Raw genomic sequence first — 72,089 nt, 5'->3', positions numbered from 1 at the left:
AAAGTTTTGATTATTTATTATTCTTAAATAATCCTTTTTTTTAAAAAAAATTAATAATTAAAAACATATACTTATTGTTTGAGTTTGGTTTGGTTTGTACGGGCTTGAGCTTGGTTTGGTTCGGTCCAAATATTCTAGCCGAGCTGAGCTGAGTCGAACAAAACCAAACCGAGCCAAGTTCGAACATGAAATACTTTGTGTGGTCTACCCTAATGCCTATTCACAATTCAAACAGTAGCTGATAACGTACACACAGATGTGGGTGAAGGTAATTGACCATGATGATTTCAATGACAATTGTTTACTTATCAATGTTTAATGTGGTATGGACCACCATGATATTTGGATCTACTTCATTTTTTGGCCTATGCTATAAAATGAGCTAGAAAAAAATGGATGGGTGGCATAGATATGCATCACATACATTGAGGTGGGTCCCACCATAGGAAAACCAATATTGAATGGATACCTTCATCCCCTAACAAGTTTGGATCCTTTGTTGTACTCTAAGGGGTTTGAATCTTCTTTACTTTTGGTCTTATATCATAAATGAGCTGAAAGTCTTAATGGATAGCTTGATAAAACATATATATCATGATAAGGCTCACAAAACTTTTACACCAGCTACATACACGGCGGGTGTTGAGGTCACTAGCCAATTCAAATCCCGCTTTAGCGTACTAATAAGCTTTGTAGGCCCACTGTCATATATATGTATTATCTATGTTGTCCATCCATTTTTACATATCATTATAGTATATGATCCAAAATTTAATCATATTCAAAGCTCAAGTGGACCAAACCATGAGAAAGAGTGTACATTCATGTATATATGTTATGTATTATCCAAGTTGTCCATCCATTTTTACATATCATTTTATGATTTTAGTACATCATCACAAAATTGAATCATATCTAAAGTTTAAGCATGTCACACCATAGCAATCTACGAGCCGAATCAAGCCCAATAGTTTGAACTTGGTTTGCTTTTTTAAACAAGCTTGATTTCAAGGCTTAGTTTGATTTGAACTTCTATTCAAATCAATCTAAGCCAAGCTTTTTCAAATCAATTCAGGCCGGGCTTTGGAGGTGGTGTTATTTGTGTCCAGCTCTACTTATGGTTAACATAACCATCACTGGCAAAATATGATATAAAAATATCATGGCTGTTATAATTGAATTGACCGCTGACCATGGAAGAAAGACCTTTGAACCTTCCCTTATTATATAAAAGTCAGGGTTTAGAAGGAGAGGAAAAAGTTAGGTTTGCTTTTGGTTCAGGGGGATAATATTGTCATTTTCAAAAAATTAGCCATGATTACATTTTCGTCCAAAAAAATTAACAAGTGGTTAACCAGCTTTGAAAAATGAATGGTTTGATTATACCCTAAAATAATTCCTTACTTTGGCAGAGCCTGGTTGATCATATATAGACATTGTTATATTCTCTGTACATGTGATGTCGATATGCATCAATCCAAACCATCCAGGTTGGACAATCCTAACCACTCAATCTTTCAATTGAATTTGGACCGTTGATCAGTTCTGGCTCCGAAATAGCGTGACTCAACCTGTACTGGGCGTAGCGCTAGACTTGTAAGGATGGGATGATTTCAATTGTATCATGTGGTCATTCCCGGACGCCACTTTGCTAGATCCGGCCGGCAACTACTAAGCTCGGTGCTTCCGGGACTGTGGGACCCAGTGTGATGTATACGATTTATATCCACACCGTTCATCCATTTTTTCAACTCATTTTAGGTCATGACCCAAAAAATTTAATAGATTCAAATCTCACGTAAACCACACCACATGAAACAGTGATGATTGAATGCCCACGATTAAAAACTTTCTACGGCCTACCGTAATATGTATTTGCCATCCAACCTATTGTTAAGATCATACAGATCTGGATGAAGTGAAAACACAAATATCAGCTTGATCGGAAAACTTATGTTGCCCCTTTTAATAGTAGGCATTTAATCACCCGTGTTTCTTGTGTTGTGGTGCACTTGAGAGTTGGATCTACTTCATTTTTGTACTCATGCTATAAAATGAGATGAGAAAACGTATGGACGGCATGGATATAAAACACAAATCACAGTGGCTCCACAATCTCGGTGCTTGCCCATATTCACTAATGCCATCGTCCGTCTTTTCAGGACGCGGATTGCCTCGATTTCCTGTAGACAGAAGCTACGTGGGGTCAACATAGATGACGGGAGAAATCCACTCCGTTCATACTTTCTCAATCTGACGTGTCACAATAGGATAGGAGTCCGAAAATCAGGTAGATCCAGGACTAAGAAAGGCCACGTGACAGGAAACAGCAGGGATTAAACTCCTCCCGTTGGAAACTTTGTGGGGCCACGGAAGTTTTAGATCAGGATGGTATTTCTACCCACAGTTTATCGCAGTGTTAATATCCGAATGAACGGTTTGGATGTCATGTAAGCATCATGGTCTGCTCCAGGAAGCTTTCAACGGTGGACATTTCCCTTTTCACTGTTTCCTGTCGTCGTGAGCTTGGATCTCTTGATTTCCGGAGCCCTGTCCCATTACGAGGTTGAGGCACTAATGGACGGAGTGGATTTCTAATAAATTTTTAATGGGCATCTCTGTGGGCCCTAAATAGCCTGGGCACAGGCAATCCGTGTACCCAATTCCTACTACTATATATGTCCTCGTCTTACTTTACCTCGGTACGACGTGATTCCTGGATACGTTTTTCTCGTTGAAGAAGCTTCCGGACACAGAGAAACCTTCCGAGTTGTTCGAACGGTTCAAAGGCGATCAAAGTTACATGGGCTCACAATGATGTATTTATTATATCCATACAGTTCATCCATTTTTCTAGATCCTTTTACCTCATTAGAAAAAAAAATAAAATGAATATATCCAAAGCTCAAATGGACCACACCATAAATTGCAGTGAGGATAATGATTTTCACCGTTAAAAAATTTGTAGGGCCCATCATAACGTTTATTTTCCATCAAGTATGTTAATAAGGTAAAGAATACATGGATGAAGAAGAAAAACAAATTTCATATTGATCTGAAACTTCCATGACTTCCAAAAGGGTTTCAATGATAGACCTTAAATCCCCTGCAACTTTTTGCAATGTGGTCTACTTGATATTTAGATCTATCTTATTTTTCAGTTCAACTATTAAGATGAACTCACAAAATTTATAGACGGTTTGGATATAACACATAGCTCATCGTGTACCAATATAACTTACTGACATCAATACACCAGCTACATAGATGGTGTGTGGTTCACCGGAACTGATTGCCCCTATCCTGTAAGCGGTAATTGCTGGGAGTTATGCACGTGGACAGAATTCTGTCCAGTAGCAAAGACTTCTTAAAAGGGATATCACCCCAAAATTGTCATTAGTCCATGTGTCCATGATACACATGTACCATGATCTGGACCGTTCATCCTTTCATGACCTTTATGGACTGACCGACGTACAGTTCACATTTAGTTCTTTGGACTGGTTTGTCCATTCTTGTGTTTTTTGGCTGTGTCATGAAATCTGAGAGGGCCCATTTTATCAACGGTGCTGATTAGCATGTTGTTGGGATTTTGGTGGGTCCACTGATTCGAATGATTTGCTTCACTGCCGATCTATTGCACAGTACATGATTGTCTACTATGGGTCCCATTATGTATGGAGTATATCTTAAAAACTCACACTTGTTACACGATCTTAACCATTGGATATTGGTGGGGAAATTTAGACACGTGGTTGGCTTCTTTTCCACTGTCCGCTCGATGGTCACTAATCATAAGGTCAGGTTCACCAGGAAATGGATTTGGGATATGCACCGTCCATTCTGATTCTCGGAATCGGACATGGAGGGTTTAGATGAAAGATGGCCTGCAATGCTGGAAGTTTTTTAAGAAAAGCATAGATTTTTTTTTTTAAATTTTTTTATTTATAACTACCCACTTTATACATAATAATAATAATAATAATAATAATAATAATAATAATAATAATAATAATAATAGTTCCAGTACCTTTTATGAAAAGATTCCATCCATTAATTTAATACCGCCAAGTAGTTTTATTAATGAAACTGATCAAATGAATTGACAGCTTGGATGGCCCTAACATACTATTTATGTCCATGTGCATTACTCAATTAATGTGGCTGCCAATGATAAAAATCAGCCCAATCTATGAATTTTGGTGGAACTCACGATTGGAAAGAGTCTCTTGGTAAAGCCCATCTAAATCATTGATGGCCTTATTTTTGGGCCTTAAGCTTAGGGTGTGTTTGATTTTTCAGCTCAACTATAATTATTATGTAAATGGATAATAATTATTTGTCTAAGTAATTACCACATCTTTCCATATGCAGATAAGACAACTTACTTTTTGAACACTTAAATCAAAAAATTTACAAAATCTGTGTGGCCCATTGTGTGGTATATGACTTATCCACACCGCTCATTTGTTATACCGACAGAATTTTGGTCTTGATCAAAAAAGCTCAAAGGGGACCACACCACAGGAAACTATGAAAATCGATCAAATACCATTAAAAACTTCTTAGGGCCCTTAGAAGTTTTTGATCAAGCTGATATTTGTGTTTTCCCCTTATCCATGTCTGTGTGACCCTATGAATGGGTTAGATGATGAAAAAACCTCAATATGGGCCCCATGAAAGAAACAACTTTCAATGGTGGATGAATGAAGACCAGTGTTATCTTTTGTGTAGGCCATTTGAATGTTGAATCTACCACATTTTCCGGTTCATGCCCCAAACTATTCTAATAAATTAGATGGACAGTGCAGATGTATCATATGCATTATAGTTGGGTCCACAGATTTAAGTCAACATTTTTGTATTGATTTTCAAGGTGGAATTACTCTCACATTTTCAAACCAAGTGAAAAAGTAATAATTACTTATTTACCATGATTTGCATGTATCATGGAAAATCAAACTGACCCTAAATTTTAGTGTGGCATGTAATGGATGGAATGGATTTCAATAATCACTGTGGTGGACCCATTAGAAGTCAAGGGTGGATGTCTCTCTCCCAAACGTTTCCTTTTGTGTGGCTCACTTGAATCACAAGTTAGCTAGATTTTTTGTTACGGAGTTAATGTGGGATTACACATCATCTAATGGTTGAAGCGAATTCAATCGTGAACTTTATGGTGGGCTCCTTAAAAAATCAAGGGTGGGTGTCCCTCTCCCAACATTTTTCAGATTTTCACTAATATATAAAGAAAGGAATTTTACATTAAGCCTACCCTTGAGTTTGACGGGGCCCACCATGATGTGTATATGAGATCCATTTCAATCATTGGATGTGTAATCCCATATTATGCCTAGGGCTAAAACATCGATGAATGAGGCCTGCCCATTCTTTATGGTGCCCACCCAAATGAATTTTCAATCAAAATTTTTTTTTTTGGTTGCAACAAAGCGGTAAGTGGTGTGCCGCGCTAAGGTTCCAGTTGTAAAAGTGGGCTTATGACCAGTGATTCAAACCATTAGTTGGTTGAGCCCCATCGTGGACATAGTATACCCTAAAATTCTCCTTGAAAGGACAATCCTAGCCATTCAGTTTGTTGTCACTACACCGTTAAGTATACAAACACAATGACAACTTATGCTCAACAGAAAAAAAGGCTCGAGATGATTCATTGCTAGGATGTTTCTATCTTGGAGATTTTTGGGTCATCGACCATTCACGGCAAGTTACATCTATCCAACCTTTTGGATAACTGAATTATGGACCCACTCATACGAACCAACAACCCATACCACAGAGACCAAAATATTTTTTCAATGACCAAAATGCCCCTGGAAATGGATGTATGTTGCATGTAACCATTGTTACATGATGCCCGTGTAACCTAAAGTTACGGGGGGTTTCACGGTGACATCCAATCTGTCCATCAGTGTCACCGAATCATTTTAGGATGTGAACTTATGAATGTTGGGATCGCACTCATGAGGCCCCTTTTCAAGCTTTGCTGGTGCGCTATTGTGATTCGACGCTGGAATGTGAAATGCTTGATTTAAAATTGCCGTTAGCTGGTTAATCCAGATTTTCGCAGTTAACTAGCTAGACCTTGTAGAATATTTATATTTTAGAGAATCGAAAGATTCCTTGCTTTATAATGACTTTTGATTTGCAATTTTGAATTCCGAGTAAGGAACCTCTATGATGGAGGAATAATGTGTTAGACACCTTCTTCAGCCACATAAGAGTGCAATCTTTAATTTATGGAATTGATGGATTTTAGGGGATTAAATAGTTTGGTGTCGGGATAACTAGCCAACATCTATGTATCTAAAAAGATATAGAAAATAGACCTAATATCAATGGGCAGTTGCAGACAAGGATTCGGTAACTGCTAGAGTCTAACTTAGGAGTGGATGTGATTGATTGTCAAGGCGATTGGCCAATGTCTGTGTGCTTTAAGTATAAAAATAAAAAAATAAAAAAAGGAAAACATTGACCTATCTTCTAATTTATAACTCACAGGTTAGCACCTTGTAATTGTGGGTATCAAACTTTAGATTGGAAGTAAGGTATCGTCAAGGTGACCCCTGTCTAGGTGATCTGCCAATGCATATTTATCTAATTAGAGATATGAAAAGAAGTAGAAAAATAGTATTAGTCAATGCATGTTTTTAATGTGACAAGATTTGGAGAACCAAAAAACAACAGTGCATATGCTCGAATGAACTAAAGAAGTAGGTGGGTTTGGAAGGATACAATGATGTAAATGCAAGATGTCGAATGGTGCAAATGATAAATATGGGCTCGATCTATAACTCGATTTCTCTGGCACATGGGCTATGAGAGGATTGTTCAGGAGTAAGCGGATGGACGGGTTGTCGCAAGGATTGAGGAAGAAGTTTGAGTTGCAGTGAATGGCTGAGGCATGAAAGGCCTTGGGGGTAGTTGGGCTAGCAAATGAGCTAGGTGGATTCTCTCTCTTCTTTCTTTCTCTCTTCCCCCCTTAAGATGATGGATGTGAAATGAGAAGAGAGGAGAAGTATTTATAGGTGGAGATGATGTCATTTTGGTTATTTTGGCAAAGTTTGGGGGTGAAAGATAACAATATTGAAGGGTCTAATTGGCTGTGAAGATGAGAGTGCTACATAATGCTTTCATATTGGCCAATGAGTGGTGTGGATGGAAGTGGATTTCTGACGTAGGGATGGACGTGATGAGGTCGATCACCTTCTTCCTCAGGGATAACTACCCTGAATCCACAGAGCTTCTCTTCACTCCTCATAGAAATTCCTTGAATCCAGGAGGAAAAATAGAAAATATAAATAAATTCATATATATATATATATATATATATATATATATATATATATATATATATATATATATATATATATATATAAAGGGGGTGCTTTCATTCATATATTAAAAAGATGTACAGAGGATGAAAAGAGGCACCCAAGATTCGGGCCCTCCCCAACAAAAGGAGGGAGAGCCTATCGTAAGGGGCTAGACGACGAAAAACTAAACAAGGAAAAACTGAACACCACGGCCGGCCGTAGTGCTAGCTAAAAAGAAAAGCCAAGAGGTAGGACTCTCTCCTAATAGTGCCAAGGCCCATCCATAAATTCAAATAAATTTGAAAATACATTGATTGATGATAAAACAAAAATAAAACCCTTTAAATAGTAATCTCAAACGTACGAAGAAGTTTCAGAATCAAACTCCCACTCAAACTTCATAAAAAAAAAAAAAGTAACTTATTATAAATAGTAAACTTACTATCCACGGATGGTCATGATTTCTACTTACTATCTATGGATGGTTATGATTTCTACTAGACTTCATGGTTTTCGCCCAAAAATAGTAAGTGTCCAATTTGGCCTAACCACGTTATTCTCCTACTTTTTCTAAGCCTTTTTCATGTTGGGCACAACTTCTAAAACTCAAAGGATCAAGAACTATGATCGAAATAAAACTTACTATAAATAGTAAAACAAAATTAAAAAGGATTTTCAACCATATGAAGGAATCTCGCAAATTCAACGTGGGCAATACAACACAAAGGGGTTGGTTGGCTAAAGTAACTTCTCCTACCCCAAAATCATATATGGTACGTCGAATATATAACTCATTCCGTTTGCGAGATATGCTTGTTTTAGGGTTTTGACGGTCCTGATCACTTCCGCCTTCGATCGGCCTTCTCACTTTGAAAAATGAGACACGTGATAGGTGGCACAATGTGTGCCACCCACCGCATGTCGCTCCTGAATTTCTATAGGAGCTTCAGTGGACTTTGGAAATCCCTTTGGGCTTTTGGGTTTTGGTTTGGACAGGGCTATATTGGTCTTAGGCTTAAATTTGACCTTGAATTCAATTTGGATTTGGCTTGTATCTGGATTAGTTTCTAAGTTTGACTTTGGCTTTAAGATTTGCTGGATTTGGGTTTGGATTTGTCTTTGAGTTTAAGTTAAACAAAGGTTTTGGGTATGGTTTAAGGGCTTGGATGGGGTATATGGGAGGTTAGATTGGGTTTAGGATTAGGGACGTTATAATTGGAGCCATTCATGTATTAAGAATATTTGAATTGGCCAAGCTGTTGATCTTGGGTGGGTGCCAAACAAAGCCCAAAAATGAGCTACATAAAAAACTTGGTAGGCCACACCACAATAAATAGTAGGGATTGAATTCCAACCATTGAAACCTTATTAAGGCCAAGGGAGGCTTGGAATTGGGATGAATTTGTGTTTTTCCTTGCATGCAGGTGGAAATAACATTATGAACGGGTTGGATGGCATAGAAAGATCAGGATAATACATGTGTTTTCCCTACATGCAGGTGGAAATAATCTTACGAAGGGGTTGGATGGCATATAAAGAATATAGTGGGCCTCATGAAGGTTTTGGTGGTAGACGTTCTCATCTCCACCATTTCTTATAGTACAGTGGCCCACTTGAGGTTCTTATTTTATTTTATATTGGAGGGAATGTCGTGCGGACATCACAGTGGGCCTTACAGAACTTTAGGTTACCCAGGCTTCATTTAAACACGTACGTACGCAACTCGTGTCTAGTGGAAATATTCTATAATTGGACCTAAGATTTGGACGATCTGAGTTGTAGTCGTGCATGTGCCTGTCCATCCTTCAATTGCCGTATCATTTACTATCATCCACGTCGTCATCTAGAACTTTTATTCTCCTTCCAACGGCTAGAAACGTCCACGGAAGTGAATGTTGGTGTTCCACTTCCACGTTGTCCTTGGCCCATCACACTGGCCATCTAGAGACATGAATAGTCAAGACCATGCATAGACAAATACTTATTTTCGTATGCGAGGTGTGTAGAAATCTACGTATGTAGAAACCATTTTTTCTTTTTCTTTTTAATAACTCGGTTGACTCGTCTCGACTCGTTGGACTTCAAGTTGAGTCATGATTAGCCTGAGTTAGGGGTAATGGGATCGGATTAGCCCAAGTCATGATTGAAAACGAGTTACCTGGGTTTGGGTTGAGTCAGTTATGACTTGGACCTTGTCGATATGCTGTAAACAAATTAGATCTCTGACTAATGATGACATGCAGCAGCTGTACAATAGGTTCTAATACATCCACTGGAATGACTCAGTGTACTTGTGCAGCCAGCCCAGTGAGTGGATCGCATCAGGCGATCATCATGGTGTGGTCCATCTTTTGCATGAATTAGATTCTCTAGACGTGATGTGGCGGAGGGAAAAGAATAGCAATATTGAACCATGGTTTTAAGAGTAGGTGGCTGATCCGGTCTGATTCCACGAGTCATCCCCGAGTCATCTCTGCTCGGATTGAGTATTGGACTCAGGGCTGAACTAGTCGATCCGATTATCTGAGTTTTAAATAGAGCTGTGCACAGCATGACTTGACTCGGCAAACTCAACTCGTCCTACTCGTTCAGATTCGACTCAATCCAAACTAAATGGGTGAGTCGATTCGAATCGAGTTGACTTCGTCTAATCCAAACTCAAATCAAGATGAGTTCGAGTCACCCAGTAACTCAACTCAATCCAAAACTCAACTCATACATATATATTAAAAAAAAGAAAACTCAAATCTAACATCTAAGATGTGGTGTAGCCCATAAAGAGGCTACAATCATGGCAAGTGAATCTAAGTTTTCAACATATGGATACCCGTTGCACCTGACCCGACCAGGTACTGTGACCGGATTGGACTCGGTCTGGATTAGTCTAGGCCAAACCTGGGCTCAGATCGAGTCAGGCATGCTGGACTCGGTATTGAGTCAGGTCGAGTTCAGGTCAAGCCTGTATCAAAACCAGAACGAGCTGGGTCAGCCCTAACTCAGTCCGGCCAGACTGGATGCCCAGCTTTAGTCTTAAAACCGGTATTAGAACTTCATTTTGTACAATTGTGTTACTACTCAGTTATTCCATACGATCATCTAATTGGATCCACAGAGTTTGGAAATCGACGGTTAAGAATAAATTAAGCAAGGATCCAAATTGAACTGGAAAAAAAACAAAAAAAACTCAAATTGTGGATTCGAATCCTCCAACCAGGGACATTTTCATGACAATGACAGCGGGTTCTAATTGACGAATGGTCTGGATCACTGATCATTGTGCCCCACTTGTAAAACCCGAAAACCCAAGTATTTTATGCTTATCCTCGGGCCGAGGATCATATATCTTCGTCTGCACCAGAAGTCAATCGTGGTACGCGTCCGGACTACAGAAAATGCGAAAGCGGGAAACGGTAAATATGCGGATGTATTACTAGTTACGTAAGATTTATACTCTCCACATGCAAATAATCTTCCCATGGAATGACAGGTGTGTACTCGCTCTCGTGAAGTTTGAAAGTTTACGGGCTTCACTCGCGGATTGGAGGGACACATGTGAAACATCTGAGACGCCCATTAGGTGATCCCCACCATGTAGGTCTTATCTATCGAAAGAAAAGTGGATAAGTATACAAAACGAAAGAACATCGGAGAGAAATTTATTATCGGTCCAGATTCTATATATGTGTGGCCCACCTGATGACCACATGAACCTGTTTTTCAAGCCATCGATACCTACACTGGGTATGCTCAATGAAGAGCTCTAGTCATAATGCACGGTTTTCTACAAGTCCAGCTAAAATATGCTTTTAAATTTATTTATTTATTTTTAAAGGAGAATTTTCATTACTTGCATAACAGTATTGTACAAGACTGACGGATGCCTCAAGAGTAAAAATGTCAAGAGGGAGCCTATCATAAGCGCCGAAAGGCGGACTAACGTAAATGGACTCATCTAACGGTCTCGAGGGACTGCCTGATTGTCCCCAGCTCGTCTGTATCTAAGAAAATGAGACCCCTAATCACCGGGGGAAGCTTCGAGGGATGTCGAAACATGCTGCTAGCGTGCATCTCGCTACCTTGGCGGGCGAGTCTGTCAGCTGGGAAGCTTCGAGTCTGTCGAAATATGCACAACCAAGATCTGCCCTTCTCGCATCATTTTCTCAATTTTGGCTGCCCTGGAAGTCAACCACCACCTTGGAATCTGATCCGACTATCACCCCGGACAGGCCCAGGATTTGGCAATGAATTAGCCCATCAAAAGTTGATTGTAATTCTGCTTTATTATTGGTGCCCAATTCATAACCAGGCGAGAAGTCAAAAAGAAACAACTCTCTCTTGTCCCCTATGCAAAGACTTCCACCACCTGACTGACTCAGTTTCCCCTGGCCGAGCCGTTAACATTCATTTTGGATGTTTGTATGGAATCTATCCTACCCAACAGGGTCTCCCATGCAAAAGGTGGACGGCTCAAAACCAAGCGGATAAAACCATTAAATGGGTCACCACATAAATTTGGGCGTTTTTTAGTGGTTTTCAATCACTTCCCATGGTGTGGCCCACCTAAAGATTGGATAGGCATGGTTTGTAGGATATCCCATGAACATGGTGGTTCCCACTTCATACACATAGCATGGTGGGCCCCACACCGGCGGCAGGCATGCGAATGACTTTTACCTTGAAGAACAAACTTTTCTACGAGGACTTGCAGAAGAAGTGTCCTCGTTTTAAATGTCCATATGCCATTTTTTCAATGGCATGGATTCGAAGATCTATACAAAGACCGTTTCTTTTCCTTACCCTAAGAAAAGGAAGAAAGCCATTTCACTATAAGAAAGAAACCTTTCTTTCTTTCTTTCTTTCATTCTCGAAATCATGGGTTCTCAAGAATACGTCTCCTACAGAAATAAGGTATGTGTTTGGTTATTCCATTCAAGGCTGAGAGACTCTTCCATATTCCTTAAAAGGTCGCCAAAAAATGATAGAAATATTGTTGGGATATGCACTCTTCCATTTCCATAGGAATTCTTGTTATTTTCTATGTCCATGCCTTAGTTTTCCTTTGTCCAAATACCCTAGTTTAATGGAAGAATCTTGAAATTATCTTTAACGGTTTCTTGTCAAAGCTAGTTTAAATTTCATTATATGAAAAGATCTTAAAATGGTTTTCTTGATTCCTTAATTGAGGCTGTGTTTTGTATATCGCTGTTTCATGATGCCAGAAAAATAACTTGTGAACTTTCACAGTTTCAACTCTTAGCAGAATTTCAAAAAAAAAAAAAAAATAAATAAATAAATCTAAAAATGGGGTTTTCTATATTGTAATGGAAAGAAAGATCTCTCTCATGTCCACCTGATGTTTCAAAATTCTACTAAGGATGGAAGTCCCAAAAAGTAAAAAATTATTTTTCTTGTAGCAGGAATCAAACACACTCTTAGCAAGAATTAAAATTCTAAAATCATTCGTTCATGGTGAGTAATTTTAGAAAATATAGTCGTTTTAGTGTTTTTATTTTTCTAAATTCTCCACAAAAATTATGCTTCTTGCATATGGTAGACCTAACCTAACATTGTTCTAAAACTATTGTGCTGAGTTTGAATTTTGCATGCCTCGGCTCTGGAATTTTCACCCCAAAAGTGTATATAGCTGATACACCACCGAGGTTGTGTTCGGATATGAATTGAATTGCAGACATCCCATCTGCCACAAGTTGCGCATCATATATACCATCTTTCCTGCCAACATGCCATTTGTGCAGAACATCAGTAACATAAAAATGATAGGCCCCACCATAAACATCACCTGGCACAAAAATTAGTCTTGTCCCCTGTTGGTAGGCCACGCTGTTGGAATCAGTGTTCTAAATACAGGTGCGGCCCACCTAGTTCAAGAAGGGTGATCTTCATGGTGGGACATATCTTTTCATGGTACTTGTGTCCTACTCAAGTGACATGTTGACACAGGGAAGGACATCATGAGGTCCATCACTGTCTTCCTCAGGGATAACTACTCCATATTGACAGAGCTTCTCTGGATTCCTAATAGAGTTTTCTTGAATCTACTAGTAATAAAATAGAAATAATTTCTAAAAATTTCAAAATAAATTGATTGATTATAAAAATAAAATAACAATCCTTTAAATAATGAGTTCATAGTTGGGACAGATTTTTAAATTTAAAGTCCCACTCAAACTCCCTAAAAATGTGACTTACCATAAGCAGTAAACTTACTATTTATTGATAGTTTTCATTCCTGCTAGACTTCATGATTTTCGGCAAAAAATAGTAAGTGTCCAATTTAGCCTAAGCGTGTTGTTCTTCTAACTTTTTAAAGCCCTTTCTCATGCTGGGTAAGACTCCTACAACTCAAAGGATCAAAACTTATGATTGAATTAAAACTTACTATTTATAGTAAAAATGAAAATAAAAAAGACTTTTGACCGTCAACATGATGGAATCTCGCAAATCCGGTGTGGGCAACCTGGCATAGTGGGTTGGTTGGCTAAAGTAGATTATATTACTCCAAAATCATATATGATATGCAGAAAAACTCATTCCGGTTTACGAGATGTAACTGTTTTAAGGTTCTGACCGTCCTAATCACTTCCGCCTCCGATCGGCCTTATCTTGTCCATCTTTGCAATGAAAGTGTCCGTAATCCACTCTACGTCACATGTTGGTGGCAAAGATAGTTTGGTTCCTCAAGTTGTGGTACAGTAGTTTGTTGGTGATCAGTTCTCATTCCAAAATGCTAGAAATCTATTAGAAATTTACATTTTTCTGATATATTCAGGTGCACAATTTAAAAGTTGAGTTAGAACGTTTAAGAAAGGAGAATGAAGGATTGAACCGTATCCTTTCTACCATGTACAGCAACTACGAAATTCTGGAGGCCCATTTGAAGAGGAAGAGAGCCCATGAGGAGGGAAATATTGCCATGGTGCTTAGGCATGACTCGGACCAAAGACAGCTGACCAGACCCATTGCACCACCTACGCGACCGAAGGAGCGGCATGTCTTTGTTAGAACTGATGCACGTGACAATGGCTTGGTAACCGTGCGCACCTTTCCACACGTGTAATAGGTGTCTAATCCGAACGGTCCATAAGATGAGGAATCTCATGAAACCTTAAAGAGTGAATTTTCACCCTGATCTAAGATTTTGGTGGGCCATAGTAAAGATAAACTCAAATCAAGGGAAGAAACTGTTTCCATTTTTATGGCCCACCAAAGTTTTGGTTCAAAGTAAAAATTGGCACCAAGGTGTTTCATGAGGTTTTGCTTCATATGGACCGTTCAGATTTTCGAGAATCATCAGATATGATGAGTTCTCGAAAAAGTTCATAGGTAGTATCGTGGGTGAGATGAGTTCTCGAAAAAGTTCACAGGTAGTATCGTGGGTGAGCGCGTTCCGTATATATATATATATATATATATATATATACATATATATATATACATATATATATATATATATATATATATATATATATATATATATATATGGGATATGGGAAAAGGTAATATGCGCTCGACCTCACGAGTCCTTCCCATGAGGTCGAGCTGTGTGGGACCCACTGTGATGCTTTTCAAACATCTATCCCATCAGTCAGATGCACCATTCCATCATGGGCCTAGGTCTCAAAACTCAAGTCAATCCGTGGCTTTTGTGGGCCACACCACATATAGAAGTAGAGAGGGGCCGTGCATTATTAAAACATTCATAATCATTTTTTGGGCCCAAATAGATGTGTTTTGCAAATCCAGCCCATCCATTATGTGTGTACCACTTGGATGAGGGTTCAGACCAAGTTTCAGCAGCATTCAAGACTCAGGTGGGCCCCACCAAGTGCTTTTATATGTTTTAACTGTGTCTTCATATGATTTTAGATGGTATGGCCCACATGAGTTCCGTATATAGCTGATTTTTGGCATATCCCATAATTTAGAGGGGACCCATCAAATGCACGGTGTTAATGGTCGACATGCATCATAATGGGGCCCACACAGCTAGACCTCATGGGAGCTTATCGTGAGGTCGAGCGCATAGTACCTCTTCCCGATATATATATATATATATATATATATATATATATATATATGTGTGTGTGTGTGTGTGTGTGTGTGTGTGTGTGTGTGGGAAAAGGTACTATGCGCTCAACCTCATTATTAGCTCCCGTGAGGTTGAGCTGGGTGGGCCCCACCGTGATGCATGTCGACCATCAACACCGTGCATTTAATGGGTACCCTCTAAATTATGGGATATCCCAAAAATCAGCCGTATACGGAACTCAGGTGGGCTATACCATCTAAAATCATGTGACACACCGTTAAAACATATAAAAGCACTTGGTGAACCCCACCTGAGTTTTGAATGCTGCTGAAACTTGGTCTGAACCCTCATGCAAGTGGAACACACATAATGGGTGGTTTGGATTTGCAAACCACATCTCTGTGGGCCCATAAAAATGATTATGAATGTTTTAATGGTGCACGGCCCCTCCCCACTTCTGTATGCGGTGTGGCCCACAAAAGTCATGGATTGACTTGATTTTTGAAACCTAGTCCCACGATGGAATGGTGCATCTGACCGATGGGTTAGATGTTCGAAACGCATGGCCCACACAGCTCAACCTCATGGGACGGACTCATGAGGTTGAGCGCATATATATATATATATATATATATATATATATATATAGACACACACATAATGGACGAGATTTCTGATGGAGACAATTGTGGAGCCCATGATCCTTGTGACGCTCTGATGGGCCCGTCGGTCCATGGCTTAAAATTGGATGATCCTGTGCTCGATTGGAGGTGGAATTTTTTGGATGGAGAGGTTTCGGACCATCGACTGGCTCCTAAAGCCCTCTAAGTCATAGAGCTTCAGGTACATAGGCCACAGGGACATGTGGGTAATCCAAAGGCCACAGGGACATGTGGGTAATCCAATTAATTAATCTGGACCGTCCATACTTGATGATAGCTGAATATATGATTTTAACCTTCTGGCTGGTGGCGATAGGGTTACTATAACCGTTTGAGCCATCCATTTGTGTGTTTCATCATGGATTTCTTGTCGTCCCCAAGGATTACATAAGGCAGCTTTTGGAAGGATATGATTATCTCATTGGTGTAAATGTTTCATGGTGGCCCATAAAATGTGCTCTAAACTTAAATGGACGGTCCAGAATGATTGATCTATTTTACTTGTATTTTTTCTTTCTTTTTCAGACAGTGAGGGATGGGTACCAATGGAGGAAATACGGACAGAAGGTCACGAAAGATAATCCATCACCCCGAGCTTATTTTAGATGTGCTACAGATCCTTCATGCCCCGTCAAGAGGAAGGTGATTTACTAGATAATTCCTAAGGAATTAAATGATCCTCCACAAGTGGGGCCCACTGTTAGTTAATCCTGCATACCATGGTGGATGGACCATATCCTAGAGCTCTCCCATGTAGGATAATCCTACGTATCAATGTTTTATCTTTTATCAGTTGGTTGTTATATCTCTTTTCTGTGACCTAACCAACAGGTTGGATGGAAAATTAACATTACATTGGGCCTTTGGAAAATTAACATTACATTAGGCCTTTGGAAGTTTTTAATGGTGGACGTTCAATCTCCCTATTTTCTTGTGGTGTGATCCACTTGAAATCTGGATCTATCTATTGTTTTTTTTATTTTTTTTAATTTTTGGTCTCATGCCCTAAAATGATCCCCAAAAGTATATGAATGGTGTGTATAAAACATATATATCAACTATCAAGGTGGCACTCGCATATATAGTACTGTCCAGCACCAACCTTGCTACTTGCGGTGACAAGGAACACAGTTCACTTTTATCAGGACATTTAAATGTATTGAGGGTTGCTTGACCGTAGGTGGAGTCCACCATGATGTTTGTGACAAATCTACTTCCTTCATTCAGATTTTTCCATCTCATGTTAAAGCATGGGCAATAAAAAAAATAAAATGATGCAGATACAAGGCTCAAAGTGCGCCTCATGACGACGTTAAGATATTCAATAGTTGGTGTTCTTTTTCAGTATTTCTTATTGTGTAGCCCATTTGAGCTTCTGATCTGCCTCATTTTTGGACCCATCGTCTAAAGTGAGATGATAAAACAGATGAATGGTATGTATTTCTTATAAATCCATGTGGCCCTATATGAATGTTTCAACGGCACGTATTTGATCCCATTGTTTGTCATCATGTGGCCCACTTTAGCTATGGAATATCCTCATTTTTTAGATTGTGCCCTAAAATGAGCTGTCAAAATGGATGGACACTGTGGATAAAAAATAGATATCATGATGGAACGACTGAACCGCTATTTGGCAAAGGTAAAAGCTTTCAAAGGGGGATAAATACTAACAAATGTGGACAAGTAGGGGAAAAACCTACTCATTGGGAATTAACAGCTAAATCCGTTCATCATCCATTAGCGCTCTGGTACCTATATGAATTAGGTAAGCAGGATTTGAGAAAAAATTTAGAAGCAGGAGATTTTTGGTCCATAAAAGAAATGGCAGGTAGCAGGTGAACATATGGAGAAATCTCTCTCTCTCTCTCTCTCTCTCTCTCTCTCTCTCTCTCTCTCTCTGTGTGTGTGTTTTATTTTTAATTTTTCATCTAGTATAAACAGATACATCAGGGTGGCTCCACAGGAGCTCTGGTCGGGCGGCTTGTTGTCAATGGGGTTCGACGCAGTCCGCTTCCTGTTCCGATGCATATGTGTCGCCTATACCGCAACTCACAACTAATACAACATGTTGCCCCTGTGGGGCCATGTGTAGAGATGTAATGATGATCATAGCCGTCTAAATTGTGAGGCGCATCTAGATATTATATGGCTAAAATCATCACATGGATTGAAATGTCCAACGAACTCACATCAACGGTTAAACTTAATTATTTTTAGCGGCCCATGGCCCACCCAAGGTTTTTGACTCAGTATTCTTTCTTTCTCAATATTTGAATTCAGGTGCAAAGATGCGCGGAAGATGAGTCGGTTCTCATGGTGACATATGAAGGAGAGCACACCCATGGGCTAGTTGGTGGGATGCATGGCTGCAATGCCAGTTCGTTCTGTTCGGTTTCAGTTAATCCTCTCCATCCATCCATCACCACTGATCTAACTCTAAGTGACACCAATCACAAAACCTTAACCGTCCATCAAAACTTCACTAATAGTAGTATGGAAGAATACGTGGCCTCCTTGTCCAGGGACCCCAACTTCATTTCAGCATTAGCGACTTCAGTTGCAGGCTCTATTATCTACCATCCTAATCCGGCATAGAGATGCATTTTTCTGTATGATTCGGATAATGTTAACGGTGGTCATGATTTTAGGGGCCCACTGTCTGATTAGTGAGGGACATCAAAGCCTTCAGATGCGGCTTCTAATGCAACTTCTAATAGCACCATTCAAGATACGAAGCCCTGCATTCAGCCAGTGATTTTTAGTCCAATTGTATTTAATGGCCTTTATGATGCATGGTTTATAGACTATGTTGTATGCATGGAAAAATAAAAATGATAAAACTCAACTACATGTCTTAGAACTATTTTGCACTGCGTAGTAACCTGTATTTTGTCTCAAAAAGAATTTATATACATTGGGATACATTGTTGTTATTAATGTAAGATGTTTTATGATTGGTCAATCTAAGGGCTCATTTGCAATAAAAAAGGAATTCATCTTTGAATTATAAAAAATAATATTATTTCTTACAAAATTTCAGTAGAAAAAAATAGTTGAGTGATTCATCTTTGGTTGTGAGTAAGTCCCACCAATATCAGTCAAGTGATTCCCAATTCATTGGGCACCACTCTGTAATTGCAGATATTTTAATTTTCAATGGATTTTTGTAACGCTACTGGTAATTCTTTGTCAAGCCTGTTTTCATCTTATAAAATTTTATTCTATTCTGATTTTCAAGTACTATTAGAATATCTTATGTATCAATTGCCATGCCCTAAAATTTTATTCATCTCATGCAAGATTATGAAAGAAAATTCAGACGAATATGAAAAGACGTTAGATCATACGAGCGTTAGCATGTTAACAACCCACAATCGCAATATTGCATCATTTTTGGAGGAACTCAAGTAGAATACCTGTGTACTATTTTAAGAAATCATCCAGGACAGTGCACCCATATATCATTTTAGAAAACATCTAAAGTAATTCACCCATCTACCGTTTTAGAAAATATCCAGAACAGTCCACCCATATACTGTTTTAGGGAATCACCCGAGGCTATGCACCCGTATACTATTTTAGGAAATCGCTCAGAACAATACACCCTTATATTACAAGTTCAATCCATTATCCAACAAAATACATTATCATTCCAACTGTCACATTATAGATCCTAAAGTCAAGATCAAATCATGCAATTATAGCAACAATTCAAGAGCAGAATTAAAATCTGATACATCGTTACTCTATTAACATGTGACAAAATCAAATGCCCAAATCCGTGTTGGATACAAGTATCAACATATTACAGTGATGAACTCACATGCACAAATCTAAATTTACAGAAGTATAAACATAATTAATCAACGACTGGAATGTTACCTATTATAACCATGATGTGCACGGTACGTAACTGTTATGCCGCAATCTGTACAAGGACAATCGGGGTAAGCTTGAGCCACACGAATCAGATAGCGAGGCCTCGGAAGGGAGATACAACGTTAAGGGCCAACTCCTAAGTCATGACTCGGAACTACAATCCTGATTGGCCAACCCGAACCCCCATCCTCATCCGAAGGAGAATGGTTGAGCCGAGTCCTGATCTATGTTATCAGCTTTGATCAGTGAACTTCGACTTCAGTGATCTATCGACGGAATCCGACTATTAGTACTTGGCGTCACGTCTGTACGATTCGAGGTTGAATCAAAGTACAAATATTCCAAATGATGAGGCCGAGGCCGTGTCAGGGCATGTATGCGCCGCACATAAAGGTCAAGGCCGAGTCCAGGCATGGATGTATCGCATGTCGAGGCCGAGGTCGAGCCCGGGATGGTACTTTGCACGCCAAGTCTGGAGATCGACCTAGTTGCGGACGTGACCGATGATCTCGACCAAAGATACGCGCCATTAAGACACAATACGCCATGTGATCCAAAGATTGCGGATAATATCTCCACGATCATAATATCTCGTTGATTGATTAAATCATGCCGAGATTAACAGACGTGGATCGTCTAACCCACATGTATAAATACCAGGGGACCCCATTGCTACAGGTACGCAATATCTCGCACCCTCTCTCTACACTCGATTTAGACCTAAATTCCCTAGCCTGACTTAGGCATCGGAGGGTCCCCCGGCTTAGCCAGGGTCTCCTTTGCTCACTCTTTTCTGTAGGACCAGGGTTCATCAAAGGTTCGCTGCATTGAGTGGAGGGTAGTCCAGATTTTGACCTCAACAATTTTGGCGCCGTCTGTGGGAAATGCAAATGAAAAGCTAGAAGGTTTTAGCGAAAATGGCGAGAGGAAAGAAAAAGCAATAGCGATAGAGCTAGAACCTAGCCACCAACACCAATCTTCTTCGCTGCTGCACACCGAGTCGGCTCCAATAGGGCCGTCCCAACGGACTCGGAGCCGAGGAGAGAAGTACAAGGCACTGCAAAGCGAAGTCCAGATGCTGAAGGATGAAATCAGCCGAACGAAGGCGTAGCAGAATCAACAGCCACCACTAAACTTAGTGGAAGCTACCCCAGCGCCCGAGGGACGACTGCAGCCAATCAGTTCTCGAGCCAGAGGTTCCCAAGCGCAGTTCGCACAAGCTCCTGACCCTGCGCACAATGCGGTGCCCTAGGAGCGATCTGCCTGAATCCTAGAACTCGCTCGAGACGTCGAACAGTCTTACGTGTCTGCCACTTCGGCTCTGGCCCCCACCGACCTCCGCTATTGGTTGGAGAGGGGTAGACAGGGCAGAGCATCCGAGGTGGTAGGTGCCTCTCAAGAGATAGTGGATGAGAATCAAAGTCCTTTAAAAGCACAGTTTAAGGAACTTCAAGACCAGTTTAAGGCATTCCAGAATAATAAAAAATCTGCATTCGTCCTAACTGCGGTCCAGACGATGATAGAAGAGGCCGAGCCTCCCTTCACCTCAGAAATTGTGGATGAGGTGATGCCGTCGAGGTTCAGGATGCCTCCTGTCATCCAATTCTTGGGATCTGGAGACCTCTCAGAACGTGTGGACTCATACCATTCATGGATGCAGATCCAGTTGGCCACGGATGCCACGATGTGCCGAGCCTTCTTAATAACCCTCTTCGGATCTGCTCGAAGTTGGTATCAACAACTTAAACCAAAATCGATCAGTTCCTTCGCAGAGCTCAACAGATTGTTCCTTACCCAGTTCATCTTTGGAAAGAAGAGTCGAAAGTCGACTACCCATCTGTTCACCCTCAAGCAGGGGAACAAAGAGCCACTGAAGGATTACATTACCCGTTTCAATGAGGAGGCGTTGTTAGTGGAAGATTACGACGACAAAGTGGCGCTCTCAGCCATGTTCAGTGGACTTAAAGAAGGAGAGTTCACCTTCTTAATCGGGAAAAATCCACTGACCATCTTGGCCGAGCTCATCAGCAGAGCTCAGAAATACACTGATGCCGAGGAATTCTCTAACTCCCATAAGAATATTTAAGCAACTAAAATGTCGTTAAAGGAAAAAGGCTAAGGAACGAAGAACCTCAGTCATCCAACCAAAAAAATCTGATGATCAGTCCCTCGTGACCGTTGGCCAAGCTGAAGACCCGAGGGCAAATTTTGTTCTTACACTCCTCTCAACACCTCTACAAAGCGGATCTTGTTGGATATTAGGGGTCAGAGACTCTTGAACTGGCCTGTCTGCATGAAGATCGACGCAGAGAACTGAGATAAGTGCAAGTACTGCCAATTCCATCATGACCACGGCCACAACACAAGTGACTGTGTGGATCTCAATGATGAAATCGAGAACCTCATCTGTAAGGGTCATTTGCGCAGATACACTAAGGAGGAGAGCTCGACTCAGAAAGAAGAACAGCTGAGCAAAACTGTGGAAGAACTTACTGAAATTCGAACAATCTATGGTGGTTCATCTGGTGGAGGCGACTTGAACAGGGTTCGTAAAGCCCACTCTCGGAGTTTAGACCCCAAGCACTATGTTAACTTGGCCGAAAGGCCGAGGAAAGAACTCCATGTTAGCCCCTGCAACTTGACTTTCACTGAGGATGACGTGCACGGAATCCAACATCCACACGACGATACCCTCGTGGTAACTATGACTATAGCCAACCACAAAGTCTTTCGCATCCTGGTCGACACAGGAAGCTCAACCGACATCATTTACTCAGAGGCATTTGAGAGAATGGGTATCAACAAGTCACACATCCAACCTGTGAATAACCCCCTACACGGCTTTGTTGCGGATAAGGTAATCTCCAAGGGAGCCATCTCTCTCCCTGTGACAGTGGGAGAAGGACAACACCAGGTCACACTCTTAGTGGACTTTCTTGTTGTCAATGTACCGTCAATGTATAATGTTATCCTGGGCTGACCTTCCCTTAATGCAATGAGGGCGGTCGTGTCCATATACCATTTAATGATGAAGTTCCCTGCCAAAGGTGGGGTCGGATACCTCCAAGGGGACCACTGTGAAGCTCGGAGACATTATGCGATAGGTGTAAGAAAAGGGTCGGTAAAACAGGCCCTCACCATCAACGTCATCAGTTCCACAGAAGATCCCCCGAGGATTTGGAGACCGTCCTGCTTGGGGAAGCTAACCCGAGCAAAACTGTTCAACTCGAGTCCTCACTGAATTCTGAGTAGAGATCTCAGATGTTGACTTTCCTATAATAGCAGAGGGATGGCTTCGCGTGGTTGCAGGAGGATATGCCGGGCATTTCTCCCGATGTCATGATCCACAGACTGAATGTAGATCCGGATCATAAACCAGTAAAATAAAAGAGGAGCTTTCAATGCCGAAAGTTACACAGCCATAGCTGATGAAGTATCTAAGTTCCTTAGCGTTGGCTTCATCAAAGAAATACATCATCTAGAGTGGATCGCCAACGTGGTCTTGGTAAAGAAATCAAATGGGAAGTGGCGGGTTTGTGTCGACTACTCAGACCTGAATAAGGCTTGTCCTAAGGATAGCTTTCCCTTACCTCGGATCGACCAACTGGTGGATAGTAAGGCTGGACATGAGCGACTCTCATTCCTAGATGCCTATTCCGGGTACAATCAGATCCCGATGCATCCCCCAGACAAGCAGAAGAACAAAGGGCTCTACTATTACTGGGTTATGCCTTTTTGGCTTGAAGAATGCTGAGACGACATACCAGAGATTGATGAATCAAATGTTTGCTAAGCAGATCGAGCAAACGATGGAAGTCTATGTCGATGACATGCTCGTCAAGAGTGTCAAAGCATCTGACCACCTTGCGGACCTCGGAGTGACGTTTTCAATCATCCAGAAGTACCACATGAAGTTGAACCTGGCCAAGTGTGTCTTTGGGGTCGGTTCGGGCAAGTTCCTTGGGTTTCAAGTCAGCTAAAGAGGCATCGAAGCAAATCCCAAGAAGATAAAAGCACTACTCAGCATGAGCTCGCCTCGGACAACGAAGGAGATTCAATGTCTAACTAGCTAAGTAGTAGCGCTCGATCGGTTTATCTCCAGAGATATAGACAGGTGTCTCCCCTTTCTCTAACAACGGAAAGGTCACAAGAAAGCCGAGTGGACTTCTGAATGTGAGCAAGCGTTCCAGTAGCTAAAGCAATACTTAGGTTCACCTCCTTTGATGTCGAAACCAGAGGAGGGCGAGCCCCTACTCTTGTACTTGACAATCTCTGCCTCAGCCGTCAGTTTCACACTCATCGGGGAGGTAGGAGGCAAGCAGTATCCTGTTTATTACGTGAGTAAAGCAATGGTACCCACCGAAATTAGGTACCCGAGCATGGAAAAACTGGCGCTGAGCTTTGTCTTCTCAGCAAAGAGACTGCGCCCGTATTTTCAAGCACATACCATCGTCGTCCTGACTAAATCCCCCCTCAGGCAAGTCCTTCAAAAACCAGATGTTTCGGGATGGTTGACAAAATGGGTGATAGAACTCAGGGAGTTCGACATCCAATATCGTCCGAGGACCGCAATCAAGGGACAGGTTGTAGTTGACTTCATAGCCGAATTCACCATCTCGAGTGACGAGACCAAAGTCGAGGCAGCCTTGACGGCCTCACTTGTTTCAACGTCTGCCAAGGATCTAGAGTCGGAGCGAATGTGGGTCCTTTATGTCAATGGGTCCTCCAATGCCAAGCGAGCTGGGGCTGGAATCGTCCTGATCGCACCCGTTTCCATGACTATTCAATATGTCATCAGACTTGGTTTCAAAGCCTCCAATAATGAAGCAGAATATGAGGCTTTATTGAGAGGACTCAGACTAACAGCTAGTCTGGGGGTTCCGTCCCTTGAAGTATGGTATGATTCTCAACTTGTAGTGAACCATATTTCCATCGAGTATGAGGCCAAGGAAATCAGGATGGTGGCCCATTTGACCGAGGCTAGAAAATTGATAGAAAGGTTTTGGAGTTGCACTATCAACCAGATCTTGAGGGCAGAAAATTCTTAGGCTGACGCCCTCACAAGGTTAGCCTCGGCCACGGAAGGAAAGATTCCTCGGATCATTCCAGTGAAATTCATATAAAGCCCGAGCATCGACCAAACAGACTAGGAGATAGTTAACCCGGTCGAAACTAGGCTTATGAGTTTTGCATAAGGATGAATCTTAGGATGCATAACAAGTATGAGGAAATGCACTATATTTATGGTATTGGTTGCACAAATACATCACTGGTGGGCCACACAGCTCAAACAATTAATAATTCAAATATATGTGATCATTACTCCTTTGAAATTGACATTTCAATGTGTTTTGTTTCTTTCCTGTATTGATGACGATGTATGTAGACTTTGCCCGTTTTGCTCTCCAACGTGTGATGTGAATGAACATACAAGATGTAGTGGGCACAACATGAAGATTGCCTGCCACGAAAATTAGGTGATCACATGTTAAGTGGGCCACACATGTAAGTTGAGCAAACTATCAACTATCCATTGATTTTAATATCATGGTGATGTAGGTCGCAGATGCATTCTTAGAACAACTATATCAAAAGAAGCTCAAACAAAAGCAAAAGTAATCCGTTACAACTAGGCCTAGTCCTACATAGGGCATATGACGTAACTAAACCATTGGCATGTCCAATTTGAAGAGATTCATACCGGATACAGAGAAATTATCATTGAAAGTATTGATTGTAAAATAGGTTGTAACTTTTAATCTAGGCATCATCACGAAACACACAACCTATCGATCTTTTATGTAACGGTGCATCCAACTTCAACCAACCTACTATGTTCGTCGAAGACGTCCATTTTGCAAGAAAATGCATGTCTTTAGTGTCAAAATTGAAATTTTAGGAAAGCTTAATTACTTTTGCTAATTTTCATTTTCATTTTATCTCTATATTAATTGTTACAGTTTAGGATTTTCACTTTTTTTAGAAGTTGCTTATAATAATACCAAAAATACTCCAATAAGGTCTTATTGGATTTTTATTTTTTATTTTTTGACAAATTTAGCTTATTGAAAATTTTTGATATCTAGAGTAATTTCTAAACCAATTATGATCTTGAGTCATTTATATAAGTTATGTGGTTAAGCAATCTTAAAATTATTATTCAATAAAATACTCAAGTTTTCTCTCTTTTTATGGATTTAAGAACTTACTCTATAGATTCAAGGTCTTGATTATTTGAGGAAAATAGTGATCTTTTTATTATTATTCCATGCTCTTTTATGTGTCATATGGACATCGGATGAGTTGACCAGCCTTATTTGAGTGTAGGTGTTACTCATGGTGTGGCCCATCTCTGGCACAACTTGGATGTCATCATACACAAGACATGAGAAAGACAGGGCTGTGTTATTAGTAATTAATTTGTTTTCAAATGATCACTTCCACATGTTCTCTTCCCTGCATTTACTTGTGCGTGCGTGTAGGATGTATGAGATGTGTCAAAGACAGCATCATGAAGATTATTAAAAAAAAAAAAAAAAAAAAAAAAACAGCGTCGTGAAGATTGCCTGATGCAAAATTCAGGCTGATCCATTTATTAGGTTGGTCATGTGTAACTTGAGTCCAACAATCAGCTGTCCATTGATTTTGCCGTTGTGCCTACCTATTTTGACCAGCTTGAATTTCACCCCAGTGAATCTTCATGGTGGGACCCACCAATCGCTAAGTTGGGGTGTTCTAGGATAAGTTAGATGTTGACAGAGAGTCAAATGATGAAGGATTAAAACATATAGTCCATTCTAAATAAAAATTAAAAAAAAATCAGACGTCATCCTCCGTCTATAGCAATGTCCCATAGTATGTTTGGATCATTGAAACAAAATCCGGATTCGACTGTTATGGCTTTTTAAAATAAACAACGTTAACGGAAACTGCAGTCAAAGACCAATGTTTATATTTAGTTACAATTATATACCTACCTAGTGATCACCTAGTTACACTTATACTAAGAGAATTTTATATCACTTTCTTTTATACAATTGATCAAAGGAAATCAAAATAAGATACTTCATTTAAAAAGATGAAAATAGCCTCTTTTTTTTTTTTTCCTTCAAATCTATGTTGCAAAAGCAATTGAATATATTACTCGGCATTGCTGTGGTGTGGCCGACTATTCAATGTTGTGGACGGATGACTTTAAGTGGATCATATGCGCGCACCCTAGTCGATTAATAGGTGAGCCACGCTATCTTTCTTAAGCCTTGATCCAAAATATCATGCTAATCCAAAACTCATGTGGGCCTCATTATAAGAAACAATGTAAAATCTACCTAAAACTTTTTTTTTCTTTTTTTTCTACACACTCACACACTCACGCCATGGTGGAATTTCACCACCTATGGGTACTCGAACCCTCAACCAGGTGTTGAAACTCCGGAGAGTCTACCACCGGAGTAAGAGTAAGGACCCTACCTAAAACTTTATATTCACATGGTGTGGTACACTTGATTTTTACAATAACATGATTTTAGAGATCAGTAGTTTCAGTTTGATGAGAAAAGTCATGTAATGGATTTGATGGCATATATATACCACGATGCCCCTATACACAATTAATGGCAATTGTCTCATTTACATGAGTTTGGTCCAACTCAACTTCTGGTTTCCAAGGTGAAAGTGAGGCAGAAAATATGATAGATGGCATGGATCTCATGCATGTTCTCCTCTATGTTGGCTCATCTTCTTCATGTTGCCCCGAGTAGTTGTAGGCTCGCCATCTATAACAAGCTGTAGTCAGGCCAGTGACAGTTCATTGTTTTGCCCAAGAAGATCTAGATCATTCAAAACACTTATTTTTAGGCTGCCCAAACTCTTTGGGGCCAACATGTGGTATAGGTGAAATCCACTATGGCAATTAGGTGACAACCCTTATTGTCACTCTACAAATGAAACATCAATGCCTACCAAATAAATAAAATAAAATAAATAAAGAAGATGGGTAACATTTATGGAAACATTGTAAAAATGTGATTTAAACACAAGCTCATGTGTTGTGGCCTGCATAAGTTTTGGACCAGGCTGATTTTTTAATATTCCTTGGTGAGTCACACCTGATGAACAGGAAATATAGAACCATGGTGGCTCCATACACAAATCTATGGTTGGTGTCCCATCCCCATTGCTCCCGATGGTATGAGCTACCTAAGTCATCAATCTGGCTAATTTTTTGCCCCGGGTGATGCAGGGAAGGATAACTCTTCCGAATCCATGGAACTTTTCTGGACTCTTCACAGACTCCTTGAATCCATGAGGAAAAGAACAAGAAAATAGAAAAATAAATTCTATAAAATTTGAAATTGGTTGATAAATCAACTAATTTGTATGTGTCTGTTACATCATTAATATAGAAAAAAAACTGAAATTTATAATTACCAAAAATAGTAAATTTCTAACTCTAATAAAAAAAAATCCTAATTCTATTAAAACTCTTCTAAAGCCTAATTTCTAAAAATAAAAATTTCAAATAAACTTTGCTAGAAGAGTCCTAGCACAATTACAAGTTTTTCTAAAAATAAAGAAAATCTAAAACTCTGAAAATAAGAAAATATTTAAAAAATTCAGAATTACTAAAACTTGTTTTTTTTTTTTCATAATAATTCGATTTTGAGCTGAAAATGTGCATTTTTTTTTTTCCGAAATGGACAGATCTGGGTCAATTCTCCTTGGATGACCCGTTTCAGTAAAGATTGATAGATTGTATGCCCCGTAACGATACCCGGATCAAAAGTTACAATCAATTTATGGTCCAACTCTTTTGCCCCAACCATGCTAGAAACATGTGTGTGACACATTCTACATCACCAGGGCATAGAAGAGCACTAATGGATTGAGTGGATTTCACATGCGCTTGCAAATATAATTGCGAAATGCCTTCGCTTCATCGTTATAACATTGCTGGCCCTAGGCTTAGGTGTTGTAGGCATTGTGTAGAACGAAAGGCATTGAGGAATCCGGCTGTTCAGGCCACATTCTATGCCCTCAAGGAATTGGAGTCCCCTACTACAATTTTACACGGGCATTTAGCACCCAAGCTCTTTGTGGGTCCACCATGTTGTCCGTAGGACATTCACTTCGTTCATGTGCCCATTAAAGCTCAAGCATGTGGCAAAAACCAACCAAAACCATAACTAAGGTGAGCCACACAAGAACGACCAACATGTAAGGGATGCGAACCAAAGGTTTGCATGTGGGGCTTGTAAGAGTTCTATAAGATGGGCCTAATTGATCCATGGTTTAAATTTACCTAAGAGAAATATTGTGAGCAGGCATACTAGTGGGCCCTGCTAAAGTTGTGATCAGACTAAAATTCATGTGGGGAAGTATATATGCTTGAAATGTGATACACGCACAATCTCCTATGGGCTTATAATGCTAAAATCGTGTGGAGCCTATATAGAAGGGGAGGAACTGTGATTGGATTCAAACTCCTTTCCTTTGGAACTAGTTGACTGGTCCCCAAAATTACACATGTTTAGAAGCCATTTTCCCATCTGCATGCTTCTTTAAAGTAAGGTGTAGAAGACTACGGCAACTGGCTAAGAAATTGGCTTCCCAATCAGGTACGATTTTTGTTTGTCTTATTTAATCTCCTCGATGCATAGTGCAATTTTCTTTAATTTCGCAATTAAGTTTACATTTGGTATCAGAGTCGTCTATGCATTTGCTATGGTGGATCACTTTATGAGTCTATTTTGTGGACCATTTTAGGCCGGACCTGGATTCTTGCTTCATGGACCAAATCAGGTTAGATCCAGGAGATATTGCAGTTGTTGTTGCTTAATATTGTAGGGATGATGGATTTTGGCTGGCAACAACATCTACCACTGAAATCCATAAAGATCGACAATAGCACCATCAGAACCCTAGAAACATTGTTGGATTCCGGTGGACTTCCAATCAACCTTGGAAGTTGCAAATGACAGCCTGGGACTCATGTTTTGCCTTTTTTGCTCCCTTTCCCCTCGTTAAAGATCACGTTCTTTTCGGGATGGTGAAGAATTCACTCGTGGTTGCGGTGGATGCCTCTTTTTTGTTTTCTTCTTCAACTCCTACCGCTATTGTGGCAATGGTGAGAGTTGTTGAAACGTCCAAACCAAATGGACGGTTCAGATGCTACAGTTTTTATGGCATTTGAAATAGCCACACGTTATGGTTATTGGAATTTCCACATTTTGCACGTGTTGTGGCTGGTGGATTTCTGAAACTGATGGATTAAATGTAGTTAATGGTATAAAATGAGGGCATATTAGGTATTTCACATTAGGTGCAAAAGCCTATAAAAGGCACATTGTGTAGCCGATTGCAGCAAGTGTGTGCAGCAACAGTGCAGCAAGTGAAAAGCAAAAAAAAATATAATTAAATAAAAAAGGTTTTTATTTTTATAGCTTTGTGGTGTGTACGGTTCTAAGGCTTTGTAAAGCCAACAAACTGGTATCACAGCGAGACGATCCTATGGGACCAAGTATCATTTGAAGGCTCAGATCATGTGACCAAGGTGTTGCCGCTGCTACACCAAGAAAAAGGCTGTCACGCCCCAAACCCGGGGACGGACAGCTTCCGTGATGCCCCGAATTCGGCACTCGACTTCCATACACCAAGTCCCAAGTTCGGCGCACCACAAGGAAGATTTTTGACTGAATTTTTTTTTTTTTTTTATATATATACATAGTAATACCTGAGCATGAAGATCCATGATCAAACTACCAAGCAACACTCTCCATCATAAGTCCCGATGGTTATAAGTATAATGCTTTACAAAATATACGCAACGTCAACATTGCCAAATCGAAGAATAAATGCAATGCATCGAGAAAGCTAAGTCTTCCAAGCTACTCCAACCCTGAAAAAAATGGGAAATAGGAGGCTTAGGCCAAAAAGCCTAGTGAGTACACACGTGTGTGCAGTGTGTCTTACAAGCAGGCAAGATAAATGTACTACAAGGAAATCATACCATAGCCATAGCCATAACCATATTACATGCATCCGTAATCACGTCATCATCATCATATTGTCATGTCGTAATTATACAATATCGAAAATACTGACAAGTCCATGAGTCATACAATATCAGAGTACGCAATATAAATCAGCATGTAAATGAGGAGTTATAAAGAGTCAAATATCAGATGTCGAGGATGCAACACAATATGTGGTGCGAATGAAATGACTATGCTGGAGTGAAGTCGGGATGGTGGTACGTAGTATCGCAGACTATGGGGTCTATCACAAGGGACTTCTATCCAAAATAGTCTCATACCTAATTTGGATAGTCAGACTCAATGTGGTAAACTCCTGATCTCAGGTTAGTCGCGCGCCCCAACCGAAATCTTGGCCATTGCGAAGGTACACACAACAGATAGTTGTGCACCACCAGCCCGAGTGAATAGTAAATGAATGAATGAATGAGTATGCAACTCCTGCTCAATAAGTCCACATATCAGTACAGTTTATCTCTGGGATCATCACCGGGGTTTAGTACACTCCAAATGACATTGTCTCTCTCCAGTAGCACAGTCTAAGTGAGCGTAAGAAACCACACTATCCGCCTAGCCAATAGTCTGTCAATACCTATCTGGCACGTCGATAGCGGACCCATTCACGAGCTGGTCAAACTAAGCCTAGTAATACCCCCTACCCTCGGGCGGGTAAGGCCACACCCCCTCCCAACTGAGCACGACACAGTGGGAGACGCGGCCTCCTGGTATTTGGCACTCGGGCACTCATGTATCTACTCGGTCTCGACGTTGGGCGTCTCGGCCTCGGAGGTTTAGGGATTTTCACCCAGGGACATCTATGGCGCCCGTGTGCTAGAACCAAATATTTCCGGTGTCCCATCCGGCCATCCACGATATGCTGTGGAGGCTATGGCCCGATGTTGCTAGGGCACACAATGCAAGATGCATGAGTCATACAATACCGTCATCAATCCCTTGCATACCGTGCACTCATGTGAGATAACCTCCGCCTATCAAGGAGTCTCATAACAATCTTTCCAACGACATATGCAATGGTCAACCACATCTCATAACAAACATGCGGATGATGCGTATGGGCATGTATCATGATGCTATGTTGTCACATACTCATAATCAGTATCAATAACCGGCCTCAACAATCGACTTCGACAATGTGGACATTTAACCAACAATGTCCCCAAGGAATGGCCCACATAAACATCAATACATACATCATGGTGAAATCACACCACATCGGTCCTCAGATACATCGCTTCGGGTCTCACACAAGGGCCGTACATTCATCGCATTGGGCCTCACTCATGGGCCGCATATACATCAAATTGGGCCGTATCATATGTGCACTACACATCGCAATGGACATTGGCTCATGGGCCATGAATACACCACATCAGGCTTCACGACCCATGAGCTTCAAATACACAATAGGTGGGCCCTACACATGGGCCTCAAATACATCACAATGAGCCTCATCATATGGACCAGAAATATATCTCAATGGGCCTTGCCCATAGGCCACAAATACATGGCTACACCAATTATGATAAGTCTCATACTACAACCACTTCACACGTCACATAGTTAATGGCTCATATTTGGTACTGCATAGTTAAGGGCCAAGAGCCACGTTTCATCGTACCATTTACGGTTTAGCGATCATAGCATATAGAATCCAGGACCTTAATAGCATTAGCTTGGGTAATATAACTCTACATCACATTCGGTTAGTGTACAACTTAGTTATATGTAATTCAAATGGCGGTATCTATATCGATAAGCACAAACCTGCGTCATTGAATGGCCATCAATGCCACTTGATTTCATACGGTTAGGTGGCCTTGTACGTATTTCACATTCATACAATTAGATGACTACGTATACTACATGTACTCCACCATTGCCTATGATTAGGTGGCTATACATACATCAAATACCCACATGATCAATGGGCCAAACAGGTAATATCACACCCTCACACCACTAGAGTTTATATATTTGTTATAATTAAATATGTTTTTAAGAGTTTAAACACAAGTATCATGATCCTATTACTTGGGGCCGCACGCTAACCAAAGTGCCAAGTGATCAAGGGATGTCCACAATAAGCCCATTTAAAGGATTAATCATCATTACTTCAAAACTTACAATACCAGTTCATCATACATTCCACACATGGAATTTACAAACTCTTATCGAAGAGGCCCAATGGTTGGCCCAAACAAGGCTATCACTGATGGGCCCACATGGCGTTCACTCAAAATGGGCCTTAACATTCTTGGGCTCACATATCAATGGAATTCATAATGGGTCCTATGCAGTAGAGTCCATGGGGATTTCCCATGAGGTTGAGTTGTGTATGACCCACCTACGACTTAGGTCTGCTTTGATTATTTTAGTCCAAGTCCTAAAATGATATGAGGAAGTGGATGGTCTGCATGGATTAAATAGATACACCACGGTGGCCTTAGGTTGGATTCAATAGTTAAGTACTTATCCTCACAGCCTTGTATTGTATGGTCCAATTCAGGTTGGATCGACTGTTCTGTGAGATAATGGCCTAAAGGAAACCCGGTATATGGGTCGATATCTAATACATTGTCAGGATGGCCCATAATGAATTTTCAATGATGAGAGTTTAATTTGCATTATTTCAGAACGTACGACTATCTAATCATTGGATGGGCCTAAGTCTTGGTAACATATCGTCAAAAGAGTTGATAAAATAGATAAACGATGAGGATCTTAAATATAAATCATGTCGTAACCATGGTGGATTAAGTGGCATAATACCTACATCAAAGTGGGTCATACCACACACAAGTTGAGAGGGTTACCCTCCCTTAAATATTCATAATTATTTGTTGGGCCCACAGAGGTGTGGTTCATAAATCCAGCCCATCCCTTATGTGTGTCCCACTTGGTTGAGTGGTCAGACCAAGTTTCAGATACATCCAAATTTCAGGTGGACCTAACAGGTGATTTACATACTCGAGCTTCGAGTTGTACAGACAGTTAAGGAGAATCAAGGTTACATGGGTGCAAAGAGATGTATTTATTGCATATACACAATTCACCTATTTTTATTTTTATTTTTTTTATTATTTTTTTGAGATCATTTTATAGCATCATCCAAAAATGAATCATATCCGAAGATTATCTGGACCTCACCACAAACAGTAGTGGAGATAATGATTTCACCACTAAACAATTTACAGGGCCCACCATACCGTTTATTTTCCATCCAATCTGTTCATAAGGTCACAAAGACCTGAATTAAGGGGAAAAACAAATTTCATACTGCTCCAAAATTTCTAACCCAAAAGGGTTCCAATGGTTTATGTTCAATCCCCGCCACTTTTGTAGTGTGGCCCACTTGATAGTTAAATCTATCTCTTTTTTCTTTTTCTTTTTTTTTCTTCTCAAGCCTTAAGACAAACTTGCCAAGTGGATGGACGGTTTGGATATAACACATACCTCATGATCAGATTCATCCAAATCTTTTTTTTTTTTTTTTGTAATTATTATTTATTATTAATATATATATATATATTTTTTGGTGTGGGCCGCCTGAATTTTGTGTACGGCTGAAATTTGGGGGTGACCCACTTTTAAATGGGACCCATCAAATGCAGGGTGCTGATGTTCGACATACATCAAGGTGGGGCCTATAGTGGGGCCCACCTCCTTCCAGCGTCAGTGGAGACGCTGTTAGCAATAGCGTCACCGACTGTTGTGTTTTTTTTTTTTTTTCATATATGGGGCCCACAACAGGATGATCCAGTCCATCTGTTGTGTGTGTCCCACTTGATGGAGGGGACAGTCCAAGTTTCAGATGCATCCAAATTTCAGGTGGGGCCCAGCAATTGTTTTTACATGTTTTAGCCATGTCTGCACATTATTTTAGGCGGTGTGGGCCACCTAAGTTCTTTGTACGATTGCTTTTTGGCGTGACCCATTTTTAAGAGGGGACCCATCAAATTCACGGTGCTGATGTTCGAAATACATCAAGTTAGGGCCTGTGGTGGGGCCACCTCTTTCCAGCGTCAACATGCACGCTGCATGCTGCAGCGTCAGAGTCATGTTTTGTTTGTTTTTGTTTTTTTTTTTTTTTTTCGTTTCTCATATATGGGGCCCACAACAGGACGATCCAGTCCATCTGTTGTGTGTGTCCCACTAAGTTAAGGGGTCATTCCAAGTTTCAAATACATCAAAATTTCAGATGGGCCCCCCAGAAAGTACTTTTATATGTTTTAGCATGTTTTCACATAAGTTTTGATGGTGTGGCCTACCAGAGAAATGTATTAGCTTCATTTTTTGGCTCAACGCCTAAAATCATCTGAAAAATTGAATGGACGGCATGGATTTACTACATACATCATGAGTGGGGCCCATTGTAGACCCACACCTCTTCCCTTCTTTTTGTTTCAACCGGCGGGACGCTGCCTTCTTCTTTTTTTTTTTTTTTTTTTCTTTTTTTCCCTTTGGTGTGTATGCACGTGTGCATGTGTGAGCGTGTGGCTAACCAAATTGCAATACTTGAACAATTTGGATGGCTACAACATTCTGGTGGGGCCCACTATCAATGGGTCCCACATAAAGCCTATAATAAATTATTATTATTTTTATTATTATTATTTTTTTCTCCATGCATCTATACCATTAATCACATCCTTATCATCATATCATCACAAGTATAAATTATTATTATTTATATGTACTCTCTTATGTATCCACACCATTGATCACATCATTATTCTCAAATCATTTCCACTAATAATCATACAAATAATTAAAAAAAACAAACAAACCAAGAGTGAAGTGGGTGTACTCACCTTGATGAATTAGATGGATGGTTGAGATGGATGGAAGGGATGGAATTGATGGTTGAGATGGATGGAAGATATGGGAATGATGGAGTTGATGGCCCACCAAGATCATTCCTCTCTCTCTCTCTCTCTCTCTCTTATGGAAAAAAATAGTGAAATGCTAAGGGATGGAGGGGTATTTATAAAGAAATGGATAAAATTTTGGTTAAGTTAAGCTAATGTGATTAATATTAGTTTAGGCTAGGATTATGGTACTTAATTCATGCTTTGCAATTAATGGTGGATTAAAGGAGCATGGGATGACATGGTGTGGTGATGTCATGCATAGTGTATGGCATGGAAAAATGTTGACTTTTATGCACATGAGAGAGAGGAGGTATGGGTATGTGACATCACACACATGGGTAGAGATTCTCTCACCCATGTGTGGCATGTACATGTGTGCATGACATGTGTTGTGCACATGTGTGGAATAAAATACATGGTGCCATGCGCACATGATACACTTATTATTCTTCACGGCGTATCTCACTAACGGAGTATCATACCGACGCACGGGTGGTACCTCCACGATCGCGGCGACGGGGCGGTCGATATGAGATAGGTTTCAAGGTCTTGGGGTTCCGGTCAGTTGAGTGTGTACTATGAATGATCAATCCATGTCTAGCTAAGGGCTTCAATCATCATAAGCATAAAAAACAGTACAGAATGGACTAGGTGTTACAAAGGCGTTGTTGATCCGTAGTGTGAAAAAGTGATGGCGTCCATCCAGCCGCAAATTCCAAAGTTATCTAAGGATAACTATGAAAACTGGTGCATCCAGATGAGGGTTTGTTCGGATCCCAAGATCTATGGGATATCGTCAGTGATGGGTATGTAGAACCCACAACGGAAGAAGCTCTTTACATCGCTGATCAAAGGGTAGTCCTCAAAGATCAAAGAAAAAAGGACAAGAAGGCTCTATTTCTTGTCTATCAAGGGTTGGATGAGTCTACCTTTGAACGGATCGCTGAAGCGACAACATGCAAGCAAGCATGAGAGATTCTTAGCACAATCTTCAAAGGAGTTGATCGTGTGAAGAAGGTTCGTTTCCAAACTTTTAGAGCCGAATTCGAGACCTCACACATGAAGGAAGGTGAGACCATTTCTGATTTTTTTTCAAGGTTACTTGTTATTGTTAACAACTTGAAAAGAAATGGTGAAAAGATCGAAGATGTACGGGTTGTTGAAAAAGTACTTCGATCCCTCACAACCAAATTTGAGCATGTGGTTGTTGCCATAGAAGAATCAAAAGACTTGAAAAATCTATCCATTGAAGAACTGATGGGCTCGTTGCAAGTACATGAGCAACGAATGTAAAAGAACGCGGGTTCAATGCTTGAACATGCCTTAGAGTCTAAGTTGACTCTAAAGAATGGTCCTACACAACGAGGGGGCCGTGACACTAGCAATCGTATAAGAGGCAGAGGGCGTGGATATTATCCAAGCCAATCACAAAATCACCAAAAGATTACCAATTTTCGTGGAAGAGGAAATGGTAGAGGACGATCCATGCGTGGACGTGGAAATACAAAAAATATTCGATGTTACAATTGTAACAAGTTCGGTCATTATGCTTCAGACTGTTGGAGTAAACCAGTGGATCAAGATGAGCATTCTAATTATGCAAAAGCATTAAATCATGAAAAAGAAGACTCCACACTTCTTCTTGCACAAGAAGAAGCATGTGATCAACATGACGTGTGGTATCTCGACTCTGGTGCAAGTAACCACATGTGTGGAAAGAAGGAATTGTTCGTGGAACTAGCGGAAAATGATCGTGGCAATGTGAGTCTAGGAGACTCATCAAAAGTTCTTGTGAAAGGTAAAGGAAAAGTTAAAATCTATCAGAAGAATGGTGTGACGAATTTTATCTCCAATGTGTATTACGTACCAAACATGAAAAGTAATATCCTTAGTATCGGCCAACTCCTTGAGAAGGGGTATGTCATACACATGGAAAACAATTCTCTCTTTATAAGAGATGCACACGGGAGACTTGTGGCTCAACTCCATATGGCAAAGAATCGCATGTTTCCGTTCCATATTAACATAAAGGCTGAGAAGTGTCTCTATGAACTCGTGAAGAATGATTCATGGAGATGGCATCTTGGCTTTGGGCATCTTCATTTCAATGGCCTTAAACTCTTATCCTCATCAAGTATGGTGCGTGGCTTGCCGGCTATTGAAGCTCCAGAACATGTGTGTGAGGCGTGCACACTCGGTAAGCAACAAATGAACTCCTTTCCGAGTGGAGTATCCCGAAGAGCAAGAGAACCATTGCAATTGGTTCACACTGACATCTGTGGACCATTGGAGCCAATCTCTCTTGGAAGTAATAAATACTTTATTACATTCATTGACAATTTCAGTAGAAAATTGTGGGTGTATGTAATCAAAGAAAAGTCTGCTGCTTTTACTATTTTTAAAAATTTTAAGGCCCTTGTTGAAAAAGAAAGTGGTCTTAAAATCAAAACCCTTAGATCTGACAGAGGTGGTGAGTACACCTCAAATGCCTTTCGAGAGTATTGCAGGGATCAAGGAATTAAGCAACAGCACACTGCAGCCTACACGCCACAGCAGAATGGCATTGCGGAATGAAAGAACCGCACTATCCTCAACATGACAAGAACTATGCTCAAAGAGAAAGGCATGCCAAAAAGCTTCTGGGCAGAGGCAGTTGCATGTACTGCCTACTTGCTCAATCGGTGTCCAACCAAGAGCGTAAGAAACATGACACCACAGGAGGTATGGAGTGGCTACAAACCATGCGTGGCGTACCTAAGGATCTTTGGGTGTGTCGCCTATGCTCAAGTTCCAGAAGCGAGAAGGAAAAAGCTTGATGATCGTGGCGAGAAGTGCATCTTCATCGGCTACAGTGAAGTATCGAAGGCGTACAAGCTTTACAACCCACTAACCAATAAAGTGGTGGTGAGTAGAGATGTAGTATTCTGCGAGGAAGATGCCTAGAAATGGAACAAGGAAGATTCGGCCAAAGAAAATCAAGTCACGGTTGAAGAACATGAAGAAGAGAAGCATGAGAACCAAGAGCAGACACCTGCAACACCTTCCGCCGAAACGTCTGCACGCAGAAGTCTAGCAATACGTTCCATCTCCTCTAGAAGTATTCCAACAAATCAAAATTCAGCCAACACGTCATCATCTAGTTCTCCTTCACCCTTGACTCCTATCAAAATGAGGAGCCTAAACGATATCTACGCCGAAACTGAGGAAGTAAATTTGTTTTGCTTGTATGCAGACCACGAGCCTCTTACATTTGAGGAGGCCGTAGAAGAAGAATGTTGGAGGACTGCTATGGAAGAGGAGATCCAGGCCATTGAGAAGAACAATACATGGGATCTGACTTTACTTCCTCAAGGCCAAAGAACTATTGGCGTCAAATGGGTGTACAAGATCAAGCGAAATGCTGATGGTGAAATAAATCGTTACAAGGCAAGGCTGGTAGCAAAGGGTTACAAACAGAAATACGGGGTGGATTATGAAGAAGTCTTCGCTCCTATTGCTCGCCTTGACACTGTAAGGATGATTATCTCCCTTGCAGCCCATCATGGTTGGATGATCTACTAACTAGATGTGAAATCTGCATTCCTGAATGGAATTCTAGAAGAAGAGGTCTATGTTGACTAGCCTAAAGGTTTTGTTGTTCAAAGGGAGGAACACAAAGTGTATCGACTGAAGAAAGCCCTTTATGGGTTGAAGCAGGCTCCTCGTGCCTAGAATGCACGCATCGACAACTATCTTCAAGAGAACAGCTTTACCCAATGTCCATATGAGCATGCAATCTACATCAAGAAAAATGCTCATGGCGACATCCTCATAGTATGCCTATATGTTGATGATCTGCTGTTCACAGGAAACAGTCAGGCGATGTTTGAAGAATTCAAGCATGCTATGTTCAATGAATTCGAGATGACTGATGGTGGATTGATGTCCTTCTTCTTGGGCATCGAAGTAAAACAACAAGTCGGTGACATTTATATATCACAGAAAAAATATGCCAAGGAGTTGCTTAAAAAGTTCAAGATGGCAGACTGTAATGCCGTGAACACACTTGTAGCAACGGGCCTGAAGCTGACAAAAGAAGGAGAAGGAAGAAGCGTGGACTCGACTCTATTTAAGAGTTTGATTGGAAGCCTAAGATATCTCACAATCACAAGGCCAGATATCGTCTACAGTGTTGGACTTCTAAGCAGGTACATGGAAGCACCAAAAGCATCACACTGGCTAGCTATAAAAAGAATCCTCAGGTATGTCAAAGGAACAATGGAATTTGATCTTTTCTATCCATACGAAGATGAAGCAATACTGTATGGATACTCAGACAGTGATTGGGGAGGTGACCAAGATGAAAAGAAAAGCACCACGGGATATGTTTTCTATCTTGGATCGACTGCTTTCACATGGAACTCCAAGAAGCAAAGTGTTGTTGCTTTGTCCACATGTGAAGCAGAGTACGTGGCAGCATCGTCAACAGTCTGTGAAGTAATATGGTTGAAGAACATGCTAAAAGAACTGAAACATCCACAGGAGGAATCCACCATTATATATATGGATAACAAGTCGACAATCGAACTTGCCAAAAATCCGGTGCAGCATGGAAGGAGCAAGCACATTGATACTAGGTATCACTTCTTAAGAGATCAAGTAAAGCAGAAAATGGTGAAATTAGAGTACTGTCACACCACTGAACAGGTCGCGGACATATTCACCAAGGCATTATCGACTGATACTTTCAGACGACTAAGATCGATGCTTGGAATGAAGCCTGTTTTGGTTTGAAGGGGAGTGTTGAAACGTCCAAACCAAATGGACGGTTCAGATGCTACAATTTTCATGGCATTTGAAACAGCTACACGTTATAGTTATTGAAATTTCCACATTTTGCACGTGTTGTGGTTGGTGGATTTCCAAACGTTTGAAACTGATGGATTAAATGTAGTTAATGGTATAAAATGAGGGCATATTAGGTATTTCACATTAGGTGCAAAAGCTTATAAAAGGCACATTGTGTAGCCGATTACAGCAAGTGTGTGCAGCAACAGTGCAGCAAGTGAAAAGCAAAAAAAAATAATTAAATAAAAAAGGTTTTTACTTTTATAGCTTTGTGGTGTGTATGGTTCTAAGGCTTTGTAAAGCCAACAAGAGTTGCCATCATCGCTGGCATAAAGTTAACATAAAAAAAGAAGAAGAAGAAGAAGAAGAAGAAGACATGATTTATAGGTTTTTATCCTTGATTTGGACTGTCTATTCAGCTTCCAATGAGTGTCCAATCTGATTCATTCACTAGGTAAATTATTCATGTAAGGTGGGCCTTTTAAATGGTTATTTAAAAACAATTGAAATTGCACTTAATGACCCATTTCATATTAAGTGTGAAAGTGGGTCGGTAAGTCCGGCCAGGCTTAACCATTACTCCTATGGGTGGCTAAGCATGTAAGTTTGTGGGCTGGCTTGGGTTTGGATAAACCTAAAGGCCCAACAAGACTGCCTGGCCTAGTCAACAGGACATAGGCCTGGGATTGGGTATTTAGCTCATGGCTCACCCTAGATTTATCCTTCCTAGCTCAGCCCAGCCCAGTCCAGCCCATTTTACCCTTTTGGGCAAGTTTCTGATGCAGGGGTTCATCAGGCTCCTTGGCTAATTAACCTACGGCTCTACATCGTGACAACAATGTGGCAGATTGCACTATAACGACTACCTAATCTTTTATAAGCATCGTGGATGCTTAAATCAATGGCTATGATTTATCAGTCATTGGCCCATTCACAATCAGGGTGACAAGCGGTACTCGATATCCCATCGAATGGGGCAGCAGGCTCGGACAGTTTTTCTATGGCATTCTATGTCAGTTGCTGGAATATTGTCGCGCAGGACATTCATCAAGTTGCAGTTTATATTTTCAAGGGAGGTTTTATCCCGAGAGCAGCAAATGTGTCGCTCATATGTTTGATTCCGAAAACAATCGCCCCTTCCTTCTTTTTAGATTTCAGACCGATTAGTCTCTGCAATTGTCTGTACAAAATAGTAGCCAAAATCATCGCTAATAAGTTGTCCACCATCCTTCCCTCGCTTATCTCCCATGAGCAGGGAGCGTTCATCAAGGGGAGGCCCATTGCAGAGAATATTGCCATCGCTCAAGAACTATTTAGAGATATAAACCAAAAAACTAGGGGTGGGAACATAGCTTTAAAGGTGGATATGGAGAAGGCCTACGACGAAGTTAATTGGGACTTTTTGAAATGCGTCTTGCAGCGGTTCGGTTTCTGCCAAGATTGGATTCACATGGTGAAAAGTTGATGGAACTCAGTCTGGTTCTCGGTGCTTATTAATGGCAAGGCGACTAGATTTTTCAAGTTGACAAGGGGACTGCGACAGGGAGATCCTTTATCCCCCTCTCTCTTCATCCTCTCCGCGGAGGTCCTTAGTCGAGGACTAAAATTATTGATGGATAGGGGGCTAGCGACCCCTTTCAATCTGCGTATAGGCTGCCCCTCGATCTCTCATCTTCTGTATACTGACGATATGCTCATTTTCCTCAATGGTGGGTTATTGTCGGTGAGGGCCACGAAGGACTTCTTGGATTCCTACCAAGCGGTATCGGGACAATCAATTAATTTCAGGAAAAACTCTTTCATCTGCGCCAACAACATGCCATTGGGAAGAGTTAGGACTATCGAACTTGCTCTTGGCATTGCTAGAGCAAGCGGCCCGTTCACCTACCTCGGTGTCCCACTGACTATGGGCCATCAGCGAGTAGCTATTTTCCAGCCTCTTTTGGAGAAAATCGAGTCCCGAATCACGGGATGGAAGGCGAGATATCTCTCTCAAGCAGCCAGAATGGTGCTCATTCAACATGTGCTTGGAATCATACCAGTTCACACCTTGGCGACGGCTCATATCCAGAAGCATATGCTCACAAAGCTGGAAAACCGTTTTGCCCGTTTCTTCTGGGGTTGGTCCGAATGTAAAATCAAGTACCATTGGCGTAGTTGGAAAGCAATTGCGAGGCCTAAAGAGGAAGGAGGCCTCAGCATTAGAAGATTAGCTGAAGTGATGTATGCCTTCAGGCTCAAGATGGCATGGGACATTATGAACAAAGAAAATGGTAGTCTCTGGAAGAGGTTTATGTGGGCTAAATATGGTTTTAACTATGAAGATCAGCGACCCCACCACCGTTCAGCCCACGCTTCGTTGTTATGGAGGAAAATCTCACATCTCATACCTCTAACTGAGGATAAATCTCAAATCCAAGTTGGCAGTGGCACCAACAACTTATGGTCCTCAAATTGGATGGGCTTGGGCCCTTTACAATTGATGGAAGACTGCCACATCCCAGAAAACCTGCAACAATACAAGATTAATCAGCTTTTAAACTCATCCGGTCTTGTTCCGTCTTTTGCAACTCTGCTTCACATTCTGACATCGGCCATGGACTACATCTTCCAAGCTGGTCTATGCCTCGATCAGGGAATTGATAATTAAGAGGTTCTGGCCATTCACCTAGTTGGGTCTATTCACCGTCAAGTCTGCATGGAACCTGAGTAGATCTAGATCGGATCAGCATTCCTGGGCTTATAGAATCTGGAACGCGGCTCTCCCACTAATGATATCCCAATTTGCATGGAAAACTCTGATGAAAGCAATCCCCGTCGATACTACGTTGCAAACAAAAGGTGTTCACTTGGCCTCAAAGTGCCACTGTTGCAACAGGAACAACCAACCAGACCAGCCAACCAATGATATTGAGACTGCAAACCATATTTTCCTCCATGGTGAGCTAGCTAGAGAAACTTGGAACCATTTTGGGAGATATATCACTACGTGAAAAATGGAAAAAAATGACGGATTTAGAGACGGTTTTGGACTGTCTCTAAAATTGCTTGGTTTAAAGACGCTTTAGAGACGGCCGTAAACTCTTTAAATTTTTAGACGGCCCTTGACCGTCCTTATTATTGTCTTAAAAATTTGAACGTTGACAAATCATTTAAGACGGTCAAAAACCGTCGTTAACTGCAGATAAAAGACGGTCATTGTCCGTCAGGAATAAGAGATGGTCCCTGACCGTCTTATATGGCGGAATTTGAGACAGTCAAAGACTATCCCTATTAGAGACGGTCATTGGCCGTCTCTTCCTAGTGATTTGAGACTGTCAAGGACCGTCTCAATTAGAGACAGTCGTTGGCCGTCTTTTCCTATAATCTGGGACTGTCAAAGATAGTCTGTATTAGGGACAGTTCTTAGCTGTCTCTGTCTGAGACTGTCAAGGATCGTCTTTATTAGAGACAGTCATTGACTGTCTTTATTAGAGACGGTCATTGACCGTCTCGTATTGGTAATCTGAGACTGTCATTGACCGTCTCAATTATAGACGATCATCGGCCGTCCTTTACTAGTTTTGGAAGGTAGTCAAAAATAGCCTGTATTAGGAACGGTCCTTAGCAGTCCCTATTTGAGACTGTCAATGACCGTCTCTATTAGAGACGGTCCTTAGCCGTCTTATAGTGGTTATTTGAGATTGTCAAGGACTGTCTGCATTAGAGACGGTCCTAAACCGTCTCTAATGCTCAAGTTAATCTACATTAAGATTAAAAGAAATTATGAATTTCGAAAAAAAAAAGTTAAAAAACTTAGAAAAATAACTAACAATGTTTAAGAAAAAATTTTAGATTTTGAAAAAAAATGTAATTTTATAAAAATCTAGATTTTGAAATAAAAATTAAGAACTTTTAATAATGTTGATAATTTTGAAAAAAAAAATCGATAAGAAAATGATATTTTGAAAAAGAAAATTTTAAAAATTAAACAAAATTGTAAAAAAATTGTCAAATTGCAAAAAAATATATATTTTAAAAAAGAAAACTAGATTCTGTATTTTGAAAAGAAAAATTAAAAAGTTGTATAACAAAAGTGATATTTAAAAAATGATATTTTGAAAAAGAAAATTTAAAAAATTAAACAAAATTGTAAAAAAATTGTCAAATTGCAAAAAAATATATATTTTAAAAAAGAAAACTAGATTTTGTATTTTGAAAAGAAAAATTAAAAAGTTGTATAACAAAAGTGATACTTAAAAATGATATTTTGAAAAAGAAAATTTACAAAATTAAACAAAATTGTGAAAAAATTGACAAATTGTAAAAAAATATATATTTTAAAAAAGAAAACTAGATTTTGTATTTTGAAAAGAAAAATTAAAAATTTATATAACAAAATTGATATTTAAAAAATGATATTTTGAACAAGAAAATTTAAAACATGAAACAAAATTGTGAAAAATTGACAAATTGTAAAAAAATATATTTTAAAAAAGAAAACTAGATTTTGTATTTTGACAAGAAAAATTAAAAAGTTATATAACAAAAGTGATATTTAAAAATGATATTTTGAAAAAGAAAATTTAAATGGTGGCACCATTATCAAAATGAAAAGTGAATTTTATATATATATATATATATATATATATATATATATATATATATATATATATATATATATATATATATATATTAAAAAAGAAAACTAGATTTTGTATTTTGAAAAGAAAAATTAAAAAGTTATATAACAAGATTTCGATAAAAAAAATGATATTTTGAAAAAGAAATTTTAAAAAATTAAATGAAATTGTGAAAAAATTGACAAATTGTAAAAAAAAAAAAATATTTTTTAAAAAAGAAAACTAGATTTTGTATTTTGACAACAAAAATTAAAAAGTTATATAACAAAAGTTAGATTAAAAAATGATATTTTGAAAGAAAAAAAAGAAGAAATAAAACAAAATTGTGAAAAAATTGAAAAAATGTAAAAAAAATATATATTTTAAAAAAGAAAACTAGATTTTGTATTTTGGAAAGAAAAATTTTAAAAAAAAGGGATCTATACCAAATTGAATGGATGTGGCCTACAATACACAAGGTGGGATTAAAAACATGTAAACGTGAAAAGAAAAAAGAAAAAGAAAAAGAAGAAGAAGAGTGTTAACTCGAGGTTTAACAAAAATAATACACGTTTAAGAAAGAGGAGTGCAAATCAAAGTTCCTCAATACCTTGGTAAAAAAGAAAACGGTCTAAATTCAACGGTAATATCAGATTGTTGAGATTATCCAATCATTGTGATATTAAAATTAGTGTTCTACCCAATAGAATAGATGTGCCCTTCAACACAAGTGCAGACCAAAGGAGATTGAAGCATATAGATGTTTAAAAAGAATAGTACAAGTCAATGTTCCTCAGGATTGTCAAAAAGAAAATGGTCCAAATTAATCCAACGACAATTTCAGACAGTTAAGATCATCCAATCAGTGTGACCTTTTAAGAGGGTACAGGTATGCCCATGTATTGCCAACATTAAGAATTGGTACCAAATGCATACATTAGTATAGGCTATTCTCATGTTATCATTTTTCGGCTATTAACTCGTCTCCAAAGCAATGAGATGTAAACTTGCACAGCTTAGATATAGTTTAAGCTGCTTGTTAATTAAAAAGGAACTAGAATATAGTTAATTAAGCCAAATGGAATCTCAAAAAAAAAGAAAGAAAAAAAGACGACCGACATCCATACAATCGTACCAAGTCTACCAATCAGGTGGCAGAAGTTGTTCCATGAAAGGCATTCCCAGCTCTCCACCCATCCACAGTCGGCCCCCACATATTAGCTCCAAGGACTCCAAAACAGTAAAACACAAAGTCTCACTAGAAACCCTACAACTTTCAGAAACACAAGACATTGACACATACAGAATTTTTTCCAAATGGAATCAAATTAATATCAGAGGTTAGTTTCCAAACACCACTAGTAGAATCGAACAATCTTTAACAAGAAAACAAAATCAAACCCTACAACCCCTAAAATTCAACATACAGCCTCATCAAAACAGCAAAATCTAAAGGTGAAAAAATCATCATAAGAGCGATTTCATGACCCACCTGAGATTATTGAGTTCTTATGATTCGAAATCACATCTTAAATATATGATGAAAAAATATATGGACGATGTCGATATACATAAAATATATCAAGGTGGACCATACACGGTTAGAGTAACACCCATGAAGGAGTTATCTAAATAGTGAAATGGTACTATAAGGTCACCTCTTGGGAACTTCCCATGAGGTTAATCTGTGTGCGCCCCACCATGATGTATGTAGAACATCAACACCATGCATTTGATGTGTCCCATTTAAGTCCAAAAATCAGTCGTATACAAAACTCAGGTGAGCCCTAGCATCTAAAACTATGTGAAGACATCCCTAAAACATATAAAAACATTCAATTGGTGGGGCCCACATGAGTTTTGGATGTGTGTGAAACTTGGGCTGACTCCTCATCGAAGTGGGACACACGTATATAATGAATGGGCTGGATCTATGAACCACATCTAGGTGGGCCCAATAAATGATTATGAATGTTTTAATGGGAGGGTAACCCTCTCAACTGTAGTATGTGGTGTGGCCCACCCAAGTCATGGATTGACTTTATTTTTAAGCTCGTGGCCTACCATGGAATGGTGCATCTGACTGACGGGGCAGATCCAAAGTTCAAGTGGACCCACACTATAGAAAAGAGTGGGATAGTGACACCCACTATTGAAACCTTCTTAGGGCCCACCGCGATGTTTATTTGAGATCCAACATGTTTATAAGTTAATACAGACATGGATGCGGTTGAAACTTGGCCTGACCCCTCATCCAAGTGAGACATAGGATATGTGAATCACATTTAGGCAGGCCCAATATATGATATGAATGTTTTAAGGAAACCCTTCTCTACTACATTTAGGTGAGTTACTCGTTACCCTTACAAGAGTAATTAAACTCTTTGGGGTCCACTGTTATTTATTTATTTTATCCACTCCATTCATCCATGTTAACAAATAATTTGACGTCTAAAGAACAAAAAGGAAGCATATCCAAAGCTTAGGTGGACCACACCATAGGAAATAGTGTGATTGAACCTCTATCATTTAAAATTTCTTGGAGGCCATAGAAGTTTTGGATCAAGCTGATGTTTGTGTTTTCTATTCATTCATATATTTTTGATATTATGAACAACCTTTAACCATTTTTGGACAATCTGATCAGTCCAGATTGAAGAGTAAATAACTTCAGATGTTTAAATCAAAATTCACTCAAATTGTTGATCAATCTTGTTTGCCCAATATCTTTCTCATATGTAGCATGATCGGGGCAAGTAACTATAATGATCAGTAAAATAGAGTGAATGGACCGGACATGTAAAATGGGTCAAATATTCTAGTCAAAACTGTGACCCAACTTATTGACACCCTGAGACTATAAGAATTAATGTTAGTAAGTTTTGTAGGGCTCATCATGATGTGTGTCGAACATCAACATTGTGCATTTGATAGAAGTTTTGGATCAAGTTGATGTTTGTGTTTTCCCTTCATTCATATCTTTTTTATATTATGAACATGTTGGATGACAAACATTACTATGGACCCAAGGAAGTTATCAATGGTGGAAATCATTATTCCACACTGTTTTGTGTGACATGGTCCACTTGAGTTTTGGATTTACTGAAAATTTGGGATCAACACACACCATTCATCCATTTTTTGAGATCATTTTATATAGAATTATCTAAAAAATGAATCATATTTAAAGATTAAATGGACCACACCACAAGTAAGGGCAACAGATTGGCTACCCCCCCTACACCATCCAATGGCTGGTGGTTGGTGCTGTGTGGGCCCCACCATGATTTATGGCCCCACGACCATTTTTTTTAAACTTTTGAACTAGTTGGATTTCAAATAAACATTACGATGGGCCTTAGGATAGTTTCAACGGTGGGAATCACCCTCCTGTTGTTTTCTATGGTGGGGTCCACTACAGATTTTTATCTATCTCATTCTTTGGCTCGTGACTTAAAATGATATCTCAAAATGGATGGACGGTGTGGATATAACAAATACATCATAAGTTTTTATATTTTTAAAATATTATATATATATATATATGGAAAAGGTTTTATACGTCGAGCTCATGGGAACTCCCCATGAGGTCGAGCTGTGTGGGCCCCACCATGATGTGTGTTGTAAATCAACACCGCGCATTTGATGGGTCCCCTTTAAATTATGGGATATCCCGAAAATCAGCCGTATACAGAACTCTGGTGGGCCATTCCATCTAAAATCATGTGAAGACATGCCTAAAACATATAAAAGCACTTGGTGGGGCCCCACCTGAAATTTGGATGCGTCTGAAACTTGGTATGACCCCTCATCCAAGTGGCGCACACATAATGGATGGGCTAGATTTGTGAACCACATCTCTGTGGGCCCAAAAAATAATTATGAATGTTTTAATGGAGGGTAACCCCTCTCAACTTCTGTGTTCGGTGGTTTGTGGGCCCCACCATGATGTATGTGTTTCATCCATGCCGTCCATCTATTTTTATAGATCATTTTATGATATTACAAAAAAAATGAGTTATATCCCAATCTCGAGTGAACCACATTACTGGAAAAAGTGTTGAATGAATGTCGACCACTAAAAACTTTTTGGGAGCCATAAAAGTATTGGATCAAGCTGATATTTGTTTTTTACCTTCATCTGGGCCTTTATGACCAAATCAACAGATTGGATGTCAAATAAAGAGTACAGTGGACCATAGGAGGATTTTAATGGTGGATGTCCAATCACTATTGTTCTCATGTGGTGTGGACCACTTGAGATTTATATTCCTCTAATTTTTGGCATAAAGCTCTAAAATGATCTTTAAAAATGGATGAACGGAATGGATGAAACACATACATCATGGTAGGGCCCACAGAGCACCGACCACCAGCCAGCCCAAAATTGGGCGCGCTCTGAAAACAGAGCCGCGCGTGCCCAATTCCTCACTCAGCACCCTCCCTCTTCCCTCTCTCTTTCTCACAGACTCTCTCTCACCCCTGCCCTCCCTCGCCGCCCTCTCTCACTCTTGCTCATCCTCACTCTCTCTCTCTCTCTCGGTCCTCTCTCCACCGCGCCCTCTCTCTCTGTTTCTCTGTCTCTCTCGGTGCTCTCTCTCTCGCGCATCCACATGAGGTATCTCTCTCTCTCTCTCTCAATCTCAATACCGATTGAAACGATTTGAGGATTTAAGGATTTGGGGATTTGGGGATTTAGGGATTTGGGGATTTGGGGATTTAGGGATTAAGGTGGGCCCTACTGAGTTTACTCAGTACAATAATAGCGTGCTGAGTAACTCAGTATGCAATCTGATTTCCTCTGCAGCACCACCATGATCTATGGCCCTGTATGATCTATGGCCCCACTTATCACTATAATCCTCAAATCCATATTTTAGGTGTATGGAACGTCTCCTCTATGCATATAATTGTGCATGTTCTCACAGATCTGGACCATTCAACTGATGTCTGCCTATTGTATGGACCACATTCCAGAAATGGCATCAATACGATGGTTCTGATCGCCAATCAATTGAAATGTTTATAGGCTGTTAATATCAATAAAAGAGTAGGCAACTGATTCTCTTGTTGGGATCATCCACCTGGTGAGATTTTTGGGCAATAGCCAATCCAAGAGACATCCCATCTATGGGCAAGCATGTGCATTGATGTATCTTCTTCACCACATTAGGGTGATAGAACTAGAAGATCAGTAATGCTAATAATACTCTGTCATTAGTAAACATAGAGCTGTCTTTTCCTTTGTGGAATTCTACTAACTTAGATTTTGATGTACAGATCCAAATTTTAACTGGATTGTCGGGCTTAAGGAATTCGCACACCCAGCTACTCAAACTTTCTCTGTTGTTGGAACAATAGGACCAACATTTTTCCTTGCAATTGCCATGTTTGGTTTTGTGTTTCAAGTTGGTTCTTTGATCACTGAGAAAGAACTTAAACTTCGCCAGGTATTTCTTTTTAGTATTATTTTTGTATGCTTCGGACTTCTTCAAATGGGTAATTGCATCTTTAAGTTTGGCGCACCAATGAAGGCATGTGGTTATGCTTATCTACTCTATGACACTTGAAATCATCTAAAGATCTTGGTGGTAACTTGCATGCAATGTCTATTATGGGTCTTTATGAATCTACCTATTGGTTGTCATGGCTTACATGAGAGACTTTTCCGACACTTCTATCATCACTTTTCTCAATACTCTTCGGAATGATGTTTCAGTTTGACTTCTTCCTTCACAACAGTTTTGTGATTCTATTCCTTGTGTTCTTCCTTTTTCAATTCAATATGGTAAGCTCTTCTGTGCAGTTCTCATTGTTTCATTGAACCTCTTTTCTTGTATGCCTTCTACTGTTCTTAATTAATGGATGCTCTTCAGCTCATGCAATGCTGTTGAGGACAGAAGTTTTGGAACATGCTGCAAAACTTTAACATGCCCCTTTGGAATTATCCTATTGCTTTAACCTGAGAGTCTTTTGTAGATTGGTTTTGCCTTCATGATTTCAACTTTCATTAGTAAGTCATCATCAGCCACCACTGTTGGATTCTGTCTTTATCATCGGCTTTTTGACTCAGGCAAGATTCGGATTCCTGAACAAATTTCCTGCAACATCCAATACATGCACAGTCACAATAAAACACATGTATGTATGTGCTTGTTTTTAACTAAACTGGGTCCAGCTCCATGGGTAAGTGGTAGATAGACTCTACTTCAACACTGAGATCGAGTGCCCATGTGGTGTGAGTGGGTGTGTGTGGTGTGACTTGTGAGTGGGTGTGAGTGTGGTGTGGGTGTGGGTGTGTAAAAATAAATAAATTTACATGATTCATGTAGTAGGAAATCATCTTCCTTTAAATCCCTCTCTTTGTACAAAAAGTGTTCATCTTAGGTTGTGCCTTGGATCTTAATTTCTTGGGCATGTATTCAGATGAAAAGTGAATTTGATTTTGGGTCCCACCTGATAGTAGACCAGCGCTCTTCTTCTTCTTCTTTTTTTTTTTTCCAAGGCATGTTCTCAGCAGGTTACACCTGATGAATGGGCCAAATACTTTCAAGTTGCAGAGACAGAGGATGACAGAAGGATTGAGAAAAACCAAAGATACTAAAGTATCTAATGCATCTTAAATATTTAGAATTAAGAAGTCTCAAGTCCAACTAGTTGGACTACAATTTATTGCATCTTAAACATTTTTACAGATCATTTTATAAATCATTTACATCTTTACTATCAATTGTATTATCAAATAAAATTCAAACTCTTTGTTGGGGTTAACTGTAAATCATTTATAGTTGTTTATAATAATATGAAAAAAAATCTAATTTTGTTTATAATAATATTAAAAAAATCTTTTTGTAAAAAAAATGATTTCATTTGATTTTTTTTTGTATGGATGCATCATGCATGGTTTCATGATAAAACACATGTATGTATGTGTGTATATGTATGCATGCATGCATAGATGGACAGATTATGCATGTGTGTATGCATGCATACATGCATGGATGGATTTATGTGTGTGTATATGTATGTATGTATGCATGCATGGATGGAAGACTGGATGGATGGATCATCACGCATGTGTGTGTATGTGTGTATGCATGCATGGATGGATGGATGTATCATCATCCATGTTTGTATATATGTATGTATGTATGTATGCATGATCCCAAACCTAAACCCGACCCCAAACCCAAACCCGATTTCCTAAACCTAAACCTTAACTTATCCTCAATTCCCTAAAGCTATAACCTATAACCTATAACCTAAAACCTACACCTAATCATGTGCATATATTTGCGGATATATATAGATCCATGTATCGGTTGCATGGATCTATATATAGGTTGCATTATAGGGAAACATTTAATGATGTGTCATACAGGTTGTGGCTATCAAAGATATAATATCACCTCCTTATAGGGAAACATTTAATGATGTGCACAGGTAAATTCATTTTTTCTTATTCCTTATATTGTTTTCCAGTTATATTTGTATTGGTTTCAGAGTACATGTAGCAATAGAACGTGTTGGTCGATTGTGGCTTATAGACAAAGGGATGAGTAACCAACAATACGAATATGGGAGGCCTTCCCCAGGTATCCAAATGCTTTTAGATATAATTATGTTGTTTTTAAATGTATTAAATTGAAATTGATGGAGCAGACCCGGATGTGCGTCGGAGCTATCCCGATGTTGAACGGGGGTCCATGGAAGGTGGGAACCGCTGTTATGACCATGATGAAGTTGTCCATTTCCTATGGACAGCATTGGAGTGGCCTGACCATTTGGACATGCCATGTTTATGTATTAACTCGAAATTGATGGAGCAGACCCGGATGTGCGTCGGAGCTATCCGGATGTTGAGAGGGGGTCCTTGGAAGGTGGGAACTGCTGTTATGAGCATGATGAAGCTGTATATTTTCTATGGATGACATTAGAAGGGCCTGACCAATTGGAGCAGGCCATGTTTATGTATTTATTCGAAATTGATGGAGCAGACCCAGATGTGCGTCGGAGCTATCCGGATGTTGAGCGGGGTCCTTGAAAGATGGGAACCGCTGTTATGATTATGATGAAGCTGTCCATTTCCTATGGACAGCATTGGAAGGGCCTGGCCAATTGGAGCGGGCCGTGTTTATATCTGCATTTACAGGTACCACACCCTTAACCTATAACCTAAACCTATTCTCAAATCCCAAAACCTATAACTACAACCTAAACCAATAACCTAAACCTATAAACTATAACCTAAAACTATAACCTAAACTCAATTCTCTAAACTTTAACCTACAACCTAACACCTATTCTCAAATCCCAAAACCTATAACCTAAACCATACCCTAAACCTATAACCTATAGCCTAAACTCAATTCCCTAAACCTTAACCTATAATCTAACCTAAACCTATACTTATAACTTAAACCTATTCTCAAATCCCAAAACCTATAACCTAAACCTATAACCTATAACCTATATCCTGAACCTATAACCTAAACTCAATTCCCTAGACCTTAACCTATAACCTAACCTAAACCTATACTTATAACCTAAACCTATTCTCAAATCCCAAAACCTATAACTATAACCCAAACCTTAACCAAAAACCTATAACCTAACCTAAACCTAAACTTATAACCTAAACCTATAACCTTAACCTTAACATATAACCTTAACCTAAACGTAAACCTAAACCTAAACCTAAACCTATAACCTAAACCTATTCTCAAATCCCTAAACCTAAACCTAAACCTATAACCTAAACCTATTCTCAAATCCCTAAACCTAAACTTATAACCTATAACCTAAACATAAACATAAAACCTAAATGTATTATCAAATCCCTAAACCTAAACCTACACCTAATCCTAATCTCAACTCCCTAACCTAAACCTAAACCTAAACTTGAAAATCCAAACCTAAACATGACCTTGAACCCGAACCCGATTTCCTAAACCTAAACCTCAACCTATTCTCAATTCCCTAAACCTTAACCTCTAACCTAACCTAAACCTAAATCTATAACCTAAACCTAAACCTAAACCTATAAACTAAGTGTATTCTCAAATCCTTAAACCTAAACCTACACCTAATCCTAATCTCAACTCCTTAACCTAAACCTAAACCCGATCCCGAACCCGATCTCGATTTCCTAAACCTAAACCTTAACCTATTCTCAATTCCCTAAACCTATAGTTTATAACCTAAACCTAAACCTAAACCTAAACCTATAACCTAAACATAAACCTAAAACCTAAATGTATTCTCAAATTCTTAAACCTAAACCTACACCTAATCCTAATCTCAACTCCCTAACCTAAACCTAAACCTAAACCTGATAACCCAAACCCAAACCCGATCCGGAACCCGAACCCGATTTCCTAAACCTAAACGTTAACCTATTCTCAATTCCCTAAACCTTAACCTATAACCTAACCTAAACCTAAATCTATAACCTAAACTTAAACCTAAAACCTAAGTGTATTCTCAAATCCTTAAACCTAAACCTACACCTAATCCTAATCTCAACTCTTTAACCTAAACTTAAACCTAAATTTGAAAACCAAAACCTAAACCCGATCCCGAACCCGAACCCGATTTCCTAAACCTGAACATTAACCCATTCTCAATTCCCTAAACCTATATCTTATAACCTAAACCTAAATCTAAACCATCATCTAAACCTATAACCTATAACCTTGACCTAAACCTAAACCTAAACCTGTAACCTATAACCTAAACTTAAACCTAAAACCTAAATGTATTCTCAAATTCCTAAACCTAAACCTACACCTAATCCTAATCTCAACTCCCTAACCTAAACCTAAACCTAAACTTGAAAATCCAAACCTAAACATGACCTTGAACCCGAACCCGATTTCCTAAACCTAAACCTCAACCTATTCTCAATTCCCTAAACCTTAACCTATAACCTAACCTAAACCTAAACCTAAACCTATAAACTAAGTGTATTCTCAAATCCTTAAACCTAAACCTACACCTAATGTTGAGGGTCAAATATTGCATATCAGACCCATTTAGTGCATGGATTTACAAACATAATACCGTTTAATGGCTGATTTAATTGTGTTTGTGATGCAGAATGTATTTACAAGCGTGGACTGAAAAAGGGTGGTAAATGCATGGATTTGACGCTCCAGGAGCACCAAGGCAAGGAACGGACCCTAGGAGACCAAGATCGATAGATTTGCACGTCAAGGATCCAAGAAAATCGAGAAATTGAAGCTCAGGTGGCCTGAAAAGTGTCCAGAATGCAAGATCATAGGGTTCCCACCATCTGATCAGTTCGAAACTCCATATGTGGCCTGAGGACCATAAATGAACCGTACACGTGAAATTTCAGCTCCTGGATCACTGTGGAAGTAGCCCAACGGACAGATCAGCTCATTTAATCATTATATGGGGCTCGCCTGCTATCAGGATACGCTTCAAATTTGGTCCCCACGGTTAAGATAAGATGGAGCAACGATTGGATGGATCGGATCTCTGGTATAGATCACCATAGGACCCATACAAGCAGTGCATGTGCACAGCTTGGAAGGAACCGTCGCGCACCACATGAATATATATCGGTCAGCCTTGCGCTGACCGATGAATTCCGCGAAAATATCAGAGACGCAACAGCGTCTTCGACGTTGTTTCCGGGCGTTGATCGTGGGCCCCACCCATCTGGTATTATGATAATCTGGACCGTCCAATCGACCAATAGGTGGGGCGTAACCCTCACCTAGATGCCCTATTCGTCCCATCATGCACACACATGTAAAAAAAAAAGGATCGAACGGAAGATGGACGGTGGACTGAACCAGCAAGTGGGCCACACTGAAATCTAACCAAAACCGTCCCTTCTTGAACAGTTTTTTGTCCTGAATCCAACGGACGGATTGGATTTCCCAGAAAAACAGTGAAGTGGGCTCCGCCATTGTCACAGCGTCAGATGACGCTCTGTTTTTGCGTCCGGAAAACCCGGATTTTCCGTGCGGTTCTGGCCCACCACAGTTGATCAGAGGCTTGATCCTAACCATCCATCGTGTATCTCGTCCAGAGATCTCCCAAGGGACGTCATCTGCTTGGAAAGAATGGGATGGAAGTGGAAGTTCTCCCTTCCGTTTTCTTGGCTGCAAAACGCCTCTACGCTCCAACCTTGCGTAAATTCGTCCTCCGCAACCTATTCCTTCTCGGACTCAGCCTCTCCACGGCCATATGCACCTGCCTATAAGGGAGGAGGAGAGTGGAAGCTGAAAGGGGGATCGGTTTTAGAAGTTTTGGGAGTTGGACGATTGAAGGAGTGGCTGCTGCTGTTATCCACGGTGAGGGAGAGAGAGAGAGAGAGAACGGCTGGAGAGAAGCACGTTCTGGGTGTTCTGCTGCTACGTGGAAACAGTGGGGTTCGGCTGCTGCTACGTGGAAACGGTGGTGTTCTATTTTTTTTTCCTTTTGTTCCTTTCCGTTAATGTTTTTTTCCTTCTTCTTCTTTTTTAGTTGGAATTTAACCTATATCATGCTCGGCTAAACCTCTTAGCTAGGGCTAAGAGGTGAAGCTTGTAGTCTGATGGGAGAAACTTTGCTGGTGCCTATTGTTTAGATGGACTGATATTGATTTTTGTTCAAATTAAAAAGGGTACTTTCAGTTATTTTTAAGGGTTTGTTGTGACTGAAATTACAATGGATCTGCGATGATTTTGAGTATTTCTTTCTTCCTTTTGATGCTCATGACATCAGGAAGCCCTGTTGTTCATCATGGCTCCATGGGCATGGTAGGATGACAGTACTCTTCCTGATCTTCATGGCATGTTGATTGATTGATAATTAGATTAATTCTGTTGTTTGCTTTGTCTCCTGGGCATGGTTTGGTGATGGAATTCATTCTAATTCATACACCTTTCATCTCTTGAAACCTATATCAATGGCAGTTCAGTAAATTTTCATAATTTGTGATACTGGCATAGATCTCCCTGATCTTTACAAGTGGATCCTCTGAATCCCTAGTTTTCTTCCTCTGAATTCCTTAAAGTTTTAAATAATTATTCCACAATTATTTCCTAAATTCTATTTGGTTTAGATCACATCTTAGTCTAGTTCTAGTTCTACTTGGTTTCAGATAACGTACAGGTATCAGTCCCTGTGGATTCGACCTCGGTCTTACCGAGTTTATTACTACATCACAACCCTGCACTTGGGGAGTGAACAAGTTTTTGGCGCCGTTGCCGGGGACTGACGGTTACGATTTTCTGAAATTAATTGGTTTTAGGATTAGTTTAAGATTAGGATTTTACTGACCTTAGTTTTATTTATATATTTATTTATTTCTATTTGAGTTCAAAACTAACTTGTTTCCTATTTTGTAGGATCTGGACATAAGTTTCTCAATTGGTAATTCCTTCCTAATCTCTCTACTTTTTCTGTTTTTAGAATTAAGGTGTAAATTTTAGAATTTTTCTAATTCTAGGAAATAGTTTATTTTTAGAATTTAAGTTATTTCTTTCCCTTTTTAGAAATTAACTCTCTATTTTTGTTTCATCTTAGTAACTTTCTAATTCTAACACTTTTAGAATCTAATTTTGTTTCCTAATTTATTTTTAGAATATTTGTTTAGAAACTAACCTTCTTATTTTATAGGCCTTTAAGATAGAAATTTCTAATTTGGTAAGCTCTTTCCCTACTCCCTATCTTTCAGTTCTCTTTTAATAATCTACTTTCTAGTTTAGATCTTGCCTAATTTATTTTAGAAATCTCCACTTTCTTTTAAAAAGTCCTTTTAGAAATTGATTTACTGTTATTTTTCTTTTTAGAATCTAACTTATTTTTGTGTTATTTTGCAGGTCCTTAACTTAGGGGCATCAATTTGGTAATTTCTTTCCAACTCCCTCTCTCTTTTTCCTTTTTAGATTTCCTTTTCCTTTCTTAGGATTAGACTTTGAATTTGATTGAGGGCTGCGAGTGTTTCATGCCCAAGTGGGCCCGTGACAACACTCGACGTCTCTTGACCGAAGGAGGATTAGTTGAGGGGTTGACTATCCATCGCAGGATTAGACACCGCTCGAAATCCCCTGAGTTAACTGAAGTTATGGCTGAAGACCAACCTCCTCTACTCCCACCCAGGGTGGAGGATACCCAAGATGAGAATGAGGTGCAACAGGCACCCCCGCCTCGTACTTTACGAGATTTTCTACAACCGGCGGGAGTGAGTACGCCCTCATGCATGATTTTTCCTGAAAACACAGGACAAATGGACATCAAGCCAGGAGTTATCCAACTCCTTCCCAAATTCCATGGACTTGAATCTGAAAGTCCATATTTACATTTGAAAGAGTTCGATGAGATAATAGCTACATTATGTTTTCCTAATGTATCTGAGGATACAATTAGGCTGAAACTCTTTCCTTTTTCCTTAAAAGAGAAAGCTAAGACGTGGTTACATTCACTGCGTCCTAGATCCATTGGCACATGGAACGACATGCAGAGGGAATTCATAAAAAAATTCTTCCCACATCATAAAACGATTACCCTCAGAAAAGCAATCATGAACTTTGCCCAAAAGGAAGATGAAACATTCTTTCAATGTTGGGAAAGGTTCAAAGATTTGGTCAGTTCATGCCCACAACACGGATTTGAAACGTGGCGCATTACAAATTTTTTCTATGATGGACTGACATCTTCCATGCGCCAAATGGTCGAGACAATGTGTAATGGAGAGTTCATTAATAAAAATATCGACGAGGTATGGGACTACCTCGATAGTTTGGCTGAAAAAACACAATCTTGGGACTATTACCCAAAGTCGAACACCACGTCTAGGCCAACTCAATTAAAGGAAAAATGTGGATTATATCTCTTGAAAGAAGAGGATGATCTCAAGTGTAAAGTGACTACGCTCATAAGGAAAGTTGAGGCCATGGAAGGAAAGAAGGATAAGGTCAATGAAATTGTTTGCGGCATCTGTGATTGCAACATTCACACAACTGAAAACTGTCCTACAATACCTGCCTTTCGAGGAGTGTTGAATGAACAAGCCAATGCCGTAAATAATTATCAAAGACCTTTTACTGGACCTAACTCTAACACATACAATCCTGGCTGGAAAAATCATCCAAACTTTAGTTGGAGAAATGGACAAACGGCGACTCCTCCAGGTTTCTTCAATCAAAATCCAAATCAAGTGAAACCTCAAGAGGAACCGGTTCAAAATCCCATACAAGAGTTGGCTTAGGCAATGCGGGGAATCACAGATTTTATGCAAAAGATAGATTCTCGTATGACGGTTATAGAAAAGGGGATGCTTCCTGCACAACCTATCCCCAATCCTAAACCGCAGTACGAGAATAATGATCCCAGCTCTTCAAATCAGATGGGGCATGCTAAATCCATCACCACTCTTAGGAGTGGGAAGATCATTGATAAAACTCTTCCGGTTAGGCCCGAAAAGCCTCAAGAACCAGAAAGAGGACAACAATAATGAATCTAGTGATGCCCCACAAAAAGTGGAACCGGAACTTCTAGAGAAGCCAGTTGCTCCATTCCCCCAACGGTTGGTTTCACCAAAACCTCTCTCTAACTCTCAGGATATCCTAGAGGTGTTGAAACAGGTGAAAGTCAACATCCCTCTACTTGATGTCGTTAAACAGATACCTTCATATGCCAAATTCCTAAAAGACTCATGCACGACCAAGCGACGGAAAATTATTCAAAAGAAAATCTTTTTGACTGAGAAAGTGAGTGCCATCCTGAAGCAAGACGTGCCGCAGAAATTCAAGGATCCCGGTAGCCCAACCATATCATGTGTAATCGGGAACCATCGAATTGATCACGCACTTCTTGACTTAGGAGCGAGCGTCAATCTGATTCCCTACTCGGTATACAAACAGTTAGGTTTGGGTGAATTAAAACCCACCCTAACCACACTACAACTTGCTGATCGCTCTGTTCGTGTACCAAGAGGGATAATTGAGGATGTGTTGGTCCAAGTTGATAGATTTTACTACCCTGTAGATTTTATCATCCTGGACACCGAACCCATCAATAACATGAGCACTCAGATTCCTGTCATTCTTGGTCGCCCATTCCTTGCCACGTCAAATGCAATTATCAATTGCAGGAATGGTATCATGACTATGTCTTTTGGAAATTTGACATTGGAGTCGAACATTTTTTTCAATATCGGCAGACACTCGGAGGATGATGACGATTTCCACGACATTAACATGATTGACTCTTTCGTGGAAGATACGACACCTCTGACCTTATCCTCCGACCATCTAGAGACGTGCCTGGCCCACTCCCATGATTTTGATGATGACATGATTAGGGAGACGTGCGCCTTGCTTGATACTGCACCGGTACTTGAAGTTAACCAGTGGAGGCCACAATTTGAAGAATTACCACAAACCGATGTAGTGCCTCTACCGTCTAACCTCAAGCCGCCGAAGCTTGACCTAAAACCTTTGCCCTCTGATTTGAAATATGCCTATTTAGGTCAAGATGAGACATACCCGGTGGTGATCTCTGCCCACCTGGAGAAAGAACAGGAGAGTATGCTTATATCTACTCTCATTGAGCATAAAGGAGCCCTGGGATGGACGATAGCGGACCTCAAAGGAATCGATCCCTCGATTTGTACTCACCACATATATCTTGAGGATAATGCAAAAACCGCTCGGCAACCACAACGTAGACTAAATCCAAATATGAAGGAAGTGGTTAAGGCCGAGGTTCTTAAGCTATTGGATGTGGGTATTATATACCCTATATCTGATAGTCAATGGGTGAGTCCAACTCAAGTGGTCCCTAAGAAGTCTGGAATCACCATCGTAGCCAATGCTAATAATGAACTCGTGCCAACTAGAGTCACTACTGGTTGGAGAATGTGCATTGACTACAGGAAGTTGAATACCGTCACGAGGAAAGATCACTTTCCTTTACCATTCATTGATCAGATCCTGGAAAGGTTAGCTGGTCATTCCTATTACAGTTTTCTTGACGGGTATTCGGGCTACAACCAGATAGAGATAGCCCCTGAAGACCAGGAAAAAACCACATTTACATGTCCCTACGGCACCTTTGCCTATCGAAGGATGCCATTCGGACTATGTAATGCCCCTGCCACCTTTCAGCGATGTATGCTTAGTATTTTTTCTGACATGGTGGGGCAATATCTAGAGGTCTTCATGGATGATTTCTCTGTTTACGGTCCATCTTTCAGCGAGTGCTTGGAAAGTCTTAAATGTGTGCTGAAAAGATGTGAAGAAAAGAACCTGGTACTTAATTGGGAGAAGTGCCATTTCATGGTTCAGAAGGGAATTGTCCTTGGGCATATCATCTCGTCCAAAGGAATCGAGGTAGATAAGGCAAAAATCGATCTTATCTCTAACCTACCTCCACCCAAGAACATCAGAGACGTGCGATCCTTCTTAGGACACGCAGGATTTTACAGAGATTCATAAAGGACTTTAGTCTTCTCTCGTCCTTTATGTAATCTTCTTCAAAAGGATGCTCCGTACGAGTGGGCTGAGCAATGCCCGGAAGCTTTCACCAAGCTTAAGGGCACGTTAACCACCGCACCTATCATGCGGCCACCCGATGGAACCTTCCTTTTGAACTTATGTGCGACGCTTCGATTATGCTCTTGGGGCGGTCCTAGGCCGGAGAAAGACAAGAAGCCCTACGTCATTCATTACGCAGTAGAACTTTAAATCCTTCCCAGTGAACTACTCGACTACGGAAAAGGAACTCTTAGCGTAGTGTTCGCCTTGGACAAATTTAGGTCCTACTTGATCGGATCCAAGATCATTATCTATACAGATCATGCGGCATTAAGTATCTTCTCTCTAAGAATGATTCTAAGCCCCGCTTGATACGATGGATCCTTCTACTCCAAGAATTTGATTTGGAAATTAAAGATAAAAAGGAGTAGAGAATGTAGTGGCCGATCACCTTTCTCGCCTTAATACCTCGATTCCCTTGAGGCAACCCATATTAATGATATGTTCCCCGATGAACAATTGTTCTGAGTCTCCCATTCACCTTGGTTCTGATATTGCTAATTATCTTGCTACGGGTGCCATACCGACACGGTGGACGGCGCAAGATAAGAAGAAATTCTTCACCGAGGTGCGCAACTTTTCTGGGGATGATCCTTACTTATTTAAATATTGCCCAGACCAAATTCTAAGGAGATGTGTACCAGACGATGAGCATCAGAGCGTCATCTCCTTCTGTCACTCAGAGGCCTGTGGTGGTCACTTTTCTGCTAAAAAGACCACGGCCAAGATTCTGCAATGTGGCTTTTACTGGCCCACTATGTTCAGGGACACTCATGAGTTTTGCAAAGCTTGTGAGCGTTGTCAGAAATTGGGAGCATTGTCCCGTAGAAATATGATGCCTTTGAATCCCATCCTTATCATTGAAGCATTTGATTGCTGGGGCATCGATTTCATGGGACCATTCCCCCAATCGTTTGGAAATCTGTATATTTTGCTCGCCGTGGATTATGTCACTAAATGGGTTGAAGCGATTCCGTGTCGAAAGAATGACCATCGCACGGTCATTAAATTCCTGAAAGAGAACATCCTTTCTCGATTCGGAACGCCTCGAGCCATCATTAGTGATGGAGGCTCACACTTTTGTAATAGACCATTCGAGAGCTTAATGAAGAAATATGGTATCTCTCATAAGGTGAGCACTCCATACCACCCACAAACAAGTGGGCATGCTGAGATTTCTAATAGGGAGATTAAACATATTTTGGAGAAGACAGTTAATCCTGAGCGTAAGGATTGGTCAATCCGATTGACCGATGTTTTAGGGGCTTACCGTACCACATTAAAAACCCCTATTGGAATGTCTCCCTTTAGACTTGTCTATGGGAAAGCTTGCCACTTACCTGTGGAGTTAGAACATAGAGCCTACTGGGTGATAAAAAATTTGAACTTCAGTCTAGACAACGCTGGCTCGCTACGTAAACTACAATTGAATGAACTCGAAGAAATCCGGAACGATATATATGATAATTCGAGAATTTACAAGGACAAGATGAAAGCATTTCATGACCAACACATTTTGTGAAAATCATTCACGCCCGGTCAGAAAGTCCTTTTGTACAATTCTCGATTACATCTCTTTCCGGGTAAGCTTCGATCTCGATGGACCGGCCCTTACATTGTTGTTACTGCTTATCCTCATGGGGCCGTCGAGATAAGAGATCCCGACAATGGCAAGGAGTTTAAAGTAAATGGACATCGTTTAAAGCCATTTGTCGAGAAATTTGATTCAGAGGACATGTCCATGCCTCTGACTGATCCTATTTACCAGGACTGATCTCCTAGTCTGATGGAGGTATAGGTAGGTTTATCGCTTTCATAGGATTATGGTAGTTGCTTTGGTCTGGCTGAAGACGTTAAACTTAGCGCTCCTGGGAGGCAACCCAGCTTTTCAACTTATTTCATTTTCCTAGCAAGTTCAATGTTTGTGGGTAACATTACTGCAAACCCTCACGAGACTACAACTCGTCCACTAGGGGTAACCTAGGGGTTTAAAGGCTTGTTGCATACGCTAAATGCAATCGAGAGCACCTACGAAAGTGGTATAGGTAGGATTTTATTTTGTGTTATTTTTTTCTCTCGTGCTGATTGGTGCCCAGGCTGTGATCTCTTGAAAAGTGTCTCTCTATGCATCATCCAGGTACTATCTTCCCATTAATTCTCATTTACTCTTTTTGTCCCATGTGCATTGCATGACTATTTTTTTTTTTTACATTGAGGACAATGTAGATTTTTGGTTGGGGGTGGGAGATTAGGTTTCCTAATCAGTGTTTTCTTGGTCTTGAATAAAAATTGTGAAAATTTTTAAAAATTTTTTTCTAGAATTTCATATGAATTCGAAGCGATTTTAACGGCCATCTTGGATTTAGAACTACAAGATGCGTGATGTTGGTACTTTATGACTCTTGGATTCAGTCATCTATCAAATTTCAGAGCTAAGTTTGAATTGTTAATCCATTATTAGAATTTGTAAACATTGATTGAGTCATAAATTCGCAGGACACATCTCGCTTGCATATTAAGGTTTCAGTTCGATATTAAAGGATTAACTTAGTAATCACTAAACATGAAAGGAACCAACTTGGAAAATTGAAAGGATTAGGCGAATGGTCTACACCATAGGTTTGCTCCCTATAGGTGTAGATTTAATTCCCCATGAATGATATGTGAACAAGTTGGGTGTACAGTCTTTACCTTAGGTTTGCTCCCTATAGGTAAGGATTTGATTCCCCTTCTTGACATTACTTTCAATGGAAAAGTCAAAAAATTAAAAAGAATAAAAAGATAATGTGTGAGACAAGTTCTGGTTATCGTGAATTCTCCTATTGGTTACCACTGAACTCCTTAAATAGAGAAGTGAATTTTAATGTTTCAAGATTAGACTATGCATCCATGGAATTTAATGTTTAGAATTGTTCTAATTGATGGACTAATATTTTGAACTTAATTACGAAGTTTATCGTGTGCTCGAGTCTAGGAGAGAGTAAGGCCCAACATTCATAAATTGTGAATTCTAAATATCTGGATTGTTTTCCAAAATCACTTGAGTTCATAGAAATTCTCCTGTAATTCTCAACTTATTTTTTCGCATATTTTGCTCGGGACTAGCAAAATGCTGGTTGTGGGTTGTGTTGAGGGTCAAATATTGTATATCAGACCCAGTTATTGCATGGATTTACAAGCATGATACCGTTTAATAACCTGATTTAATCGTGTTTGTGATGCAGAGTGTATTTACAAGCATGAACTGAAAAAGGGTGGTAAATGCATGGATTTGACGCTCCAGGAGCACCAAGGCAAGGAACGGACCCTAGGAGACCAAGATCGATAGATTTGCACGTCAAGGATCCAAGAAAATCGAGAAATTGAAGCTCAGGTGGCCTGAAAAGTGTCCAGAATGCAAGATCATAGGGTTCCCACCATCTGATCAGTTCGAAACTCCATATGTGGCCTGAGGACCATAAATGAACCGTACACGTGAAATTTCAGCTCCTGGATCACTGTGGAAGTAGCCCAACGGACAAATCAGCTCATTTAATCATTATATGGGGCCCGCCTGCTATCAGGATACGCTTCAAATTTGGTCCCCACGGTTAAGATAAGATGGAGCAACGATTGGATGGATCGGATCTCTGGTATAGATCACCATAGGACCCATACAAGCAGTGCATGTGCACAGCTTGGAAGGAACCGTCGCGCACCACATGAATATATATCGGTCAGCCTTGCGCTGACCGATGAATTCCGCGAAAATATCAGAGACGCAACAGCGTCTTCGACGTTGTTTCCGGGCGTTGATCGTGGGCCCCACCCATCTGGTATTATGATAATCTGGACCGTCCAATCGACCAATAGGTGGGGCGTAACCCTCACCTAGATGCCCTATTCGTCCCATCATGCACACACATGTAAAAAAAAAAGGATCGAACGGAAGATGGACGGTGGACTGAACCAGCAAGTGGGCCACATTGAAATCTAACCAAAACCGTCCCTTCTTGAACAGTTTTTTGTCCTGAATCCAACGGACGGATTGGATTTCCCAGAAAAATAGTGAAGTGGGCTCCGCCATTGTCACAGCGTCAGATGACGCTACTCTGTTTTTGCGTCCGGAAAACCCGGATTTTCCGTGCGGTTCTGGCCCACCACAGTTGATCAGAGGCTTGATCCTAACCATCCATCGTGTATCTCGTCCAGAGATCTCCCAAGGGACGTCATCTGCTTGGAAAGAATGGGATGGAAGTGGAAGTTCTCCCTTCCGTTTTCTTGGCTGCAAAACGCCTCTACGCTCCAACCTTGCGTAAATTCGTCCTCCGCAACCTATTCCTTCTCGGACTCAGCCTCTCCACGGCCATATGCACCTGCCTATAAGGGAGGAGGAGAGTGGAAGCTGAAAGGGGGATCGGTTTTAGAAGTTTTGGGAGTTGGACGATTGAAGGAGTGGCTGCTGCTGTTATCCATGGTGAGGGAGAGAGAGAGAGAGAGAACGGCTGGAGAGAAGCACGTTCTGGGTGTTCTGCTGCTACGTGGAAACAGTGGGGTTCGGCTGCTGCTACGTGGAAACGGTGGTGTTCTATTTTTTTTTCCTTTTGTTCCTTTCCGTTAATGTTTTTTTCCTTCTTCTTCTTTTTTAGTTGGAATTTAACCTATATCATGCTCGGCTAAACCTCTTAGCTAGGGCTAAGAGGTGAAGCTTGTAGTCTGATGGGAGAAACTTTGCTGGTGCCTATTGTTTAGATGGACTGATATTGATTTTTGTTCAAATTAAAAAGGGTACTTTCAGTTATTTTTAAGAGTTTGTTGTGACTGAAATTACAATGGATCTGCGATGATTTTGAGTATTTCTTTCTTCCTTTTGATGCTCATGACATCAGGAAGCCCTGTTGTTCATCATGGCTCCATGGGCATGGTAGGATGACAGTACCCTTCCTGATCTTCATGGCATGTTGATTGATTGATAATTAGATTAATTCTGTTGTTTGCTTTGTCTCCTGGGCATGGTTTGGTGATGGAATTCATTCTAATTCATACACCTTTCATCTCTTGAAACCTATATCAATGGCAGTTCAGTAAATTTTCATAATTTGTGATACTGGCATAGATCTCCCTGATCTTTACAAGTGGATCCTCTGAATCCCTAGTTTTCTTCCTCTGAATTCCTTAAAGTTTTAAATAATTATTCCACAATTATTTCCTAAATTCTATTTGGTTTAGATCACATCTTAGTCTAGTTCTAGTTCTACTTGGTTTCAGATAACGTACAGGTATCAGTCCCTGTGGATTCGACCTCGGTCTTACCGAGTTTATTACTACATCACAACCCTGCACTTGGGGAGTGAACACCTAATCCTAATCTCAACTCCTTAACCTAAACCTAAACCCGATCCTGAACCCGATCTCGAATTCCTAAACCTAAACCTTAACCTATTCTCAATTCCCTAAACCTATAGCTTATAACCTAAACCGAAACCTAAACCTAAACCTAAACCTAAACCTAAACCTATAACCTAAATATAAACCTAAAACCTAAATGTATTCTCAAATTCTTAAACCTAAACCTACACCTAATCCTAATCTCAACTCCCTAACCTAAACCTAAACCTAAACTTGATAACCCAAACCCAAACCCGATCCTGAACCCGAACCCGATTTCCTAAACCTAAACCTTAACCTATTCTCAATTCCCTAAACCTTAACCTATAACCTAACCTAAACCTAAATCTATAACCTAAACCTAAACCTAAAACCTAAGTGTATTCTCAAATCCTTAAACCTAAACCTACACCTAATCCTAATCTCAACTCTTTAACCTATACTTAAACCTAAATTTGAAAACCAAAACCTAAACCCGATCCCGAACCCGAACCCGATTTCCTAAACCTAAACATTAATCTATTCTCAATTCCCTAAACCTATATCTTATAACCTAAACCTAAATCTAAACCATCACCTAAACCTATAACCTATAACCTTGACCTAAACCTAAACCTAAACCTGTAACCTATAACCTAAACTTAAACCTAAAACCTAAATGTATTCTCAAATCCTTAAACCTAAACCTACACCTAATCCTAATCTCAACTCCCTAACCTAAACCTAAACCTAAACTTGAAAACCAAAGCCTAAACCCGATCCCGAACCCGAACCCGATTTCCTAAACCTAAACCTTAACCTGTTCTTAATTACCTAAACCTATAGCTTATAACCTAAACCGAAACCTAAACCTATAACTAAACCTAAACCTAAACATAAACCTATAACCTATAACCTAAACATAGACCTAAAACCTAAATGTATTCTCAAATCCCTAAACCTAAACCTACACCTAATCTTAATCTCAACTCCTTAACCTAAACCTAAACCAAAATTTGAAAACCCAAGCCTAAACCCGATCCTGAACCCAAACCCGATTTCCTAAACCTAAAACCTTAACCTATTCTCAATTCCCTAAACCTTAACCTATAACCTAACCTATACCTAAATCTATTACCTAAACCCAAACCCAAAACCTAAGTGTATTCTCAAATCCTTAAACCTAAAACTACACCTAATCCTAATCTCAACTCCCTAACCTAAACCTAAACCTAAACTTGAAAACCCAAACCTAAACCCGATCCCAAACACGAACCCGATTTTCTAAACCTAAACATTAACCTATTCTCAATTCCCTAAACCTATATCTTATAACCTAAACCTAAACCTAAACTTAAACGTTAACCTTAACCTAAACCTAAACCTAAACCTAAACCTATAACCTATAACCTTAACCTAAACCTAAACCTAAACCTGTAACCTATAACCTAAACCTAAACCTAAAACCTAAATGTATTCTCAAATTTTTAAACCTAAACCTACACCTAATCCTAATCTCAACTCTCTAACCTAAACCTAAACTTAAACTTGAAAACCCAAACCTAAACTCGATCCCGAACCCGAACCTGATTTCCTAAACTTAAACCTTAACCTTTTCTCAATTCCCTAAACCTATATCTTATAACCTAAACCTAAGCTTAAACCTAAACCTTAACTTAAACCTAAACCTAAACCTGTAACCTATAACCTAAACCTAAACGTAAAACCTAAATGTATTCTGAAATCCCTAAACCTAAACCTACACCTAATCCTAATCTTAACTCCTTAACCTAAACCTAAACTTAAACCCGATCCCGAACCCCAACCCGATTTCCTAAACCTAAACCTTAACCTATTCTCAATTCCCTAAACCTATAGCTTATAACCTAAACCTAAACCTTAACCTAAACCTAAACCTAAACCTAAACCTGTAACCTAAGCCTAAAACCTAAATGTATTCTCAAATCCCTAAACCTAAACCTACACCTAATCCAAATCTCAACTCCCTAACCTAAACCAAAACCCGATCCCGAACCCGAACCCGATTTCCTAAACCTAAACCTTAACCTATTCTCAATTCACTAAACCTATTGCTTATAACCTAAACTGAAACCTAAACCTATGCCTTAACCTAAACCTAAACCTAAACCTATAACATATAACCTAAACATAAACCTAAAACTTAAATGTATTCTCAAATCCCTAAACTAATCCTACACCTAATCCTAATCTCAACTCCTTAACCTAAACCTAAACCTAAACTTGAAAACCCAAACCTAAACCCGATCCCGAACCCGAACCCGATTTCTTAAACCTAAACATAAATGTATTCTCAAATCCCTAAACCTAAACCAACACCTAATCCTAATCTCAACTCCCTAACCTAAACCTAAACTTAAACTTGAAAACCCAAACCAAAACCCGATCCCGAACCCGAACCCGATTTCCTAATCCTAAACCTATAGCTTATAACCTAAACCTAAACCTAAACCTATAACCTATAACCTTAACCTAAACCTAAACCTAAACCTGTAACCTATAACCTAAACTTAAACCTAAAACCTAAATATATTCTCAAATCCCTAAACCTAAACCTACACCTAATCCTAATCTCAACTCTCTAATCTAAACCTAAACTTGAAAACCCAAACCTAAACCCAATCTCGAGCCCGAACCCGATTTCCTAAACCTAAACCTTAACCTATTCTCAATTCCCTAAACCTATAGCTTATAACCTATACCTAAACCTAAACCTAAGCCTAAACCTATAACATATAACCTAAACCTAAACCTAAAACCTAATATATTCTCAGATCCCTAAACCTAAACCTACACCTAATCCTAATCTCAACTCCCTAACCTAAACTAAAACCTAAATTTGAAAATCCAAACCTAAACCTGATCCCGAACTCGAACTCGATTTCCTAAACCTAAACCTTAACTTATTCTCAATTCCCTAAACCTATAACTTATAACCTAAACCTAAACATAAACCTAAACTTAAACTTTAACCTAAACCAATAACCTATAACCTAAACCTAAACCTAAAACTAAAACCTAAATGTATTCTCAAATCCCTAAACCTAAACCTACACCTAATCCCAATCTCAACTCCTTAACCTAAACCCGATCCTGAACCCGAACCCAATTTCCTAAACCTAAACATTAACATATTCTAAATTCCCTAAACCTATAGCTTATGACCTAAACCTAAACCTAAAGCTTAACTTAAACCTAAACCTAAACCTATAACCTATAAACTAAACCTAAACCTAAAACCTAAATGTATTCTCAAATCCCTAAACCTAAATCTATACCTAATCCTAATCTTAACTCCCTAACCTAAACCTAAACCTAAACTTGAAAACCAAGACCTAAACCCGATCCCAAACCCGAACCCGATTTCCTAAACCTAAACCTTAACCTATTCTCAATTCCCTAAACCTTAACCTATAACCTAACCTAAACCTAAACCTATTACCTGCACTTATAACCTAAACCTATAACCTAAACATAAGCCTAAAACCTAAACCTAAACCTAAAATCAAAATGTATTTTCAAATCCTTGAACCTAAACCTACACCTAATCCTAATCTCAACTCCCTAACCTAAACTTAAACCTAAACTTGATAACCCAAACCTAAACCCGATCCCGAACTCGGACCCGATTTCCTAAACCTAAACCTTAACCTATTCTCAATTCTCTAAAGCTATAACCTATATACTATAACCTATAACTAAAACCTAAACCTTAACCTAAACCTATAACCTAAGCCTAAACCTTAACCTAAACCTAAACCAAAACCTATAACCTAAACCTTAACCTATAACCTATAACCTATAACCTAAACTTATAACTTATAACCTAAAACCTAATCCTAAACCTAAACCTAAACCTAAAACCTAACACCTAAAACCTAAAACCTAAACCTAAACCTATTTTAATAATCAATTTTATTTTTAAAAAGTGCCCACTTTTTTGGAAGAAGTTTATGCAATTCTTCATGATTCTGAATTATAATGTTTTGTTGGTTTAATATTTTTTTTTCAGGTGAAAGACACAAAAAGAAAATTGTTGCTGATTTTTTTTTTTTTTTTTTTTTATGATGTTAAACTTATATGTATTTATGTGTGGATGAATGTAATGTGGATAAGATTGCTTGTGTTTGGATGGATGTAGTTTATGTTTGGATGAATGTAGTTTATGTTGGATTTACGTAGTTTGGGTTTAGATGGATGTGAATGTGAATATGATGAAATATATTATATAACAGGTATATATCAGGAAGAATACGATGATATAATAGGTGTATATTGACCCTCTTATAAGGGACGGTCCATGACAGTCCTTTTTAAGGACGGTCCATGACCGTCCTTTTAAAGGACGGTCTATGGCCGTCCTTTGAAGGCCCATAAGAGACGGTCCATGACAGTCCTTTTAAAGGACGGTCTATGGCCGTCCTTTGAAGGCTCATTAGAGATGGTCTACGACAGTCTTTTTAAGGACGGTCGATGGTCGTCCTTTAAAGGCTCATAAGAGACGGTCCGAGACCGTCTTTTTTAAGGACGGTTCACGACCGTCCTTTTTTAGGACAGTCTATGACCGTCCTTTTTTCGTCAATAAAAATGACGGTTTTCGACTGTCCTTTTAAGTAATACGACACGTCAAAATTTGATGGCCCTTGCGACGGTCCATGACCGTCCTTTTTGGTCATTTGAGACGGTTTTGGACCATCCTTTTTTTCACAGTTTTAGCGTAGTGTACCGGCATCGAGGTGCAGAACGCTTCCTTGGTGGAGTAACGTTTCTATCAATGGTGGTTGGTTCCAGTGGCCATGAAAGCGGAATCAACTATGCAAAGAATATTACCATGCTTCATCAATTGGGAACTTTGGAAGGCAAGAAA

The 72,089-nt window shown here is 39.7% G+C and overlaps 2 protein-coding genes and 1 non-coding gene across 3 annotated transcripts in view; 2 read left to right on the top strand and 1 right to left on the bottom strand.

The window, feature by feature from the left end:
- Window positions 1–12,078: 12,078 nt before the first annotated feature.
- LOC131256156 (probable WRKY transcription factor 40) lies at window positions 12,079–18,747 on the top strand. The gene is made up of 4 exons (XM_058257202.1): window positions 12,079–12,242; window positions 14,125–14,382; window positions 16,572–16,688; window positions 18,330–18,747. Exons 1-4 carry the CDS (start codon window positions 12,207–12,209, stop codon window positions 18,642–18,644), a joined length of 726 nt encoding a protein of 241 aa, XP_058113185.1. The 5' UTR covers window positions 12,079–12,206; the 3' UTR covers window positions 18,645–18,747.
- Window positions 18,748–58,803: 40,056 nt separating this feature from the next.
- Window positions 58,804–58,910, bottom strand: LOC131257273 (small nucleolar RNA R71). The gene has a single exon (XR_009177281.1). It is a non-coding gene; the product is annotated as a small nucleolar RNA R71 (small nucleolar RNA).
- Window positions 58,911–72,018: 13,108 nt separating this feature from the next.
- Window positions 72,019–72,089, top strand: part of LOC131254888 (uncharacterized) — a 666-nt gene continuing 595 nt past the window's right edge. The window contains exon 1 of the mRNA XM_058255589.1: window positions 72,019–72,089. This exon is cut by the window's right edge and continues 595 nt beyond it. Within this exon, the coding sequence (XP_058111572.1) occupies window positions 72,019–72,089 (71 nt within the window).

The sequence above is a fragment of the Magnolia sinica genome, chromosome 9 (assembly GCF_029962835.1).
Source record: "Magnolia sinica isolate HGM2019 chromosome 9, MsV1, whole genome shotgun sequence".
Taxonomy (NCBI): Eukaryota; Viridiplantae; Streptophyta; class Magnoliopsida; order Magnoliales; family Magnoliaceae; genus Magnolia; species Magnolia sinica.
The sequence above is the reverse complement of the archived record's forward strand: the minus strand, read 5'-3'. Positions and strand labels throughout refer to the sequence as shown.

Excerpts from the sequence above, each read along its gene's own strand:
- LOC131256156 (XM_058257202.1), top strand. The coding sequence starts at position 12,207 with ATGGGTTCTCAAGAATACGTCTCCTACAGAAATAAG. Across the intron at positions 14,383-16,571 it reads ATGCACGTGACAATGGCTTG|ACAGTGAGGGATGGGTACCA; the intron begins GTAACCGTGCGC and ends TTTCTTTTTCAG. Across the intron at positions 16,689-18,329 it reads CATGCCCCGTCAAGAGGAAG|GTGCAAAGATGCGCGGAAGA; the intron begins GTGATTTACTAG and ends ATTTGAATTCAG.